Raw genomic sequence first — 72,089 nt, 5'->3', positions numbered from 1 at the left:
AGTGTGCATGATGAAGAGCAGGGGGTGAGAGAGAGCGAGAGAGAGAGAGGGAGAGAGGACGAGAGGGGAAAGGAGTAATGGCAGAGGCATAACAAGCAAGCTGCTCAGAATTAATGAGCTTACTCAATAAGAAAAGAAAAACCAATCAGTGTGTGTTGGGCAAATATAATTTGGGAATAATTGCTTGATTGCTTTTCTATAGTAGGCTGATTTGACCACACACAAGAACTGAGAATTAAGATGTCAAGACAAGAATTAATTTGGCAAGCGAGGGCACACAAATGTTCCCTCTCGCTCCCCACGCAGGCGGCTTGGGAGGCAGCGAGAGTCGGCGAGTTGGAGCGCGCTAATGATGAAAACACAGTGGTAGATTGCGTATTCATTTCGTCGTCCCTGTTTTACATAAAGAGAGCCACGGCTAATGCCACAGATGTTGGGATATCACAGGAAGAAAAAATAAATAAAAAATACTGTGCGTATGCTAACACATTTAATTGGCATTTTTGCATATTCCACTCCATTGTTGATAGCTAGTTGCAGCTGATTGTTCAGTTTGTGTCCTCAATGATTTCAGTGAGCCCTTTTTTTTTTTTGGAGGGGGTAACTGTCTGGGGACAGTAATTGTTGCGTTTTGACGCTTCCCACCCCCAAACAGTGCTTATTTCTGAAGTCTTCTCTCCCCCTCTCGATTGCCAATTCGCGCAGGCTTAGAGTGTGTCTTTCATTACTCGCTACCTGCTTTGAGAAATCAGTCTCGACCTCACTCACACGCACTTGTGCGAGAGGCAATGAGGAAATGTTTTTGTCCTCTAACAAAGTGCCGGTGGTCAGAGTAACACATTAGAGAATAACCGACAGGGATACAGTGAGGACAAGAGCAAAACAACACCCACCCTAGGACCCTAATGGCCAGCTGCACCCTGCTAATGACACACACACACACACACACACACACACACACACACACACACACACACACACACACACACACACACACACACACACACACACACACACACACACACACACACACACACACACACACACACACACACACACACACACACACACAAACAACCCCAATGTTCCATTTTCCATTTCAGGGCACTGTATAGTGTGGCCCCGATGTACACATGGCAGGAGCTTATTAATAGTAATCACAGGGCATGATGCAGGATAGAATCCAACATTAGCCCTACATTTGGAATGGATTTAGCCACCACCCATTCAAATTAGATTTGAATAAGAAATTCATCCCAACCTGACCACATGCATATGAATCGCCACATATATTTGCTCCCACATGTGTCTGGTACTTAGTTCCAATTAGACTGAAAACACTGCTGCTGTGACGGAGGCTGCTCACACCGTCTCACTTATCACTTCTCTGCAGGTTCCACGGCAATGGCTATTCTAATTCAAGTGTGTGTGTGTGTGTGTGTGTGTGTGTGTGTTTCAGCCAATCAGGGTGTGTATGTCCGTGTGCTTGTGTGCATTGACATTATTTGAGCAGTGAGGTAAGTAAAGGGAATAAATAAGCAGGCAGAGGTCCTGTCATGATGATGTTATTGCCGCCCTGGGTTTGCCTGCGGCATTATGAGGACAGGCACGCTGCCATATCCCTCACTGTCACACGCACACCACAAACACACAAACACACTTGCACACATACACATGCCTGCATGCTGGGGATCCAGGGCACATGCTCTAGGTAAATTTGCTTTGATCCGCATTGCACCTAATTGAGTCACAGGCAATGTCTCTATTCTCACATCAAGGAATTTAAAAATGTTAGATTATTCCGCTTGGGGATTAAACTTAATTTTCGTGTGTTACACATTAACCTATTAGGCTGCTTCATCTGCATTGCTAATGCCCCCGGTGCAGACAGCTGTCACTGCCCTGGTAAAAAAAAAACATGATCATGCTATCCTTGAATGAGTGATCCCTGCACCGATTAGTGGCAGCGAACTTCGCTGAGCCCAAGTGATAAGGCTGCAAAATTCCCAAGTTGCCAATAGCTCCGAAAATTATCAGACTGTAGGCAAAGGAGAAATTGTGCCTTCCGGCTCAGGGGCTTCAATCCAGGGTTTGCCCAGATTGACATTATTTAAAGCTATGGAAATGGGCTCCGGCTATCTGGAGGATTGCTAGAATAAGAAATTTCCCAGCAACATTTATGAATACGCTGACAGGAGGGGGATAGGGGCAAAAAAAAAAAAAATATATATATGCTGTGTGCGTTCTCGAAAAAGCAATTTTAGGGTAATTTCATGATTTTATGATCTAATCTAGGTAAATAAATAAACAGATATGTGTGGAGGGAAAACCCATATGGCTGTAATATTCTTAAAGGACCTCAGCAATCTTCCCTGAGAAGCTACTTTAACAGGAATCACCATGTAGTAGCCTGTATGTGTGGACCAAGTGCATTGTTTTCTAACCTGATGCAGCAGAAATGGAATCAAAATCCCCTCAATCAATCCCTGTTGTTTAGCAATGACATATTGGCAATGCAACATCTGTGCAACGTGGCTTGAACACAACGTACATGGATATTGTATTATATTTACTGTACCGGTCAGGGATATGAATCCATGTTCATATTTTGTAACATCACTGCAGAAATGCCTGCTGGTACGTAAGCCATATTTTAGCATGCACAAGCACTAGTGAATCGCGAATGTGGCCATTTTGCATGGCTTAACACAAGTGTAGACACTGATTGACAAGAGCATTTTATGGGTGGTGGAAGACAGTGCCGGTGTGTGTGTGTGTGTGTGTGTGTGTCTGTGTGCGTGAACACAACACATGTATTTATCCTTCTTTTGTGTGTGCATGTCCCTATAAATGTGTGTTATTGTCACATGGGAAAATGTGTGCCGAACGTAGGGGTGGAACACTGTCCCTGAGTACCCGTTCAAATGAACACAAACATCCATCGTTGTTCGGCCCCTTGTGTTTGCAGCCTTGGAGGGTTACACTGTGGTAGTCACGCACATGCTCCACCCTAGGATTCATTTGTGGCGTTTTAATGAGAAGCAGAATATTAATCCTGTCCGGCTGTTTATTGTGTTTTATTATTTTAATTATCTGTTTTCACTTCTGTTTAAGCGCTATATGCAAATGAGCCCTATGCATGAGTGTGTACGTGTGAGTCTCAGGGCTGTGCGAATGCGGACACTTCAGCATGCCTAATGGATACAACTTCATTGGATATGGTCATTACCATGGATGTTCAAGAGCGATGTGACCTCACATTATCACAATAGATCCCCTACTATTCTCATCCACTGTCTAATTATGTATGGGTGCTGGGAACAGTGCACTATACTACTCACAATATCTACCTTGCCAAGGCTGAATTCATATTTTATCATAGCTGGCGGTGTGACAGTTTGTTTATGCTTGGTAAAACATTTGTGACTTTGGATGAGACATCAGGCCCAATACTGCAGTTCATGGTACCAAGTCAACCTTATTTAGTCATTTCAAACTAAAAGATAAGACCAAACCTCAAAATTGAGATTCTAGTCAGTACAAAAGCCTGTGTATAGCTCTAACTTTAGACATTGCTGATCGGTAACCCGGCGGCTAGCCCTGAATGTGGGGAGTCGCCGAGCACAAAGGCTAATCAATGTCAGGGTGGAAGCGGAGAATCCCCTGGCCCACCCTATTTGACTTAACTGCTCCGTTTGTGCTCCTACTGATCCTGTGGTCTTTGTGTACATTGTAATGAGTGCTGACATAATCCTGCGGATTTTCCTGGAGGCCAAACCTTTGCCACCCCCATCAGGCCTGGGGTTTCTCCTCCGATCAGGAGGGCTGCCAGAGGGGGGAAAGAACCAGCCACAATGCCCCCCGACCCCCATGAGACACTTACATTTAGGGATGGTTTGAAGCTCTCTGTGATTGAGCTAGTAACCCATTTTAATCCTATTAACACTAGCCAACAAAAGCTAAATCTGCTGCAGGACAGGCAGGGCTGGGGCCATGGAGGCTTGGCTGGGGATAGAAACTGGGGGGCTGGGACAACAGCGAGATATTGTGGAAGTATAAAAATTGTGTGACGAAGGAAACAAAAAGATTTAATTTAAAAGTCTGCCCTTAAGGGTTCTTCTTTTTTTAGGAAAAGAGATGGGGCAGAATGAAAACAAAGAACAGCAAGAAGAACACAAGGAAAAGACATGGGGGGAAAAAAACACGAACAAAAAGCCCCTTTGTTCCAAGTCAGCCTCAAAGAGGTGGACCACACCAATAGCTACTGTCAAATATACACAAGGTTAACTCATTCAGCAAACATCCATCTTGGAGCTTGAAGGGCATGCTATTGGCAGAACGGGGGTAATAAATATACGGCAAAGTGCAGCACAGGAAGTGAGTCCGGTGCCTTGTGGGTGTTGGTACCTCGAGGTCGAGGAACAAAAAACTGGGGGAGACTCTCAATGCACTTTTGTTTTGGGCGTATCGTGGGGCAGAAGGGGCCAAGTATGCTGGTGGTCCTTGCCCTAGCCCCATCAGAAAGGGAAGGGTTTTACACATCTAGTGTGGCAGCTTAAAAACCCCCCCATTGTAGGAAACAAGAGGGGAGTGACAGGGTCCATACAGACAGAAAGTGTTCTTTAGCCAAACAGGGCAGGATATGACTCTTTAAGGGGCAAGGGGCTGAATGAACAATAACTTGCGTGAAGAATGGAACCCTGTGTAAGGAACACTGATACTGCAATTCCTCACTAGGTGTCTGCAGTCATCCCTCATCGTTGTGCTCGGTGCCTGGACATATTCCCCTGTTCCACTCCCAACAGCTCCTTCTCCTATACCTCATCACCATATCAATTGGTCAAAATGGCGTCCTGATCTGGCTGCAAAAGCTATATATATGGTTATAATTGTCAGTGTGGGGTGTAAGTGAGGTATGATATGTCATTACGGCAGTGCAGGGCTAGTCTTTGACATGGGTCATTAGAGACAGGAGCCTTAACCAGAGAGGCGACAGGCCATGAACCGAAAACTCCAAGGGGAATAGCGGTGCACCCCTGTTCACGACTCCGACATCATTATTTAGACACGACGGCGTATAAAAACCCTGCTTCTTCTGGCCCTTTTCCCCTGTGGAGTATCTCCAGTGCGGTCCATGCAAGTGTGCATAATCAGTGAAGTGAGACGCAGGATTGGCTGACTGTGTTGAGACAGACAGTGAGCTCCTGTGAACCTCCTGTGAGGTCTGCCCTTCTCTCTTCCCAGGGCGAAACTCCTTTAAGTATCCTGAGATCCTTCTCTGAGACGAGGCCACGCTTTGCAGTAGCCCACTATACATTTATGTATGGGTCTGACCTTCACTATAATGAGTTCATGTCATAACCGCTGACCTAAAACAAATTCACAAATGTTCTCCAGCGCAGAGAGGGAAAAAAAGCAAGTGTGAGAAATGAAGAGGGGGAGAGAGAATGAGAGAAAACGAAAGACAACATCAGCGAGTGGGTCTCACATTGTTTTTGTGTGAAGTCCCATTTACAAGCGTGTTGCCTTGGGGCTAATTAGATAACAGCTCATCTCTGCTCTGTGATGAGGTGCGCTGAAGATGCAGCCACTTGTGTGGAATGTTCACTGTGCAGAAAGTGAACACGCTGGCATAGATGACTTTGGTATGTTCTATATTCTTTTTTTGTGTTTTTGGCATTTTTATTAAAAAAAATAATTCTTGAAGAACATACAGTACATTAAAGTATTCATTTAGAGGTTATGTTATTGATCAGGTGTTGTCTCCAGTGGTAACTTAACAATCCTTTATGAGGGTAGAAGTACTAATACCACACTCTCAACATACCCTGTTGCTATTTATAGACACACATTATACATTTTAATTAAGTTAAAGTATGTACTTAAAGTATAAGAAGTAACTCATGCATTAATGTAAAAGTAGCATTTTACAGTTGTAGTAAGTTCAGCTATAGCTAATTTGAACTACTCTGTAAAGAACTGCATCCAATTATTATTTTCACGGGGATTGATCTGCTCATTAATCTCTCTGTCAAATCTATTGATCAATCTATTGATGGAGAAATACTCCACAGATCAATAGATCGATTGCTTGGTTTGTAGAAATTCAGAAGACAGTGAGAAATGCTATCACAATGACCCAGAGACACTATGTTTGTTTTGTCCAACTGATAGTCCAAACCAAACAAGAAATGATTGAACATAAATGATAATTAATACAATTATCAAAATGAAACACAGCAAATCTTTTATGATATCTCAGTTACTTGTGGATCAACCTGCTGTTCCTCTCTACTGTGCTTTTATTAATTATTGGGTAGTTTAATTTAAAATAAAACATATTGTATAAGCTCTTTGTATGTCTGTATGTAAATATTTGAATGTGTAGTAACTAGTAACTAAAGCTGTCAGATTACTGTAGTTAAAAGTACAATATTTCTCTCTGAAATGTGAAGCAGATGTAGAAGATATCATTATAAATAAAAGTAAGTAACAAGTATACTGTAGGAACACCATAAGTGTTCTCAAGTGTAGTACTGTTAAGAAGGCCTTCAGGCACTTTCTGTCTAGCTGTTAGGCAGAATAACAATATAAAGACAAAAGTATATATATATCTAAATTGACATTTTCCTTTAATGTAACCAATTAACCAATAACATAATGTTTTTCATCATACACAGTTAAAACACTAATTATATAGGTCAGCCATTAAAACAAATAAATACCTGACATAAAGTACTATATATTGAGAATGCCAGTTTGAAAGTTGTAATCACTTTTATGTTTTATATGTCTCGTTTTGGTAACAACAATTCATCTCATAAAGATAAACTGAAAATAGTTTTTTATCTTTTCATAATAAAACATTAGAAAACGAACACATGTGCATTCAGAAACTGGGCATCATTTCTCCAACTTCATCTCATTTTTTATCTTGTTGCTATACTTTAGATTTTCAGATTATTATTACAGATACCACATGGTCCACTACAGAAAATAATATATTACATCTGGGGGGAGGGGGGGGGGGCACACACACACACACACACACACACACACACACACACACACACACACACACACACACACACACACACACACACACACACACACACACACACAAACACACAAGCCGTATGATATTAAATTCTAATATGGGAAAATGATTCCAGTGAATCAAAAAACTGTGTCTAGAAAAATATATGTGCATGTGGTGTGTCCCTGTGTTTGTGTGTGAGAGAGAGAGAGAGAGAGAGAGAGAGAGAGAGAGAGAGAGAGAGAGAGAGAGAGAGAGAGAGAGAGAGAGAGAGAGAGAGAGAGAGAATAAATAGCTTCTGTGGGACAGAGTGCATGTGGGCCTCTGAGAGAATACCTTGACAACCCAGTGTGTGCCCTGTTCACAATGGAAGGGACCACCCTACCAGTTAAGATTGCAAATTCAACCAGGGGAAGTGAGCTCGGGAGGAATTGCTTGGCTATATTGGATATGACCTCCTGGCTACAGGTATGATAAGCACTTATCTGTTTGCACTAATCGAGCACATCCATTCAGATGCTTCTCTCCCTCCTCACTGGAGTATTTCTTCCATGTAGCCTACTGCATGCACCCTCCAATGGTGCGTGCACACACACACACACACACACACACACACACACACACACACACACACACACACACACACACACACACACACACACACACACACACACACACACACACACACACACACACACACACACACACACACACACACACACACACACAAATGCAGCACGTATGTTTACATCCCGGAAAATAATATCTCCACACAATGGAAAGAAAGGCTGCAAAATAAGTAGCTGCCCACCCTGCTCCTCACCCCGGCTCATCCTTCTCATAATTAGCTCTCTTGTGCCGTTGTGCCGCCACAAAACAAGTGCTTCATGGGAGGAGGTATTTATCAACATTTCCATTTACTGTGTACACAACGGACATAAGCGGCGCATTCTCCTCGGTTCACGGACAAACTCTTTTAATTCAGCAGGGGAAGCGGGCAGGTTTTTTCAGCACACGCCGCCAGACAAGCATATCACAAAATAGTGGCGGGCAGGAATGCAGGGGCTCATAACAAGAGATCATCAGGAATTTTCAAAAGTACTGAGTTGCGCCGCGAACGGCGTTCAGCGGGTCAGAAAGTGTACTTGACAGGAAATATGCATACTGAGTGGATCCTACTCCCCTGCTTTTCATTTGCATTGTGTATTGATTTTTTTGGTCCCATTTAATACAGTATTATGTGTGGGTCTACGGCGGCTTTTAGGTGTCTCTGGAGTGGAGCCGTTCCATTGGAGGCTTAATGATAATTGCAGCTGGTAGAGGCAAGCTCAGGCAGATTTCATTGCAGGGCCATCAGGGCCCTCTCGCCCACATCTACTTCCATTCCCATACCCCCTCCTTATGTTACACACACACACACACACACGCACACGCACACGCACACACACACACACACAATCACGCTTAAAACGGTAGAGAAAGAAGGAATGTATCAAGACAGGAAAAAAAATAATATTGATGATTTTTAAAGCAATCACTCGCTCCTTTCGACTATTTGTCATCAATGACGACCACCATGACATGTTATAGTATGAGGAAGGTGCTTAAAACCCTTTAGTCGCCTGTATTCTTCTTCCCAATAACCTTTTCTACAATGTACACCGTGGGGCTGCTACACAAAGATATTAACAGAGGACTGTCAGCCGCGGACATGCAAATCTCCTTGGCGTCCCAGGAGACCTTGATTAATGCCGTCATTGTTATACAATTGGTCACAACGTGGCTTTCCCTTTGAGGAAAATAAAGTCAAATATGTAACTCCCTAATAACATGATACTTATCGCCGGGCCTGGCTTATAAAGCTGTTAAACCATGACACCAAAACACACAAATCATATTAAGGTCCTGGTCACGCTCTCTCTTACACACACACACACACACACACACACACACACACACACATACACACACCCACACTGAGGTTAGCGATTATTAAGCTGTCACCAACAGTGGGTGTGATAAGCGCCTATTTGGTCTACAAATTAGGCATAATTAAGGAGACATGTTGCCAAACACAGCCGCAGACATCTTCATCTGGCCCGAATATGACAGCAACCCAAATCCCACGCCTGGCTTTGCACAGACAAAACCGACACTGGAGGTGAACTCGGGTGTTAGGGAGCAGATAGTAATGCCTGTGTGCGTTACGTCTTTTCCGTGTCTCACTGGCTTAAAAGGAAGCCAACCCAACTTGTATATCTGGGGCGGCGTCCGTCTTTTCTTTTTTCGAGGGCTTAATGCTCATCCCCTTGTTTATATCTACAGCCACCAACAGACATGCACAAACATTAATGAGATTAAGAGGAAGCGCTGTGCAATATTTATTAGGCTAGACAAACACTTCTGGGCTTTAGTGTGCTGGGAACAGGGCTCTCTCCAGGGGCCCGGCGTTGGCACAGGCTGGCCCGGGCAGGAGAGGCAGATGTCTCCAATTGCCGAGAGGATCTGCCTGCCTGCCTGCCACCCTCGAGATTGCTGCTCCACTTCTCCACACAACTTTAAAATACACTTGATGTGTATGTGTGGGCTTGCATCTCCATGTGTGCCCAACAAAACCTCATCCCCCCTCTACCCCCCAACCCACTCACTCCTTCCCATTCCCAATCGTTTTCCACAAGTTACCTTCTCCCATATTTGTATTTTATCTGTGACCGCTCTTATAACTTAAAAAATGCAAAGGTGTAGCCTGTTGTGATGGTTGATGAGGAGCTCTTTGTATTGTGTGTTAACCTCACATTAGGCAGGATTACAGGCACAGAGGCACACACTGGCATTTGGTCAGTGTCACATTGACAGCACTTGCTGCTGGAATGCCCGGCTGTCACACAGTCACAGGATTTTTTTTTTATCACTGGGCTTTCTCTCCTCCGAGTGTGAACTAATAAGCCTAGAAATTACAATTGCCTCCCTGCTAAATCCCTGATAGGCGGAAATAATGATATCAGTGCCCTGCTAATCTTCTTGGCTTGCCGCTTGGCATCAGTCTATTGCGGCACCAGTCATACTTAGGTCTGATGAGATGAATTTAATCTCGCCGTCCGTGATGACAATAGGGGCCATTTTACTGTTATGGATGATATTTGTCAAGGTTCTGTCTTAGTCTTTATTTTTGTTTTCAACGCTCCTCCATCTCACGTCCCCCTATTTGAGACATTCTGTCAAGGTATCAGAACACCCGGTCATTAGCTAAGGCTGACACAGATAGGAAATATTTCTTCATTTCAGAACGAATCAAAACAAGTTGCAACAGTGGCGCAGATTTTGAATTTAAATGGATACCACACAGTGAACGTCCCTCAGAGTAATAGGATTTGACAAGTACTGACAGAGCTATAAGCAGATGCTACTAGACTTCTGCCAAGAAAACATTTGAATTTCTCTGCTGCCTGCTACTACCCAGTTCTCCTAGGTCATTCAGTGTTCCACACCGTCCTTAAGACTCATTATAAAACCAAACGCATTTGTCAATGTTCAGCATTCCTTCGATATTATGGATGTATGTCATCACAAAGGGATATGTGCTTCCTCTATAGCCATGATTTATTTCCCCCTGGGGACATAGCAATAGGTCCAAGGAGAACTCTAAAGGAGAAGACAAATTAATATCAAATGCTATTCTCTGATAACACAGGCATCCAAGGACACCTTTTCCAAGAATACTACATTTGTATTGCTCGCCAGTTCTCCATGAACTGAAACCAGGTAGCCATTGTTGTGTATCGGCAAGGTCACATGACAACCACAGCAGTGACCTGTTTGGTGCAACGATAATTTGGCAGGGAGAATTTAGCTAAGTGTTTTGGAGGGTCCAAGAGTGGAGATGTGCCTCTGTCCATTTACACATGAGTACTAAAATATAATGCGAGCTGCTTAACTATCCCCCCACGTTCGCTCACCGGCGACACAGAACAGCCCAAGCCTCCCTTAACTGCAAAAAAAAGTCACCATTAATTTCTTTTTCTTTTTCTTGTCACTCATTCACGGCGAGTGGAAGATTTCCAGTGACCTCAGCCATGATTGACAACAACGGTGAAAAGAGAAGGACTCAAAAGCGACAAAGACCTACTGCAGTTTGAGAAAGAAGAAATGATTCCACAGCGGCGGTGTAAACCAAGCAAGTCTTTCGACTTTGTAGGGGAGCACGATTATCATGGAATGAGGCAATGGGACCTTTGAAAATGTTTTTCACACTGCTCAGAAAAATATCAGAATTCTGCCACATATTCAGTAATAGTTTGAGCCTCATTTTAATGATCTGATTATTCAAACATCTAAATAACCATGATGAAGTAAATGTCTTACTTTCTGTACATCGCCAAAATCCTTTATGATGAGTGAAGGGCGTGGATTCTATCTTGTAATATTTTCTTAATATTAGAAAAAATCTAATGAACTCGACGCCTCTTACGGGGAAGCTTTCAAAGATCCACCTGCTTTAGAAAATAAAATGCAAGAATGAAGATGTTTGTCAATGTGATGCCAAAATATATGCTACATTAACTCCACTTGAATTTCAAGTCATTAGTATTCATTCGCTACAGTGAACTCAGACAAATAAATGAGATCACAGAATTCACTGGTGGGAACAAGACATGCTGTGGTATTGATATGAAACATTAAAGTGTGTTCAAAGTTATTTGCTATTAGATATCCGCAAAAATTAAGCTATCAGCTAATTAAGTAAGAGCAAATGAGGCACACTGAAACTGTGTGACTGCATACGAATTAAAGTAATACCTTTACGGACAAAGCTGCACATCACCACAAAGCATCTCTGTCCCCTGTTCCTGAATGTGTTGTACTGTGTTCAAGTAACGCAGCCAATGGCCACACACACACACACACACACACACACACACACACACACACACACACACACACACACACACACACACACACACACACACACACGCACACACACACACACACACAGCACTCAAGGATCGATTGTCGTCATAGAAACTCTGTCATTAGATAAATGACTGCTTCCCCGAGCTGTCAGATTAACTTTGACAGAACAATCAACACTATGTTATTTATGCCTGGCTGACAAAGAATCGTTTTGGCTTGGCGAGAAACGGAACAATCCCACTGTGTCCCTTGTTGTCCTATTCAGGAAAGTGCGCCATTACGAGGGTTGAGTTATGGAACATTGGACTTCCTTACTGTCTGTTTATAGGGCCAACATTTGAATCGTTCTTCTATGTGATGGAAATTAGGCTTTAGTTATTTGGCAACTTGTTAAAATGGACGTCATGTCAAGCTGTGAGCCCTACATTTATACAGTTTCAAATTAGGCAAATGAAAAACAAACAAAAAAAAATCCTGGTTCTGTTATCCTGTCTAAACTAAACAATGCCAAAAGCTACTTTTCTGTTCTTAGCGTCTGGTGCCAATTATTTCAGCAGGGAAAACATAACAGATGTATATTGGGATACAGCACATATACAGAGGACGTTTGAAGAGAAGGACAGTGGGGGAGTAATAATTATCATTACGATTTGATGTGTTTGGCATCAACTACATTCACGTCGTGCCGATAGTAGGTTGTCAACATTTGTTGCAGCAAGTTACTGTGCAGGATTAGATTTTCTATGGATGCCTTTCATGATTAACAAATACAAAAGATGCAGAGTTTCCACCAAAAAAACATGGCCAAATGTTCAGTCACTTTAGAAACCACTGCTAGGGTACACAAATCCTCCTACGTGGGAACAGAATATCACCCCACCGTCTGCTTTGTTTCCACCCTCAGTGTTTTGCCGAACTGATTGCCTCTTTGCTTTATGCTCTAATTTGAAATCTGTTTGGCTTTCCTGGAGGAGAGTATTGTTCTTTCCTGCACTGCGCTGTTAATGAGTATGGTTAAGAACATCATTATTTTTTAAGTATCATTTGGGTGTTCACAGTGGGTGATCTCGACAATAATCTGTTTTCTTGTTTCATATCCAGAGTGACAGCAGTGGGTGCCTCTTTAATACCCGGAAAATCATTAGCGCTGAGAATCTTTGGTATGCTGTAGAGAGAGAGAGAGAGAGAGAGAGAGAGAGAGAGAAATTGTAATGAAGACGTATTAACTACGGGTAATTTGGTTGTTCTTCAGCTCGAGTTTCCCTTCGCTCTGCTAGTTGGTTTTATTTGCATTGATGTCTCCTCAGAAGTAGTTTGCTTCTTGAACAAAGGGGCTGGCGTATGTTAAGTGCTTTTGAAATCACAAGCGTTCCAGCCACGAGGGCCGGGCCTGATGAAAGGGTGTGAAATACAATGTGGAAATCGATTTCACTATCTTCTCATTTGGCCTCGCCAAAGCACAGTTTTATGTCAAAGCGGCAGACATGGGGGCCGCTGTGTGCATGTGTGTACATTTAACACACTTCACGCTATGAAGGACTTAGAACAGGCAGCCGGGCTCTAAGCCTGATAAATTCATGCTAATTCCAGCTATGCTATGGACAGAATACATTAAAGCTGTTTAGTCTCGATATGGAGGCTTAGCAATTATGAAAAAATAAAGAGGGCATGGTGGCATGAAAGGGTGCGACTGCACCAACAGTATGAAGGCCAGCACAGCCTAAGACTCAGCCACTCGTAAGAGACAAAGGTCAAATACTTGATTTTCATTTCCACAACAACAGACACAATTGTGTTACAGTTGCACTAATGTGAATGCTGTCATTCAAAAAGGACGACTGGAGGAGAATGGGGCAAGTGACAGGAAGTCCGGGGGTCCTCAGATAGTGTATGCACTTCATTATACTCATCGCAATCTGTCAGCAACGTGCCAGGCTAGCATCATCAATTTCTTTCCATTTCCAGAATAACTGCTTTTTGTTTTTCCAAATAGCTACGTTGTTGCCATGACTCGGGTCATCCATCCATTGGACCATCCATCCATCCCCAGTGTATGTGTCTATTGAATGTAAATGACAGCTCAATGTCTATACTGTCACATAAGGGCCACAGAAAGCGGGGGCGATGGAACAACAGTGTGAGAGCTCCTCTGTGGAGCGCTGGCAGTACCATCTGTGGGGATGGGTAAACAGGAAACGCACACAATGAAATTATAAGGCTTTCTCTATTCTCTCTCTCTCTCTCCTCGCTTTTGTGATTAATAGCGGTGATATCCATCAAGCCGTTTCACCATATTTAACACTACAGCAGTTTGCAGCTGTTGAATTTTTTCCGGTGAGAGAGAGAGAGAGAGAGAGAGAGAGAGAGAGAGAGAGAGAGAGAGAGAGAGCATAAGACAGAAAGTAGAGCGAGAGAGAGAGAGCGAGAGAATGAGCAACTCAATCAAAACAAAGAATCACTCCTGACCCTGCCTTCAGCACCTTAATCCTCTGCAGCACCATGCATTAAAACAAACAAGTGCCCCCTATAACAAAGCCTTTTGACACAACAGCGGCCAAATCAAGTTGAACGAAAAACATCACATGGCTGGCAGCTTTTGGCCCTGTGAGACGAGGCCCCGTATTGCTCGGGTGGCATCAGTAAGACTACAGGTCAGGCAATGAGCTCGGGGAGTCAATTAAAGGAGCTCCATCTTAACATGTGATGTGGAGCCATAACAGCGTTATCTTGGCGCTTCGCTCGACGGTGGACGGATCTCCTTTTGTGACACCAGCCAAGTAAATACATGGCCAAATGAGGGCACACAAAAGCGTCGGCAATATCCCAGGGCACCTATTATGCAAGGGGGCAGGGGGAAATTATGCCCTCGACAAATTGCTAATGATGAGCCAGTGATGTCTTGTTAAAGCGACATTGTTTTCCCTCAGATCCCTTTGTGTCTGTGCCGTGTTCTCCGTTTAACGAGACACACACACACACAAAAAAAGAAGCAAAGCAGCCGAGTGAGCGCCTCTGCGATATTTTCCCTTTCTTCTCCCTCACTCCTCTCTATTTCCCTCCGTTCCCTCTTCCTCCATCCTCCTCCTCCTCTTCGTCGTCGTCTCTCCTTTGCAGTTAACTGGTGTCTGTGCCTCTGTGTTTTCTCTGTCCCCTCACATCCGCTGCCACTCAGAGGGGCCTGATTTGGCGCATGAGAACATGCTAGAGTGGGCCTGCTCAGCGGGGAAGGGCCTTTTGATGCAGACCCCCCTGGGATCCGTCCACTGAACCAGCAGTATGTATCACAGATGTGACAGCTTTCATCTAACAGTTAACTTTTCCTAATTAAAGCCCCAAGTCTAATTACACGCCAGCCATATCTGATATTTCCGCGACGGACAGTTTCTGGGGGCAGAGCCCATCAAAGATCCAAGCAGTGGTGATTGGGAGGGTGGATGTTTTTTTTTGGGGGGGGAGGAAATGGAAGCATTGCTTGTGCCCTGTGTGGGCTGTGGGCTCACCTGGGTGTGAGGGAGGGGGGGTCCGTGAATGCCAAATGGCAAGGCCTCATCTCATTTGCAAAGGCACTGCCCCTGAATGTGGATGTGCAATTATGAATCAGCGAGAAAAAAAATGGTTAAAAGAAAAAAAACATTCCATAATTAGCAAGGCAACTCCAAGCACAAGCAATGGAAATTAGTCCTGGTGCAATAAATTAGCCTGTGCATATATTACATGAGATGAACACCCTTGGGGCCTCGTATTAGCAGTTTTGGCTGTACACTCCTGTGTATTTAAATAAACCAGTCACTCCTTCGTTACGGGTTCCATTGACAGACATATCTCTTCAAACCCCCCCCCCCAATTTTATTTTATACAATCGTCCCCACAGTGTCAGCTGGGTGTGGTCTCTTTGTCCCCACGACACCACACAGGCTATTGCATCCAGCACACTCAATTCACTGCACAGTCTGCGGGACTTGGTGAATTTGTAATCATTGGATATTTTGTGTTCTATTTCACATTGATTAGAGTTACCCATTTCTCCCTAGCTATTTTCTCCAGCTCTGATAAACAAATGTGAAATTAGAACCAGTTGAGATGAGCGGGGGGAGGAAATTTGCATCAAAATAATACAGTGTGTGCAGCTAACAAACCAAAATCAGATAGCATCAACAAAAGCTGGCAAATTGCAAATTAAAAGGCATGATGTAAATGGTATTTTGTCATTAAGCTTCAGCAGCCATTTTGGGGGGGCGGTTGGTTGGTGGTGTGTGTGTGTGTGTGTCTGGAGGGGGGGTTCATGCTGCCGGTTGTGATGAGTCTTATCCAGAGCGATTATTCATACTTGTCCTTCTGCTTGAATTAAAGCAAGAGTGCTGGAGCCAGTTAAAGCCAAATACTTGAATGGCTAGTGAACTCTCACCTTCACGCGCATCCATTTAGCTTGAAATGAAAGCCAAGTACAGTCAGTGGAAAGCCATAATGGGTCTTTCTTCTTGCAGAGTGTGGCCATTACATACTAATTTCTTCTGGAGGCTCTTCAGGAATTTAAACACTTGGCTGGAGCCGCTTGTGCTGAGACGAGCAGACCCGACAATGCCAGCACACAAGGTGTTTGTGCATGGTCACACTTGTGTCGACTGACCACAATTGTGCTAAACTAGAGGGCTACAGCAAGTTGTTGTATTTGGATAAGAGGCTCTATCTTTGGTGCAGTGGAGTGCTTCCTTAATGATTTTGATTGCTTTTTTATTTGTAGTTTTGCACCTGTGTTTATGCAAAGTAAATTTTTAAACTCAAAACGTCGTATAATAATGAACAGTGTGCCATCGTATAAAACCAGCTTGAAATAGGTTTTGGTCAAAATTCAAAGTGAATATATTAAGTACTGTTTTTTGATGGTCAAATATGACACATACTTATTCACCTGAAAATAAAGTATTTTACTTCTACTTATTTCAATATGAATATCATAAGTAGTAGCACAAATGCATTGGTAATACTATTCTCTATTCTGATAATAAACAAAATCTCTTCCCTAAACATCTGCCCCATTATCATATCCAGTTCATACCGGAATGGTGTAAAAAAACTGACCATAACCTTTTGTGTATTTATGAAGCAAGTTGTCCTTAGTGAGTTGCTGTGGTCCTAGCCATCCATTACAATTATCAACCAGCCCACATTGTTGGTGAGTGGTATTTTTTGCGCCAGATTACCCACTGCACATCAGTAGCACCCAGGAGGCAGTGATTTAATTATGCAATTAGTGTGGTGGATGATTAAATGGCTTAATTAATAGAGGAAATTGGGAATTTGGCTAGTGTTGACAATATTTCGCTAGCTCGCTAGTTTGTGTGGATCTTTCAATAATTAGTCTTTAGCTCTTTTGTTTAGTGTAATGCCATGGTATGATGAGTGTGACGATGGCACGACAGCTGTTGAAAGACTACAATACCCAACAATAGTCGCATTCATTTGGCTATTATACATTTCAAGTGACATTCTATAAAACATGATGGCTTTCCACAATAATGGCTAATATTTTCTGCTAGCGACTTGTTAACTAGCTTATGACTCCACTCAGTGAATCAATAAATGTGGTTATTTATCATTGCAACAAATTGGGACTAGCTTAGTCCCACATGCTGTGCTCAGCTGTGGTAGGATTTCACACTTCATGCCTGCTTTGGAGTCATTAGATTTGATGTTCCCGGCATTCCTCCTGAGGTTTGAGAGACTGGATCTTCAAACAGGATTTTTTTCAGGTCGGGGCTTTTGTTGTATTTACTGGATTAGTTCAGCTCCGAGCTCCACTAACACAGTGTAGTGTACACTTGTCCGTTTGATTGACGGCCGGCGGGGACCGAGCGAGACAGTTATTTGCCTGTTTGTTTGCTCTCGCACTGAGATATACGGAGAAAGTGCATTGTGAAGGTAAAGTCAATGGCGAGTTGCACGGGCCTTTGTCAATCACAAATGGTTTGTGGCAAAGGCACAATCACTGGAGCATGTCGTCTCCTGAGTCGAGCCGTGCTTGCCGTGAGTGCATATTGTTTGCAGCACTTGATGCTACAACGAGGAGCCTTAACGTTCCCGGTGTGGAGTTCACTGGCCCTCAGATGTGTGACGTGTCTTGTGTGCAGAGAAAGAGGATCTCGTCGACACATACACCATAAATGCCACCAGTGTATAGCATTCGGTGTTTATTTTTTTCTTTGACACTGTGGCAAGAGTTACACTAAAGCCAGTGTTTTTTACTGCTGTCTGGAGTGGTGCTTTTAATGCTTCATATTCACTTCTGAAAAGGAACGCTGTGGTAGGAGTCAATGGTTTTCTTTTTAATCGTTTAACCCCTGTTTGTCGGTAAAAGCTATGTGCAATTTGAACTTTTGGCTCTTCTGGGTAAAACGCCCTTTCATGGATCAATTTAGAAAATGGAACATTCTATTCATCGACGGCAGTATATGGTATTGTGTCCAGACAATCAATCTACTACAGTTGTACAGTTGTCACATATTGAAATGTTGAATGCAATACAGTAGATATAATTACACTATTTTAATCACACATACTCAGCAGCCATAATCAAATGGACAAATTGCTAAGTGTGCAATTTTCCATTTGTTCGCACAGAATTGCACTAATAGAGGCTTTAAAGCTGGACGTAATTATTTGCTTTTTCATTTTGCATGGTTACATTATGCCACTCTATTCGGAGCATTCTCTCAGTTGATTGGTAGCCATTCCATATTCAATAAAACACAGCCTCTCACTTAATAAATATCTAGTTCTTTACTGATGCTCAGAAGGGTCACATTGGGGTCACTGCTGTAAATCTAAAAGACGCTGTCTGTTAATTAGAGCTATGTTAGCACTGTGTTTATTGTATAAAGAATTGATTTGGGAGGCACAATGCTCCATCCATTCAAAAAATACTTGAGTATTCATTGTTTCTTTCTTTCAAATATGTATTATTTATATTTCTGTATTTATTATTTTTCTCTGTGTGGATATGCAGGAGGAAAGTGCAGAGTGATTGAAGAGTCTGCCACAATGGTGCATTTATGAGCAATCTTGTGAATCCTGTGTTTATGTGAAATCAGCGCTGTCTACGCCTCCCACAGATACGTTCTCAGCCCGTGGTAAAAGTAGAAATTAAACTGCAACCAAACATTTGCAAGAAGTAATCTTACTCATCCAACTCCAGAGCAAAAATACATGATCCAAGTTGAACTGGTCTTTGGGTTAGAATTGTGTAAGGATTTGCAAAATATTGACTTCTCTTCTATGCAAATGACGAGACCCTGGGCTAGAAATGAGGCAGGCCTTTCCAAATAACTACAACAGACTTTCAGGAAAACTCTCTAGCAACATGTTTAATTTCAGTATTCAAGCTTTCTCAGAAGAGTCAAATAACAACGACCTCAAATAAGGTTCTGAGGTATCGACGATTATCGTTTAGTGTTGGGAAGATGATGTAATGGTTTGATCAGGGACAGTATACTGTAGCAGCTTCCCCCATGTTGCCGCCGCTGTCAGTAGCCTGTCTGTCAGTCTGCCATGCTGCGATTGAGACATCAACGTAATCCATGTTTACACTGTCCTGCGCGTGTCACGCCTAGCCGTTAACCACACAGAATTAGGCCTGTGTTTGACACCTCCTGCAACCTGCCACTTGAACCCATCATTGACTACAGGCTCAAAGAGCAGTTCCAGTGCCTCCGTAAAGCAGTTACTGCATTGTCAAGGGTCGAGGAAAGCAAAAAATAAAGCGGGAGGCTATAAGGGGGGTTGGTGGTGGCTGCAGTGACGGTGGTGGAAGGAGAGAAACGATGGATTGCTGTGGGTAAGTGGCCACTCCTTGAATATCCTCTCTGGCTCCCTTCCCACTCTGCCTCTCTCTCTCTCTCTCCCTCTGTCCTTCATTCTCCTCATGTCTCTCCTCCTCCTCCCATCTCTCTCCCCCTATTCTCTCTATCTTCCTCGTGCTTCCCTCTCTCTGTTGCTTACTCAGAGAAGCTGCCAGTGTTTGCTTCTCCTTATCCAGGTTTCTAATCCGCCGCCAGTGAAAAGAGGGGGGAGAGGGACCGGGCACAACCATTAGAGGAGAGTTTATCAGAGTCGCTCAATCTGTTATCACTCCTGTCCCTCTGTCCCTCCCGCTAGCCACCACCTCCCTGCCTTGTCACAGAGCTACTGATTGTAGCCCCACACCGGTGTCCACACAACACACACACACACACACACACACACACACACACACACACACACACACACACACACGCACACACACGCACGTCCCACCTCTGAGTGTGTTTGCACATGTCTGTTGAACAGCTTTGTTGGTGTGCCTTGCCATAAGTGAGCGCATATGTTATTGTGTACTAACTTCTGCCCCACCTGAAAATGGCTGCTGCAGCTAAGCAAAAATTAAAACAGACCCTCCTCTCCTTTCATCAAGGCAAGGGTGTACTCCCACTAACTCCCCGTACCTGATCACAAAGGGGCCCAGAGAAATAACATCAAACGAGGAGTATTTCACTAAAAACACGGAGAGGAGACACAGAGTGTCTCTGAGGGCACTTTGAGGTGTGAAGCGCTACTCGCTCTAAAATATGCCGGTGTCGTTTTGTTGGCACGGGTGCCACTGGGACTGAGAGGGGAGGGCGAGAGTTTACCTAAAGGATAAATGTCAGTGGATCAGCTAAATTAGATCCTGCCTGTATTAAGACATCAACTGCAGCTGAAGTGTGTCTGGTGTACGTGTGTGCTCCATGTGTGTGTGTGTGTGTGTGTGTGTGTGTGTGTGTGTGTGTGTGTGTGTGTGTGTGGACCCCCACTCTCAGCTAGACTGCAGTCCAGGCTAATATGGAGCTCAAAATGGAAGTGGCAGAATAAGCTGTTTCCTAGAGTTCTGTCTAGTGCAGAACAAACCAGTGAAGAGGTATGATCCTTTCTCTCTTCTGTCACACTGTGCTGTCCTCGTCTATGGCCAAATGAACTACAATGCTAATAACACTGGTTTAATGAAGGGATATACTGTATATTAGGCCATTGGAACAACAGAGTATTTTTGAATAGCAGACAATGTCCAGTTGGATTATTTTTCTATACACAATCTGTATACAGCCTTGAGGAAAGTAACACACATGATGGGAACATTTAATCTCCTGACTCTCCGTGGCAGTTAGCTATAAGACTCCTCAGCCCAGTGATACAAGGTGCATCAAAGCTCCTTGACCACCGTAGCTCCAGGCTTCCCGGGTCTAATCTTTAATTATCATTTAGGTTATGTAGGTGAACACAGTGTAAGTAGTGCTGTGGCCCTAGTGTGCGAGACAGGGAATAGGTTGTCTTTTCTACCCCAGGTCTGAGTGTAGTATGTTGGCTATAGTCACTGAGAGCAATGCTGCAGGGCTTTGGAAGCCAAACACTCATCACACCTCAATAGTGGGTATGAGGTTGATTGCCTTTGCGAATATATTGTACAACGCCGAGATTACTGATTTGCTCATCTGATTATCGTCAATACTTGTAGGTGGGTGGTTAAGTGGATGATCCTTATGTTATTACAAGAACTTTTCTCAAAATGGTGGTTTCTCGACAACTTAACAAATCCATGCAATGCTTGATACATGTAAGTATAGAGATTTACTGTGGACTGCTTGCAGTTCAATAGCATTCATCCCCAGACATCATCCGACAAGCTAGCTAACTCAGCTAACGTCAATTACATCCATCATAATGATAAAGTTTTATAAGGTTTCAATGAAAGTTTATTTCAATTTAGTTTTTGTAAAGGTTTGAAATTCATGCTAAAATGTTTATTTTGACTGTAAGATAACCCTACAGGAGCTGATAACAATGACATATAACAACACAAAAACATAGCAGAATTATAGTGATAATATAGTGTTATCGTATAAATGTATTATTCCATAACACACATTAAAGCTATTGTTATCCAATTTTTCCCTTAAAATATCTTAAAATGCCCATAGTTAGATCCAGGAAATCAATTTGCCCCCGAACGCCCCCAGCAAGCTCAGTTTTTGGTTCTATGTATTTCTACAAACCCTGCTATACGGCCTTAGCCAGAACACAGCCTGAGAAACATGCTGGCTATCAATTTTATGTGAAAATACAGACGGGAAATGACTGCATTTGGATACTTTCTGTGGGTAATTTGCTGTGAAAACATTACCACAGGCTTTATTAGAATTTGTGTTTTTCAAAACGTTGATGTCTCCATCTTGGCTTCTGGGGGAGCGCAACGCAAGGCAACAACAGGAAAATGGCTGGTGCAGAGTGACATTTCTGTCACTTCGCCCATGTTCCGTCATTTAGAAGTAATGGACGTGACCACTGCCTCCGTGTTTACATAGCAGTGGGCTCCCAGCACCCAGCCTGTGACAAATTATAAAAGCCAGGCCTCTGTAGCCGGGCTGCATTTCATTAAACTTTAACTTCCCTTATCTGCAGCGACAGAGGACGGAATAATAAAGGCTGACAGGTATCTAAAGATGTATGTTTGGACTAGGGGACAGGAACAGCATGAGAGCCTTGGCCAGCTTTGTCACCAAAGAAGGGACATATGTTGTGGGCTATAAAAACTGAAGGCAGATGTTGCTGTTTTACTGAAGCAGGGATGGCGCTTTTTGCACATATGTCCACCATGAATAGCTGTCTGTTTCACTAACAATGCTCGCTACTGCTGCTGCACATGATAAAATACACTGACGAAAAAAATAAACTAAACACTTTTGCTTTTGCTCCAATTTTTTTAACAAGCCGAAATCAAAGATCTAAGACTTTTTCTATGTACACAAAAGGCATATTTCTCAAATATTTTGTTCATATCTGTGTTAGAGAACCTTTTTCATTTGCCAAGATAATCCATCCACCTGCTATATGTGGCATATACTGTATCAATATGCTGATAAGACAGCATGATTATTGCACAGGTGTGATTTAGTATGGACACCTTGGTTGTGTTAAAAGCTGAATATAAATGTAAGTTGACCAAATTAAAGATCTTTCTTTGACTGTGGCGAATTAATGAGTCACAGAAAATACTCGAGGTATGCTGTCATTTGTTATTAGTAAGAACAATATGCCTCAGCCTCGCTCGTCTCTCTCTGGTTATGTTACCCCCCCCACGCTGAGGCCTCTCCGAAATCCACTCTACACAAAAAGACCCCTCAGAAAAGAAACTTGGATCTCAGGCGTAAGTTGGATGAGGTTTATATCTCAAAAGGACAATGTGGCAAGGCCAACATTAAACCATGTTAAGATCTTCAGAAGCAGTTGATTGATTCCATAGACCTTGTTCATCAAGGCCACCAGGTTTGAACCAAAGATATTTGAAATGAGAGGAAGAAAGAGGTAGTTACTGCAACAAAAAGCCGCTGAAGCGGCCTTTGTAAGTATCTGAAAAGACCTATGTACAGCTAGCTAGGCTCTCCCGTCGAGCAGACGAAAGGAAAGACTACCATGTAAATAAAAGCCAAGGGTGAGCTCCCAACTTTGCCTGCATGAATACAAATGCCCACAATAACATTACAGATGCGTACACAAATAAAGCCAGCCATTCAGTTCCTTGTGATACTCAGCGGGCGCTTTCTCTTTTATTAAGTGTTGCAAGGGTATATGAATTTCTTGTGCGGTTTAATTTCAAGTGCAAAAATAAAATTGCTGTAATGGCTGGCACAGATTTTGTGATTGTCCACCAAAAAATGTTCTCACTCTGTGATATCCAGTTTCAAGACATGGCTAGACTGTTTAAGTGCTGCCAATTTTGTGATTTTCCTACACTTTCTATGAAAGGTTGTTTTCTGTGGCTCTAGCGGTCTGTGTTGCTAGACAGCTGCGCTCACACTGAGATAAGGTCAGATATGGCCTTCCCTGTGGGTGCTGCTGGTGGACTAGGGGGCTGAGATAGCCTCCTCCTGCAGGCGAGCAGGTCTGGAGTGCTGCTGCTGCTCTCTCCCCCCCAGCAGCCATGTCCTGTTGGAGTGAGCCCCTTCACCACAGCTTTGTCTGAGAAGAGAGTAGCCGAAAGGGCCCTCTGACACACTGGACAAGACCCTTCAATAGACAAGCGCCACCTCCACAGCCTCGTAGTAACCAACCTCAACTACACACACACATAAACACACACTCTCGTGCACACATTCTGCATGAGCGCGTGTGTGTGGCACCACACGAGTGCCGATGTTGTTTTATCTACTGTTTTTGTGTGATTTAAGAGCTAAGCTCAAACACAAACATTGGGTGTCGGAGGCGAGAGCTGAGTGCCATCTGCCCCGTTCATCACAGCCTATCAGGGCTTTCACTGTCCAATTCCAAGAAGAAAAACCTCTGCATTCATAGAAAACCAGGGCGAGAGAAAAGAAGCAAGATAGAGTTGTACCCTGCCGGAGTTAAGTTTAAATAGTTCTTTATCTACAGTGTTTTTTACTGTGTCTCTGCAAGGAGAAACAGATTTAATCAATAACGAACAACCAGGAAAATGTCTGAAAACAGATGGGCCATTGCAAAAGATGCTTTCACCTTCTGTATACCCCCCCCCCCACCCTTTTTCATTTTTCCTAATTTACAAAATAAAAAAAGTCTTCTTCATTGCTCAGTGGTTTGGCTGCATCCGGTCCAGAAATAAAGATCTCCCAGTCAATACCGGCACACAACTGTCATTCATGTTATCATAAATAATAACCCACCTTAGCTTGCTCTCTCAGCAGACATTTCCCCAAGTCACCACACAGATAACTCAGACCACGTGTGGCAAGGCGGGACAAAGCCCGCAGATTGACATACTGTATCTACCCCAACGGAGAGAAGATGGCTAGGGAAGAAAGAAGAATGAAAAAGAGAGCAGTGGAGGACAGGGGGGGAGAGGAAGAATGGTTAAAGAGTGATGTAGTATAATGTATAGGGGTTTTGTCCAGGTAACTGTTGGCTCAAACGCGGCAGTGACACATTTGAAATTGGCCCCGGCCTGCCCACAAAGACGGACAGAGGCGCTGCGAGCACTGGCCAATCTATACTCTCCAGACAACCTGCTCGGCTTGGAGAATATCCTCAGATATTGACCTTCAATTCAGCCGGCATTCACAGTTGATGAAAAGAGATAAGCACTTTAATCTGTCCGTCGTCCTCAGACTCCCCATTTATTGACTAACTGACACCGACTTATTTTAGCTCTGGCCGCCACACGCCAATGCGATACATAAACCTAATGGATGTTTATTTGAAAGGGGGAGGCTAATATGAAAATTGCCGCTAAAGACACATGAATCAATTTTTCCAAAGCAAACATAATTGGATATTCCGGGACACTTATTAAATGTGAATTGGCCCGGGTCTTCTTGTCTGTCAGAGAAGTCTGCTTCGCCCCCCGCCCCCTACACCACTCTCTTTGCTATGTTTCCTTGTGTGACATGTTATTATGCTCCATTTCCCTCCGTCAGTCGTAGCCATTTAGCAGATGGGCTGCCATGGAGAAACTGCTTGAAAATCTCAATGGAGTGTGTTAGGAGAATGCATGCGCTGTATATCTGACCACACACACTTTTACGTCTGCTTAGTAGAATATCACACATTATACTCTGGTAGGGCCTTTTCTTACTCCTCCCACCGCTGTCCTACATTTTCACGTGACAGTTGTAGGCTGGCTGTTAGAGGCACTTGACAATGAGTAGGGGAGTAGGAGGAAGTGCTTACTGAGAGCCTCTGTGTGTAGAGGATAGTGATGCCCACATACTGTCTGTGTCACAAACCTGCCATAAGGGCGACCATGTGGACGGTTAAAAACACACACACACACACGCGCACACACACACACACACACACACACACACACACACACACACACACACACACACACACACACACACACACACACACACACACACACACACACACACATATAATTCATAGAATATGCAGATTATTCACAACGGATTCACACTCACCGAAATTGTGCTTGGTCATGCAACCCGTATAAGAGAGCCATCCGGTCATTTTCATATTCATATTTACATGTATATGAGAGCCGGCGCATCCCAGGAATACAGATCTATTTAAATTCAGACAGAATCCGTAAAATACCCACCTCCAGGAAAAAGCCAGGAGGAGAGGGGGAGCGACGGAGAAAGAGGGCCAGTATATTTATTTGAGTGACATTGTCTAAATTGAAGTTTGACACTCTTCACCACTCTAACCTTTATGCAAATGTGAAAACATCTATATGTGATGGACAGAATTCAATTAACTGAGATGACAGAAAATAATCTAGTGAACTGAATACATCATGCAGTTGAAAGTAACATAATCATCCTGGTAGGAAAGGGTTTGGGGCGGGGGGGGGGGGGTCAGTGGGAGAGAGAGATGGAGAGAGAAAGAGAAGGAGAGCGAGAAGAGGGGGGTGGAGGAATGGGAGGGAGGGCACAAAGGAAGTAGAAGATAGAGCCCATTTCTTCGCCGTCTTATCGAATGGCACAAGCTCTATTTCTCCAAAGCGGAGTCCACTAAACTCTTGATCTCAAATGAGAGACCCTGGAACACTGTTGCTAAGCAATTAGGTGGGTGGGGGGGGGGGCTTATTGAGCAGCTGATTCCCGCCGCTCAGTGTCCATCATTACAATTTTTCCTCACCTCATAGACTCCCATACTGATGAACAGTGGCCAGCGCCCAGTGACCACGCACAAGAAAATGGGCTCCTCCGGCAAGGCTGCAAATTACACCGCGCCCCTTATTTCACCCAATACAGTGAAACTCCTCCAAAACAACTGTTGTCGCACGGACCCTAAGGGTGTGTGTGCGTGTGTGTGTGTGTGTGTGTATGTGTGTGTGTGCGTGTTACAGAAAGAAATAGACACAGAAATAGTAATACATCTGTGAAATTCTGGTGCACAGAAAAAACACCTGGGGGGTTTCCTGTTCTCCAAAATTCCAATTTATAAACACTAATTATCACACTAATGATATATATATATATATATATATATATATATATATATATATATATACAGTATATCATTATATAGAAAAATAGTAAATATATATACACAAACACATGTACATATACACATGTATATGTATATGGATATATATATATGTGTATATGTATATGGATATATATATATGCAAAATCAGAATATGTAATTTAGACACAATCCATATAATTTACAATTAACCTTCATAATAGAAATCACTGCACAGAACGAGCAGTGGGTTAGGAGGAAGCAAAGGAGCAGCCAAACGGCCTCACACATTAGTGAGCTGTTGGCCAGGTGGGGGCACCCTTACCCAAGATATGAGAACCCATGCTACATTAATGGAGCAGTTTGCCAGAATGAATCAGGGAGGTGTGCTGGGCTGGGAATGCATGTTGTTATGCTTAAAACTGTTTGAAAAGTTGAAATACTGTATTTACCAGTAAAACCAACAACACTGTACCTAAATACGCCTGGATGGATTACCTGCATTCTTCCCCACGCATCTTTTTTTGTTGTAAATATAGACATGCTGTGAGAAGAGACCAACATAGAATGCTTTTTCTTGAAGTTATTAGCCTACATTTGCTGCTCCAACACATTTGTCATTTTGTGAGTTTTCTGGCCATTCGGTGACCTGCATGTGTGTCGGTTGAATGTAGAAAGTTAACACTAGGTGGCGCTGTGCTCTGTTAGCCATACTGAGGAGCCACGCAGTCAGTGGATTGGTCTTGTGTTTACATACTGTATATTTGACAAAAGCCATCGTTATCTCAGACTAAATCTGAAATAAACACTTTAATGTATCCCAAAAAAAATATATAATTCATGTTAAATCAATATTTTACATCACTTCTAATCACGTATTGTATTTGTAATCAAGAGAATGTTAAAATGCAATGTAGCAAGGAAAATAACATTTCCTTTATCAATGAAATTTCCCTCAGTAGTTTGAAAATATCTTCCGTATTCATGTGTCTCGGCTAAATTGTATTAAAACGCTGATTTAATCCCGATTATTTACACGTGGCTAGAAAACGGTGCCGCTGTCGTAATGGATGGTTAAGTGACTCCTCACCAGATCTCTTACATATAATATAAGTTCCATTAGCCCCGAAATGGCTACTGTATGGCATTTAATTAAATATAGCCTTTCAAAGAAACCCGGAGCAAGCAATTTAGAGTGTGGTTACATTTGAAGCGTGTGTGAGGTTACTAGTGCTTTTAACTACTGCACCCACTGCATAGACTGTTAATTAACATATTTAGAATGAAGTAGATTTGCCATGCGCTAATCATTCTCTAATTCGCTAAGAACTGCAGCCTTTCAAACACTGGACAGTAATCAACATGCCGGGCCTAAACATTACATAATCTGTAATTATGTTTCACGGACAAAATATATAAATTAACATACATAAATTAACAGAAGCCTATTGATGTGATTGGTTAATGGATGTCGTTACATGTTGTGAAGGCTATAGGTCTATTTGCCACGAATACACTGCAATACACTTTGTGACCTTCAATAGACACACAGAATGTTGGAGAGGGAGAGTCAGAAAACAGAGAGTGTGTGTGTGTGTGTTCTCAAGTGCTCTTAATAAGTTTGAGTGTTGAAAACCCATTTCAAACACGTCTGCTGCTCGTTGGAATGATTTCTCAATAGCGTGCAAACTTTCATGGCAATATGTTCTGATAATGATCATACAATACATCTTCTCACTCCCTGTCAACGTTATGGAAGTGTGGAGTCCAGCCCGCCCCGTATGGTGCAAGGGGTGGGACTGTCCCAGAGGCCCCAGTGCACCATGGGTATTGTTTTGACTCCTCAGGTATAATGAGGGAGCTGTGGATCGGCTGCTGAGAGGGAGAGTGGCAGCACTCCAGCCCTGACCCCCTCCTAATCCAGGGAAAGCCATCCTGGGCCCACTCCTGCCTCACACACAGCTGTAGGCTGGAGGAGAGAAAAAGACAGACTAGTAGTACCGCTGCTCAGTCAGTCTCAGAGAAGACAAGGAGACTCAATGTACCTGTGCCAATCAACAACATCCTACACTTTGGTCTTACTCTCTGACTGTCACTCCTTCCAGTCTCGTAAAGGATCACCTGTATCTACATAAGATAGTACTGAAGACTGAGAAACGTACCATAGAATAAGTAAGGTAGATTCCTGAAGGAGAAATTGTACCAGGCATCTTTGTTTCAGGTGCACAAAACAAACAATGTACAAATGTAGCTGATTTCTTTTCTGCTTAAGTCAGTAGGATAAATTAACCATGCAAATTAGGAGTGACGAATCAGAACATGTGAAATGTACCTTTTTGATGTGTTTACCGTTTTGCCCGAGGCAAATAAAGTGAGCAAATATGCTCGGAATCAACAGTTTTGCATTATTAATTACTTGTGCAAAAGTAGCGACTTTAAAAAAAATCTTTAGTTTGGTTCCAACACACGTACTGTAGGTACTGTGAGGTTCAAACACGCACATATTCTGATTGAAACGGGACCAATAAACAGAAAAAACTTGTTTGGGGTGCATATATTTATATATATATATATATATATATATATATATATATATTTTTTTCTCTTCACTTTGCATTGCTTACATCCCAGAGGCCTGTGGTTCAGTCGCATCCACATTAGGAGAAGATCACACAGCAGGCAGGCAGGCCTCTGCTGCACTGGCTGTTTGTCAGGTGACTCTCTCTACGGCTTCAACCGGCGGCAGATCCCAGCGGGGGACGTCGCTGATTGCTGACCACGCACACAACAATGTCGCCTGTGAACCCACCGCTTTATGGCTGCCCCTGCTTTGATGCAACATCTAATTGGCCCAGATGAACTGTTGCTGTGGCAGCTTGGGGCCCAGATCCACTGTATGCCAGTCCAACACTGCCTGCATTTAATTAGGTCCCCTCTGCCTCTTGTGTGTGTATACTGTATATATATGTGTGTGTGTGTGTGTGTGTTTGTGTGTGCGTGTGTGTGTGTGTGTGTGTGTGTGTTTGCAAACGTGGTATATCGATATTTTCGTCTGCCGCTAGGTTTAGCAACACTTCTTTCTATCTGTGTGCATATGCCTTTTACACGTTCGATATTAAAAAAATGACAATGTATTATATGTAGCAATGGAGAATAATAAGAAAAAGGTCAACTGTTGATGGCACGTCAAAAGAGGACGGTGGGGTTGTTACACTTTATAGGTGCTGTGACAAGATGAGAGGGCACGGTATGGGGATTAGATGGGGAGGTTTGAAGACTTTGCTGTGTGCTGGTGTATCTTTTTCTCAGTTTCTTAACGTACAGTAGCTTGGAGGTACAAGTGTTTGGCTAGGGACGGTGACAGGGTGCGGTTGAGTAGAATGAAGGAGTGAAGGGTGTCGTAGTGGTTTGTTTTGGCAGGCCCTTCACTTCTCAGCGTTTGGCGATGGGTCTGGAGCCTGTTGTCGCCGCGGAGACGGGCTGTGTGTGAGTGGCGCTTTGTTTAACTTCCTCTCAGTGCTGAGGGAACCAGCGGGGCCTGGTAATGAGTCTGCAAACAGGAGGAGCGCCTTTCACATTACTAATTGCGGCGAGTGACGGCAATGCGTCGCTCGGTGTCTTAGCGAGAGGATCGGTTAAAAAAAAAGGATACGGTTATCGCAAACAGTCGTGTGTTTTGAAAGATCACTGTACTACTTACTCCCTGACAAATGCCAAACACACGACTCATATAACTGCAGAGCTAAGCAAATGAATAAATCACTCCTAGCTCACAGCTATGAAAGTTGTGTTGTGTGTTACATGGCCAAAAGGCATTTTTTGTGTTAGAGACGAAGGACAATTTCGGAAGCTGTGCTGCTTTGTTTATTTGCATAAAATTGAAGAAATAGAACAAAGTATCATGTGTCTCAGCTTGTGCTGAACTCACCAGTGCACAATGACTGATTATGGCAAATTACTATCCCTGTACGAGCTAGAGAGAATCTGCTCTCTGGCTGTACGCAGCCCTGAAGCAGGGGAAGAGAAATTGTTCCGCCCAAGTACCATAAAAAGAGATTGGAAGCTCGGCACTGTGAATTAGCTGCACAGGAAGCCCCCTAAACCCCCTGTTTTATTCATGAGCATGAAGGCTATCGGAGTCTAAGAAACCCCTGTGGTCTCGCCCGCTACATCAAGGTTGCATGCCGCGTCCATGGAAGATTGCATTTTTTATTTTTCATGCCACATTGATGCCACATTAATAAGCATTACAGACATTACAGCTGCTGTCATTTGTCAATTTAAACAAATTGTTTAGAATAATGCAGCGAGAGGGAGAGATCAACCCAGCAGCCATGTTGAAAGTTTATAATGAGCCATTCAACTCCTGCTTGAAATGTCCACAACTTATAGTGTTGAGGTCCAGGGCTTTGTTTGGGCGACCAGGGGAAGAGTTGGGTGTAGGAGGGGAGTAGTGGAGGAACTCTGGCACAACTGTTGAGGAAATGCATTGTTGTCGGTAATCCTTTGGAAATTGAAACAGGGAGAGGCAGTGGCTCATAGGGGAGGGCCGATGGCAGTGGACACACACATGGCAGCAGCGCTACACTGGAGCCTTGCAGGAGCCTGAGAAGTTGGTGGTAGCCACGGGGGGTACACAGTGGATGGGGGGCCAAGAGAGAGGAAGGTGAAGAGGCCACATCTGCCAATATTACAGAGGAGTGTGCTAGAGAAAATGAGCCTTCGAGTTACCAATGTCTCATGCAGGCTGTTTGCTGTTTAAAATGTATGAACAATGCCGATCCAACAACAACTTCTTCAGTTTAGCTTCTGTTATTGTGACAATACTACATGCAAAATATGGACAAAATGTTCAGCTCTTAAAAGCCACACAACCAAAAGGTTGTAACTTTGAATGAACGGAGATAGAGAGACAACAATTGGAAGCATAATTTCCGTTTCAGTATTTTTTCACTGTCTGCATCCAGATGCTCTCTTTTATAGAATTAAATTCAAATCTGAATACAAAATGCATGATATAACACAGGCTTGTAATCAGTGGCATTCCCCTTTTACTAAACATCAAACATGAACGATTTACTTTACCAACGAGAGGGGAATTAATTGGCCTATTTCCCATTATGCAAATAAACAAGCAATAATAAGGAAGACGATACTGTGACAAGAATTACCCAGTAGTAGGAAGCTATTTATTGCTTTTCCTTTTTTTTTACTCCCCTTGAAAGCTATTAGATGTATCTCGCAATGTCAAGCCACCATAGATGTAGAATCCAGAGCCATGTGTCCTTGTTTACTCGATTTGTCTGGGTGCCAGCATTTCCTAATTGTCCTCTCTGAATTTAGCAACTTGGGTTCTCTCGTCATTACGTCGGCACTGAAGTCCTAATGAGTGGAATTGTTATCTGAAAGATGGCCCCCTTTTTGTCCCCGCTGCGAAAGCACATTAGATCCAGACAGCTCATTTCCATTCCCCCTGTCATCTCTCTAGAAATGACGTGCAGTGCTTGAAACTGTTTATTTCCAAATTCAGACCTCCTCCGCGGCAGCCATCGGCTTCAATTACCAGTTTTTTCCTGAGCGGAGCCATCAGGCAGCCTGACACTGAGGTCCAACCTAATTCCCACCTTCTCCAAAGTCAAGAGCATAATGTGCAGATAAAAAAGGTGGAAAATAGCCTGCCACTCATTAGCATGCAGCGCCTGCCTGTTCATTTGCCTGCCGCGAATGAAAGTTCTGACACTCAGCGCCTTGTGCAATACGAGAATAGTCCTCTTCAGACTGCCTCGTGTCCTTACTGCCACGGAAAGGTCATCGGCAGAGGTGTGTGCGCTCGCCAGCCTGGCACGCCGCTCTTCACTGGCCCACCTGGGAGAGAGGGGTTAGCTGGGGGGTATTGATTCAGGGGAGAACCTCATTACCTGCTGAATCAACATATTATTGCCATGTTTCACCCAGACGAATTGTTTACAAGTGTCTTTAGCAGCGGGCAAAAGCCTGCTCTGGTGGGCCACGACCGCATTCATTAGTCCCTGACCCCGGTGATTATGTGTTATCTGATACGCTGCTTTCTGGATTGGCCGCAATGAGCAGGGCCACTGGCCTGCATGGGCCAGGGCCCATTACAAACCCTCTCCTTCGCTCTCTCCATTTCTCTCTCCCTCTTCGCCCTCCATCCCTCTGTCTGTGCTCCCTATGAATGTATCCATTAGCCTGCCGATGTGTAAATTGTTTTCACCTGCACTACGGGCAGATGGGGAGCAGTGTCTCTGTCGTGATTTCCTATGCATGAGCTTTCTAATCAGTCAGAGAGTAACACGATTCCCTTGCTCCTTGCCAGAAAAAGGTGAGCTTGGCTCGAGCACGCACGCACGCACACATACACACACGCACACATGTTCTCGCACTCACAATCTGCAATCAATATGCACAGTGTGGTTTGGGGATATTGGTGCAGTGGTAGCGGTGACAGGGTTCATTATATGAGCTCGCCTTACAACACTATGATGATGGCTTAATACAGCGGAGAAAGCCTGGGCCTGAGCTGATCCCTGCCTCTGCCATTCCCAATTTCAGTTCAAATGGAAAGGATAATTTGACCTGGAAGACTAAACCCACATAAGCGCAATGACATCCAGTAGCGGTGTCAATCGAGTGTGACCCACGGAAGAGACAGGAGAGGATGCCCCTCACGCAAACAAATAAAGCATTCCCTAATGCCTTAATGTGAATGTGACATGTGCCCTGTGGGCCTCTCCTGGAGAAGGGGGTCAAATAGGCCATCCAGGACTGGATTGGCTCTTTGGCTGTAGGAAGAGGTGCTCATATAATGAGTCTATTTCTGAGCTACTGGTCTGTTCTGGCTCCCCAGACAGAATAGTACAGATCTTGGCATATTTTCAAAAACTAAAGTAAGATTTCAAATGGCTGTTCATGTGTATCATTATTGGAGTTTTTCTGTGTATTAAATGTATCTGCAATTATGCAGCAAGTTAAAACAGACAACTCCCACATCATATGTGTGTCAAATTGTTCAAGAAAGATCAGTTGGGACAATTATTGTCAATTTGAAATAATAATTGTCCGATATCTGCTCTCACGAGGCAGATTAAAACAATTAAAAAAATTAGGTCTGCAGACACTGCTGGCAGCCTTGTCAGTGTGGCTGTGGAGCAATGTAAGCATTTTTTTTTGCTATTTAAATACTTACAAATAGCTGGACAGAAATCCCTAATGGCAATATTTTCCAAGGCCAAATGTAAGAGACAATGCAATTTTTATTTTTAAATATTTTCATTTGTCTAGATTTATTTAATAAATGTTCATTTAAGAGCAGTTATTATTATTCAATTGTTGTATTTTATCAAAGGCAAGAAACAAAAAAAATAAAACAACATCGTGATATCGGCATTATAAAGCAGTCATAGGCTATCCTTTTATCTAATTATCTGCATCGTCATCGGCCATTGAAAAACCCATATCGGTCGACCACTAGTTGAATCTCTGGGTAAAAATGGCAGGACACTGATGAAAAGTGTGAGACAACACCAACAACCCCACAAACTACCCTCTAACTCTGCATCAGTTCAGCCCTTTGCACACAGCCTGATATCCACCACTGAGCTTGAGCTGGTAAACATGGAGGTGGATGGGCATTGTCTTAACAGGGCCAGAGATCAGTGTAACCAACCAGGCCCACCACTACAGCAGCAAACATCAAACCCTGGCTGTCAAGACGCCTGAATCCAAAAGCCCAGCCCGTATGAATCTCATCATCTGACAACCACACACGCTGCCCTTAGTCACTGCTGTGTACACCGGCCCGGCTATCAGCTGTCAGTCAAACTCCAGGCTCACAGACTCCTGTCAAAAAGGGATGATCCTCTCTCCTTCCTGTCTCTCTCTCGCTAACTGACAGGTTATGCCTGTGTACCGCAAGAATGTTAAAAAATATTGAGAAGAAATTGAAACAAAAAACAAAGTAAAAGGAGAAGGAATCCACTCTGCACACTACGACATCACAAGGCGTCCATGTGCTGACAACAGGCCACTGTCATTAGACCTGGGAGTCATTGTTCCATAGCACACTGAAGCATTGTGCTCTCAGACAGCACTCGAGACTGCCCGGATGTTTATTCAAATAAACAACAAGTGCAGCATCATGGTGAATCTGATCTCCTCGCTCATTCTTAGTGATAGAAGAGAGATCATCTATAGAAAAAAAATTAAGTTTGAAAATACATTTCTACACCAAAAAAATATATACACACAATGCATCCTAATACAGCTGGGCACAGCCTCTTGGGTTCAATTTCTTCTTATGTCACAAATGAAAAGTCAAATAGTGGAAACTAGTTCCCCTCTCCACCCCATTCTATTTTGTCAGCTTTCTTTTAATTGAAATTATAAAGGGGATTGGTTGCTTTTCATCCACTTGATAGCACTTGACTAATTGCTGCCCCCTCATTGACAAAACAGGCTCACAAAACCTAAACACGCAAATAAACCAAATACAGGCATGTGTGTGTGCACACACACACAAACATACTGTATACAATAGACTGTGATATTTTGTATCCTTTTTCAAATTGAATCAGACCTGATTTGGAATAGATATTACTAATATCATCATATGGACACATTTAATCTTTTTAACATAACTTCTACCATTTTAAACGCATATAAAAGCCTGGTCAAATCTCTTTCGCTAGTGGTATCAGCCAATTATAGAAACAAGTGACCATTGAATTAACACATTCAACTTGAAAGCTTTTGCACTCTGATGTAGAATGCTCTATGGAAGAAAAATATGTCAGGCCTTCATTTGCAATCTCACATGGAGTCACCTGAGTTCTGGGCAAACAATGGGCTTTAACTCAATGGGAACACAATGGCATTGTAAATGGTAAAATGTGTTGATAAATGTCATGGTTCTCCTTCAACATCTTTTCGTAAATGCTATCCCGACCGAACGTCGAATGAATAACAAATGTTCAGACCAAGTTCATTTTAAACTTGCCACAATGGGCAACTCCTACGATTTTTTTTCTTTTTTTTCTTCATAGATGAGAACTGAGGATTTGCATTAACCCCAAACACTGCTTCAGTATCTAAGTGATAGTGAAAGGAGTGAAGGGAGGGCCATGAAAACCAGAGCTGTGGAAGAACAGCCACAAAAGACAGATAAACCCAACACCACAGAGAGGTAAGCCAACTGTTCCAAGTCCCGCACAAGGGGAGGAAGAAAAAAAAGGCAGGGGGCGGAGGAGATAATTTAGCATTTGTGTAAGCTGTTTATCAAATTATTAACTGCACAGATGTTTCTGACTAGCTAGAGGCTGAACATGGGCTCTGCCAGGCAGGGGAACAAAGGTCTGACGGATTCAACGGAGATGTGCACTGCATATCAATTTAATTTACTAGCTGTTAATTCTCATGCAAATTGTGACCTCTGTTAGGGCATATCAATGGCCATACACATTGTATGTGTTCAGAGGCGCAGTGGGTAGAAAGACTGTATGAAACTACAAATAGGGGGAAATAATATTTTCAGCCCACGATTTGGAAAATGTATGCATGGCCATTTTTTTTTAAATGATAAATGCTTTTAAAGACTATACCTATTCTATCATCAAAAGTGTTTTTATTTTTCACCATTTGAGCCATATAGGTTTTTCTAACTAGGAAAGAACAATGTGTGTAGATAATTCACTTTAGTGTTAAAATGAATGCTGTTTAAGAGATATGCAGAACACAATATGGAGGAGGAAAAAAATGTATGAACCTTATGGTTTTCCTATCCCTGTGTCTATTCAAAGTTAATGAAATCATACTCACCAACAAGTCACAAGTTGAGTCCGTGCTTTTCAGCTATACCTTGGTGCGTACTGTTCACGGAATCTCGATTGTGGTGCCCCTAAATCTTGATTGTGTTCTGCCTGAAACACAACGTGGGGAGAGCAACACCAGCATATTAAACAATGGTAGTGAATGTCCTCTATATAGTGAAACCACAAATTTTGTGGAAAATAAATATGACATCCAACAAAAGGTTGATCACAGGCATCAACGTCAGCTGAGCTCAGCTGGAACAGCAACGTGACAAGTCCCATTTTCTTCATAACCTCCAAAGTGTCGCCTTTGAGCTCTCAACAGCACAAACAAAAAGCTGGGCAACAATATCAATTATACATGCAGGAGGCAAACAAGGGGATTTATTTCACAACAAATAGCCTCATGGAGAGATGCTGAATGGGGCAGATTAGCATTAGAAAAGGACAACAAAACTCCCCAGTTCAACCGCTAAAGAGCAATTTGATGGGACTGGAATTGGGGAAATTACTTGATTAGGGTGTGCATTTGGAGGGGCTGTCAATTTCAGAAAACCAGCAAGCATATGTAGTGTTGTCATTTTGACAAAATGACTGTGATGCTGCTGTCAAAACATGACATTATGACAACTGTCAGCCGTGAACTTTGATAATGCAATACAAGATGGTGGAAATGGCAGCCATCGGAGTAAATTATACATCAAACTGTAGGCCTGTCTGATAGAGAGGAGGAGGCTTATCAAATAGAGACAAGGGAAGTAATTTGAAGGCTGGTGGTATTTAGCAGTCAGGTAACATGTTATAGGCTACAATTATTTGCTGTCAGCATTTGTTTTAACTATAAGGACATATCATCCCTGAAGCATCCAATTATACTCAGGGCCGGCGGTAGCCAGGGGCCAGGGTGCCCACCCAATCAAAAAAAAAAAAAAAAAAGGGGGGTTTTTTTAGGTGGAAGTCCAGACCCACTATCGGACGGACCTGTTCATTCGCTGTCCAAGAAAATGTCAAATAAAATTCAGACAATTAATTAATACTAAAGAATATACCATTACCATGCATTGCTTCTAATTGTATTATTGGGTGGGCAGGACAGCCTGCCTCCAAGTTACCCACCCGCTTATAGTGGTCACGGGTCAGCAGAGCTGGCCCGAGGCATAAGCGAAATGAGCGGTTGCTTAGGGTCCCGACTGCCAGGGGGCCCCCCCAATTTTTATTTATTTATTTTTTATTTTTTTTGTGTGTTTGATATCAACATCATATTATGTAAATGTAAATTATCATACAATAAAAGGAATACAATGTTTTGGTAGATAGTTAATAGCTTAATAATTGTATCAATTCATCTGGGAGGTAATCCGAGGTTAACTGATCACGTCACGTTCAAGTCCATGGCATGCACAATTTGTATTGAGTTTATTTAAAAATATTTGAAAATGGGGCTGCCCTCAGTTGCCCATGCACTGTGTATAGTCTATAGCCTATTTCAGCCTCGTCTGTGGAAAAAAAGATAACTGGACAACAGAGTTCTTCTGCTTCGTTCCTCTCACTGCATTTAAATGAATTCATTATATTACAGAAAAATATGTCCCGTAAAAGAAAAAGAGCACCAAACCCATCCCAGAGGACCCTGCATAATATTTTATTTCAAATGTATATTTCTATGGAAAATCCATGTGTCTTTCTTCAATAGCTTCTAATTCATCCGACCCAGTGTCTCCAAATTATTTGTTCACACAAAATTCCTCAGATCTAGCCTCTTAATTTTCTTCTCTAAGTGCATCAGATTCATGCATTTCACTTTAAAAAGGTAAAAAAAAATCTCCCGGGGGGGCATACCCCCGGAACACCCTAGCAGGTTCATGACCTCGGCTGGCTACTATTTTCACCCAGCTGGACATCGGAGCCAATAGTGGAAAGACTATATATCTACACTCAACAAAAATATAAACGCGACACTTTTGTTTTTGCTCCCATTTTTCATGAGATGGACTTAAAGATCTAAAATTCATTCCAGATACACAATATTACCATTTCTCTCAAACATTGTTCACAAATCTGTCTAAATGTGTGATAGTGAGCACTTCTGCTTTGCTGAGATAATCCATCTCACCTCACAGGTGTGCCACATCAAGATGCTGATCTGACATCATGATTAGTGCACAGGTGTGCCTTTGACTGTCCACAATAAAAGGCCACCCTGAAATGTGCAGTTTTGTCTCACAGCGAAATGCCACAGATGCCACAAGCATTGAGGGAGCGTGCAATTGGCATGCTGACAGCAGGAATGTCAACCAGATCTGTTGCTTGTGCATTGAATGTTCATTTCTCCACCATAAGCCGTCTCCAAAGGCGTTTCAGAGAATATGGCAGTACATCCAACCGGCCTCACAACGGCAGACCACGTTTAACCACACCAGCCCAGGACCTCCACATCCAGCAGGTTCACCTCCAAGATCGTCTGAGACCAGCCACTGAGACAGCTGCTGAAACAATTGGTTTGCATAACCAAACAATTTCTGCACAAACTGTCAGAAACCGTCTCAGGGAAGCTCAACTGCATGCTCGTCGTCCTCATCGGGGTCTTGACCTGACTCCAGCTCGTCGCCGTAACAGACTTGAGTGGGCAAATGCTCACATTCGATGGCGTCTGGCACGTTGGAGAGGTGTTCTCTTCACGGATGAATCTCGGTTTACATTGTTCAGGGCAGATGGCAGACAGCGTGTGTGGCGTCGTGTGGGTGAGCGTTTTGCTGATGTCAATGTTGTGGATCGAGTGGCCCATGGTGGTGGTGGGGTTATGGTATGGGCAGGCATCTGTTATGGATGAAGAACACAGGTACATTTTATTGATGGCATTTTGAATGCACAGAGATACCGTGATGAGATCCTGAGGCCCATTGTTGTGCCATACATCCATGAACATCATCTCACGTTTCAGCAAGATAATGCACGGCCCCATGTTGCAAGGATCTGTACACAATTCTTGGAAGCTGAAAATGTCCCAGTTCTTGCATGGCCAGCATACTCACCGGACATGTCGCCCATTGAGCATGTTTGGGATGTGCTTGACCGGCGTATACGACAGCGTGCACCACTTCCCACTAATATACAGCAACTTCGCACAGCCATTGAAGAGGAGTGGACCAACATTCCACAGGCCACAATTGACAATCTGATAAACTCTACAGTATGCCAAGAAGATGTGTTGCACTGCATGAGGCAAATGGTGGTCACACCAGATACTGACTGGTTCTGAGTCCCCAGACCCCCAATAAAGCAAAAAAATGCACATTTCAGAGTGGCCTTTTATTGTGGACAGTCTAAGGCACACCTGTGCACTAATCATGATGTCTGATCAGCATCTTGATGTGGCACACCTGTGAGGTGGGATGGATTATCTCAGCAAAGCAGAAGTGCTCACTATCACACATTTAGACAGATTTGTGAACAATGTTTGAGAGAAATGGTAATATTGTGTATCTGGAATGAATTTTAGATCTTTAAGTCCATCTCATGAAAAATGGGAGCAAAAACAAAAGTGTTGCGTTTATATTTTTGTTGAGTGTATATTTGTGTATAGCAGGGCTATTCAATAGGCGGCCCGCGGGCCAGGTGCAGCCCGCGAAGGAATATTTACTGGCCCCCGCCTTGACTACCGACCGTCCCAAAAAAAAAAAAAAAAAAATTTTTTTTTTTTTTTTTTTAGTGGTGCACCATCAATGTACTAGCACGTGTGATGTGTGCTTTTGCATGGTCATAACTGCACGAAAGGCCGCGATCTGCAGTAAATAAATGTGCACATGTGTCTCCAAGCTTTTCTCTATCAGCTGCTCTGTGTATGCAGCTTTGCGGGCGCGATTGTACCGCAGTGTAAGTGTATTGTCCATTATTTGTATTTAGTGTGTCTGCATAATATTGCACCAGTAGAACTTTGCATGTTTGCACAAAATTTGTACCTTCACATAGCAAACAAAATTGCACAACTGTAAAGTCAGTGTCTGTAGTTTTGTTTGTATTCAAATAAGCAGTTGTTTATTTCTGTACTGTGCATTGGCATCTTTGAGCTAAATACAGCCAAAAATGTTGGCGCACCGCGCTGCGCCGCGCCTCCCATGACCCTGGACAGTGACCCCTTGACAAACACATTTTTGGGGGAACCACTGTAAGGTGTTGCACTTAGAGTAGCCTACATTTATTTATATGTTTTTTGATAAGCTGTTGCACTCTTAGTAAACCTAGGCCTACCTGTATTTTGATAAGCTGTTGAACTTAGAGTACATTTATTTCTATGTATTTTGATAAACTGTTGAAGAGTTAACCTATTGTGTTTTGCTGAACTGATAAGATTGTTAAACACTTAAACAACAGGCAACCTATGTTAATCAAATAGGGATTTTTTTTGATAAGCTGGTGAACTCTATTTGATAAAATAAAGACAATATATGCACTCCTATGTCGTTGTAGTGTTTTACAGTATATGTAGCTATTGATGTGATGCTCATCAATTTTAGGCATTTTTTTCTGGCCCCTCATTTTGGATCATTTCCACCAACCGGCCCCCATTCAAAGCTAATTGAATAGCCCTGGTGTATAGTATATAGCTCTGGACTACCACCATCCAGGTTGGCCAGTCCCAAAGCTTTCTCTTCTATCAGCTCAGGCTTCCTACAGTTAATACTGCGATTAAAAAAAAGATACATTATGTTGTATATAATGTATATTATATGTTATTCATAAACATTTTGGAAAAAAACATGCAAGAATCAAATCTCCCACACAGCAACACTCAAAGTGTATTTGCATATTGTGTTCTACACAATTCACAGTAAATGTGCCAAAAAGCAGACGCAGAGATCTTACAAGGGCAAAAAAAAATCTCTCTGCCCAGTGTGCCCACCTAAAATTTCTACAGGCCCACCCTAATCTAACTTTCTAGAACCGGGCCTATACTTCACTTCATATTTTTGTATTGGTAAATATCCTTCGTTTATCCTGATAAACAAGAACTCACTGGAATATAGAGCTATTCAAATTCATTTCTAGAAAATGGGTCTGTGTTCAGTAAATATCAAAGAGTAAGTGGTGGAAATACAATTTTTTTTCTTACCCATAGAAAACCTACCATTTTGGTCATTTTTGTTCGGTAAAAGCTATTTAGTTCAGAGCTCGCGCCCGTCCTCGCACCACGTGCGCGCTCTGTTTATCAGCAGGGATTTCTGGGAAGCGGTGCTCATGGTAACCAACGTAAACACCAGCCACTCTCCTCCTCCTATTCCTCTGCTGGGCTCTGAAGCAGTGCTAAAGCTGGCGAAAATGGCAAGCATGGGGAGCAGCGAAGATCGGTATTATGAAAAGACAACATCGATTCAGCAAAGCATGCATCAAAGGTGAGATTTCCCGATGATTTGTTGACGGGGAGCCGGGCCTGGTGCAGACCTCGGACTCGAGTTGTGAGCTCTGCCGCCTGGGTAGCCTCCTCATACCGCTTGCCACATACGGTAGCAGGAGAGATGCCTAATAGCCTTCCATGCTAGTTCATTAGCTTATTTACCTCAGATGCTACCTTTAGCTAACAACATGTATGTCGGAGTTGCTCTTGCGTGTATATGAATGGAAGGCTTACCTGACATAGCTGTGAAATAAGTAAGCGTCCGAAAAGTTCCCATTTAGCTAATGCTGTTTAGTATATGTAGGCTAGCTATTTCGTTGAACTTTGACATACGTAAGTAGCTAATTCAATATTAGCACACGCATTACAGTTCGTCAATGGGTATGATAGTTAGTCATTAATTAGCCTAGCACACCTCTGTGATGATGCTGCACCGGTGTGTGTGGTTGACACTTCCTCTGACTTGTGTGTGTGTGTGTGTGTGTGTGTGTGTGTGTGTGTGTGTGTGTGTGTGTGTGTGTGTGTGTGTGTGTGTGTGTGTGTGTGTGTGTGTGTGTGCACGCAGGGAGAGACGGAGGTTGGAGCTAGAGAGGGAACTGTTTGCTCACTCCAGATCTGATAAAAGAATGTAAGTTTTACAGATTACAGTGCGTAGAAAGAGTTTCTCTTACCTTGCATTTTATATATTAAATCCGTTTAGCGAATTAACTCATAATGTAATCAGTGTATATACGTATTATAGTCATGTGTAATTTGTAAAAATGAGAAAAGGATCATTGCATTTGTTTTAATCTGACACCATAGTTTTCAAGTGTGTTCCAAGCACAAGGCACCTCTGGATGTACTGTAAGCAGAGCAGCCTGTTTTCATTGTAAACTGATTGGGATCACTATTAACGGCAGTTTCTAAACAGCAGAGATGAGGTTAATATGAGGGTTGAGAATAAAATTTGAATTTAAAACGTACTGTGCTTAACCTTTTTTCTCGAGAAAAGTCTAGCTCTTGTTTTTTGACAATGGTCCTAGATAATATTTCTTTGGAATAATGGTTCTCCACCGCCTTCAGCTCACAGATGAAGTGTTCCAAACTGCGGCGTTATCTCAAGGAAATCTGTGACAGGGAAGCACGAGCGAAAATGAGAAACCTTGAGCTTCAGAGAGATGTGGAGTGCATAGAAATTTGCATGAAGGAATATAGTCCTGACCATGGCCCCCTGCAACAACAAAAGGTATAAGACACACACACACACACACACACACACACACACACACACACACACACACACACACACACACACACACACACACACACACACACACACACACACACACACACACACACACACAATTTAATTTCATGTGCATGGGGTTATAATAAATGTCATCTGAACAAACGCTCCTCCTTCTGAGGTTGATCCATTTGGTGACAGCTGCAGTTTCTTTCTAAAATGTTTTATCAAATGTACTAACCATTAATTGAATGTTATGAATACTGCCATTTTAGAAAAAAACACTTGTTCTTTTCTTTAGAATATATACTCAAAGACTTACCATATGATGGAATCTTTTGACAATGTATATTTATTAATGAGGCATGTGTGCAAACTCATTTGCCTTAATGCCATGCTTTTAACTCAGCATGGCATAGAAAGTAGAAATATTTCCCTTCAGTGGCTTGATGTGACAATAGTAAACACTCAAACTGTGTCATTTATCACGACAAGCGAATGAACGAGAGAGGAAACAATGAGCTAGTCAGATTATCACTTAAAACTCAACGACAGTGCTTGACAGCTTAATATCAAATTAACAAAATTGGCTAATTATGACTCGCTGAGTTAATTGCCCAGTATAGAGACTCTGAAGTGCTCCAGAGGTTTAGTCATTCTCTCCCCTCAAGCAGTTGCTTTATTTCCTCTTGATGCTTTATGAGTCCTACATGTTTGTTGTTATTTGGGTTGTCCTGTTGCACTTTCATTACCATTGCACAAAGTCCACCTGATTCATCTGGTTTAACTCTATTTGTCATCAACTCTTAAGTGGAATGTGAGTAAAGTGAAGTTACACATGCTGAAGTGAATATATTTCTAAACAATTTTGTACAATCTTTCTTAGTATTGGTCATGCAAAACCCTCAAATACAAGAGTGGTTGAATAAGGAATGGGAAAGCCTGTCTGATAAAACTGCCATTGTTTTGATGAAAAGGTGTGGCGTGTTCTAGCTAATCCAACCGGCTTTAAAGAGGCCATTAGGTTTGTTTTAATTGGAGTTGGGATTAGAGCAGTTTAGTCTGGCAAGTCAGATAAACGATAAAGGGAGTCAGCAGCTACACAGAGGACTCTCACTGGGGAAAACCCATTGTGATTGAATGTAATGGCTTGACGTTGTCACTTTTGCTTTCATACCTTTAGCCATAACACCACATGCTGATAATATTCAACTATCACAACATTGCATTATGCTGATCTATCTATCTATCTATCTATCTATCTATCTATCTATCTATCTATCTATCTATCTATCTATCTATCTATCTATCTATCTATCTATCTATCTATCTATCTATCTATCTATCTATCTATCTATCTATCTATCTATCTATCTATCTATCTATCTATCTATCTATCTATCTATCTAACTATCAGTATTTGTTTTTCATCTCTTACAGGCTGACCTTTTCAAGAAGATTTCCAGTTTTAAGGAAAGAAGAAACCCAGAAAAGGTAATGCTAAAATGTGAATCATTACATGTATACTACTAGTGCAGTGAAAAGAATAGCACTCATGTTTAACAGCAACATAATTGTACATCATGTATCTTCCCCAGCCTCTGCCGCTTATCATGTGACGACTGTTTTTTACACATATTTTTTATATCGTCGCAACATGTTTTTTTTTTCTTTTTTCTAATGTTGGGTCTTTCTGTTTTGAAATGTTTACAAGCTTTATGCAAATCTCAGTTTCTATCAAGCTGTGTTTTCCCGGTTTGGAGTAACAAAGGGAAAGTAGATGTTATGCCTCGTAAATCTGTAGAGGAGTCTACATTTTAAACTGTGTATCTGTAATAGCACAGGTGTCTAATCCTAGCTGGTGCATCTGTACAAGCGATGTAGTTCAAGCCCATAGCTGCTTTCTCCCTTCACTTAAAGCAGTTAAAGCTCTTTTAGATGAAATGTCTAAGACATCTCATAATAACTTGGAGCATGCTGTCTAGAGCAGTCACTTGTAACTGTGTGCAAAACCCCCGTCAGCCTGTCGATATTGTAATGAGCAAAATGGTACCGTCACTCCATTATGCATACAAGCCATTGGCTGGCAGTGTGCATGTCCCTCAGGCTGCAGCATTCATTAAGGGAAGCTTACCGGGCTGAAAGCTGGAGACAGATGATAACGGGATATGATTTTCATATTTAATACATTCCTTGGAAGAGCACATGCGTGCCGCAGATTGATAGAAGAATCAATTGCTACTTTAGTGAAACACTTTCTACTTTGCCCTGCAGCTACCGATGGAATCACTCAGCCAAGAAATTAACTTTTCCTCTTTTTTTACCTACTTTGTGGATCTGCTGGGCAAGGCTGCATGGTTTACACTGAATGTTATTAAGCAGCTAACTGTTTGGTATTTAAGACGCTTATCAGAAAAGAAACAGAAGCCATGCTTTTGTTATTATGTTTGGAGGGAGGCTGTTTTGCTTCACTCTCCTCCCCCCCTCCGCCCCTTGGTGACATTGCAGACATGAATCAAAACTTGTCTAAAGGATTTCTAATAAGATGAAAAGTTAAAGCATTGATCCGGAGACATTCTTTCGAAAGATGTTGTGAAAAGAATTCTGACCTTGGCCCAAATCCGCCACACTTATTCATCATAGCAAAGTGAATAGCACTTACTCAAGTAACATTCTTGAGTTGAATTTATTTCTAATTAGACATCAGAAGGGAATCTGTATTTATTTGTTTATAGATTAAGTTCATGGCCAGGAAAACACAATTTTTATGGCAATGGAAAGTTTTGTTGCAAAATATATTTAATCAACTCCCCATATTTGCAGGTTGAAGCTGTGCATAGGCAGCACCAGGACAGCTCTCTGTTTCACCCAGCTAAGGATTTTACACCAGCACCAGCAGGCATTTGTATGGGCCGCCAGACCTCCGGAGGGTCTGCCGCTGAAGCTGGCACCACAAGTGTACACTCACACCAAGCATTGCCTCGTTCACCCAATAGCAGCGCGCACTCCGGCGGACGTCTACCAAGTGGCCTTTTGAAGGACTTCAGAGTTGGCGGAGAGGACGCCGCCGGCAACCGAGCACATTTATCAGATGACATTTCAGGCTCAAACGATTCCCCCGACGGCGGTAATTTGAGTGACAAACATGAAAGAACAGCGGTGGTGCTCCCATCTGGCCGTGCATTAACGGGCGCAGCTGGAGATGTGCCTTTGGGAAGTGATGATGATGATCAACAAGAAGCCTCACCTCTGGTGACCTTGACGAGGCCGGAGAAGAGACCGTCTCCTGGCAGCAGTAGCCCTGTGACGGCTAAGAATTCCTCTGCAGAATACACTGAGTCCAGAGAGGCTGCTCATCATCAGCGACCCATAATGGAAGATAGAGAGAGAGGTCTCGGCCATTCAGTGCCTCAAACCACTTTTGGAAAAGAAGCTCAAGATGCACCAGGTTTGCGCAATGTTATTTCTTGCTTAAATACAGTTTAATGTTTTAATTATCTTGACTGAAAATGACTGTTGAACGCACGTTATTTTGCCCCTTTGGAGATGTAAAAATAAGCCAAACGATACAGTTTGCTGTTTGTCTTTTACATTCAGGTAGACGTGAGAGTGTCAGCACGCCAAGCTCTGACCTGCAGTTGTCAGAGAGCAGTGACAGTAACCTGTCCATTTCTCTGACACCATCTGAGTCTGAAGAGGATCCAGAGGGTGTGGCCCCTGACAGGAGAGACACTTGTGGAGTTCATAGTCCTGAATCATCCCTCCACTCTGATTGCTCCAAGAAGAACACACCACAGTTGAATTATGAATCTTCAGCACCAGTGACCTTGGAAAGGTACAGTATGTATGACTACTGTTCTGTACTTTTTATTGTGTGGAGTTTTAGAGGTTACTCAATGAGCAAAAAAATTTAAATTTTTTGATTGCTTTTTGGTACATACTCTCAGCAAAATGCCACAATGCTGTCCGTATCCCTCCCTCCAAGATTTAAAGCTGAGCAGGTTGAGAAAGTGGAATGTTCTGCATAGCCATGCTGAACCACAGAGGGCTGGTAATGATAGGAGCGGGTGAAAACACCATACATTGCTTGCCACCATCACATCAGAGGCTGACAGAGAGGATTGTGGGAGTCACGGTCCAGGCCACACCGTGCTTCTGTGTAGCTCGGCACAGCAGCTGCGGTGGTTGTGGCAGTGATGCATCTTATAGGGAGAGCTCAGGACCTGTCAGCAACAGTATTGCCATAATCCAAGATAATGCTGCAACGGAGCAATTTTCTGCTTGAGAGACCTCGGGAAGTCCCCCAGTGGAGGAGGAAATTTGTGGCACCATAGAGTGTTCTGGAGGGTGGGCATGTGGACAGCACTTACAGCCACAAATCCTTAGCGTGATGATGGCCTCTGAGTTGAAGGATCATTTTGGATGAGGTCGCAGCCACACAAAAAGCCATGTGAATGTTTGTACCCGGAGCCTCTGCATTTCCCCCTACAGTATACTACTGCAATTTAACAGGACCTCTTCTGCTCTTAAAAAGGAAGAAGAAACCGTTATTTGGTGTTTAATTATTTTTCTTTACGATATTCTCAAATTGTTCTGTCCCTGGGTTAAGAGCATTATGCTTGTTATTATTTATGCTGTATTTTTGGATGAAGTACCCAGTTGCACATATAGTCACGAAAATGCTATTTTAAAACACCAGCATTTTACTCTGACTTCACATACAAAGCCCCTTTCTGAGAGTTATATCTCTTATTTTTATTTTTATTACATGTATGAAAAGTATGAAGGATAGCGTAGCATGTTTGTCTGTGCAATGTGCATGGCTGTGTTTCTGTGTGTTCTACCATACTGTTCATAACATGAACTCAAGAGAAACTGCAGTTAGCCTGTGCAGGGTGACGACAGTGGGGGCTTTCATTGTTCTGTGTATGAGGAGAAAACCAGAGGCTTTGATGTATAGCTACATGAGCATCCTTCTCTCTCTCTCTCTCTCTCTCTCTCTCTCTCTCTCTCTCTCTCTCTCTCTCTCTCTCTCTCTCTCTCTCTCTTTTAAGGTTAGAGTTTATATCGCTCCCTCCATTCAGCTCACAGTCAGGAAAAACAAGCCCGGGCAATTCATTAGATTATCCCATTATATTTCTCCTCCAGTATGGCTGGGGTGAGTGATAGTATACGTATGTCTCCTCCAGGTTTTCTCTTGGAGACTCAACATAATGGCCTCACTGTGCACTGCTCTCAAACATGTCGTCCCTGAACTGCACGACGGCGCTGTCCAATGGGAGACTGCATGCCATACAATTATGGTCCTTTTACATACCGCTTTGTTTACATACCAGTTTACAGGGCCTAGGCCTGTGTATTAACGCCAGCTTTATTTTAAGTACACACACATTATGGACAGTTAGCGTTATTCATTTTCATTTACTTTACTTGTATTTATACTCAAGATCATTGAGACCCTTATTTACAATGACGTGTACAAACAACAATACATACACAATATACAATGCAAATACATCAAATATACAACAAGCTGATAAAGAGGAGATATTCACTGATTTTGACAATAAGTGTTCTCCAGAATCGCTGACTCCGCCTTTTTAAGGCATCAATCCTTTTACAATCATTCCACAGGAGAGTCAATATTGTACACTGTAGAGCAATATCGCTGCAGAGAGGCTGACCTCTTCCTCCTAGCTAACAATATCCTCCTGATGATGTGGACACAGACAACAGCAGCATCTAAAGTGAGGTTGGAGACCTTGACTTGAAAGCTCGCAACAACACAATGAGACATAGAGAGAGAGAGGTTTGCAGAAAAACACAACTAATTCCCTGTCTAAAGGTCTCCTGTTGAAGAGCATTGACAAATAAAGTGGAAAGAGAAAGATGACTATTTTAAGGCCCACGCTGACGACAAGGGAGAGGAGGAGGAGGAGGAGGAGAAAAAGAAAAAGAAAAAAGAAAAAAAAATAGAGCTTTTGCCTATACTACTTCAGCCACACTGAAGGGAACTTAGCACAGACGGATTGCACACTACAGAATGTCATGGATATAATTCAAGCTGCCCAGCTTAATCAGGATGTTACCAGGAAACAACCTGCAAAAAAGAAGGAGCAATTGTTTGCTGACCTCCTGGCCCAGGAGCCCATTACAGATTGTCATAAATTCCCTTTTTTTTTTTTTGGCCCCTTTTATGTAGCGGGGCTCAGGATCGCTCGGCTTGGGGTTTCTGGGAGAATTCAATGAGGGCCACCCAGAGCTTAATGCTCAAGAAAGAGATGGATTTCCAAATATCCACATGCATTAGACATCCATTTTCTCATTTTTGCAGCCACACACAGGACCAGATTAAAGTGTAAATCTCTCGCCAAAAGAAATCATCTCAAGGCCTCTCTTTTTTGGAACATTTTATCCTTACACTTTTTAATGTGAGATGGGGGTATTGGTTATGTAGCAGAGTTGTTCCTATTTTTAATTTGTTTATTTTCCTAATCGTATTAGACATTTGTAATGATATTTTTCCATTTAACTGTATTAATCGGATATAAAGTTTCAACTCAACAGTAGGCAGCTGCTTGTGGAAAATCTGCTTTTGAATTCCAGTTTTCCCTAGTTTTTGTCATTCAACCTGTCATTATATTTGGCTAGTCAACTGACAAACTTTAAATTGATTGAAGTCCTATATTGTGGCAGTAGCATTGTATAAGTAGTAATAAGATTCCTCCAGCAGTCCTTGAGTAACTCAAGGAAATTGCCTCCAAAAATGTATCAAAGACATTTGGATCAATTGGCGTCCCCCCCCTTTTAACAAATGGCAGGCCTATCGATCACATGGCCTCCTCCATTTTTCATATCCTTTTCACCACATTCATGTGTGCTGTTTTTTTTTAAGACTCTCCCAGGAAGGATTCTTTGATCTGCTAGACAACATCGAAGGACGACTCCATGGTGAACGGACCACTGTGTATGGGGATGCTTTAATTGATGGGAGGCAACTCAATAGAATAATCTGGTATGCCCTTCCTGTCTTTCTTGGAACTTTCCAGTCTTATCCCTCCTTGTCTAAACTAAATGCTGTGCATATTTATTTAATGGCCATGGAGCAGTGTGTGCAGATGAGGGAAACATATTATCCGTCTGCCAAGGGCCCTCACTTTAGATGAAGTGTCATCACCGACATGCAGCCGTCTTTATTTCTGAGGGGGCTTTTCAAACACATGGGATTGTTCTAGTAACCACCCTGTTGAATTGTTATTGGGAGTCAGGGAGATGGAGGATGGAGAATGCGTTTCATTTCATTAGACCGGGCTTATTTTTCATAAGCCTTTTTATATTTCATGGCATGATTAATTTACCATAATTGGAGTTCTTGTTGTAAAGTACAGATAAATGTGTGGCAAAGGAAAGCTTTCTCACTCTTTTAAAACCCAGTATATACTTATCCCCATCTGTGCCAACATTTTGCTGTAAACGATGTCAACAACATCTTCAATTGTAAAGAGAGTGGCCAGCCATCTTGTCTCATGACCCTCAGTTTGATGTTTAATCCTGCTGTGATATTATGTTGAGCGAGTGTGTGTGTGTGTGTGTGTGTGTGTGTGTGTGTGTGTCTGTCTGTATGTGTGCGTGTGTGTGCATTGATGTTTATGAATATACTATACTTATTCTGTCCGTGTTTGTGTGTGTATGTGTGTGAAGTGTTAGCAGCTGTTGGATGAACTCTGTGTGCTCCTGGCCCTATGGCTGAGCCCAGGGTTCCATGGCAATAGCTGACTGCTCTCTATATATTGGACAGCCTTTGTAACGGTGGAGCAGGCTTGAATGACGAGGACCTTGAAGCATGTGGAGCAGTCATCGTTCATGAGCTCCAGAGGTTGTCATGGAGCACGGCAGAGGGCTGCCTGCTACCACAGGATCTAGTGCGTGCTCACCAGTCCAGCACTGAGCCTAATGAAATAAGGTAAGGCTCCAGGTTTCTCTGTCAACACCAAAAGACCCACGTAATTTATTTATTATTCTTTTTTTTTTGGTAGTTTTTTCTTTTGCGAAACTTGTGATTGTGGGATTGTATAAAAATCCCAATGACATCATCAGGTTTGATAATTTATGAAGTGTTTTTTTTTTATTTATTTTTTACTTAACTCATAGCATAACTTTTTGTTAAGTTGGGTATAAACTACAACTCCTAGGATGCAGGAAAATAAAATATAAATGCTGCATATATATTTTATAAAATTAAATAAAATGTTGTTTGTGGTATGTTGTGGTATAGTGCAGTATACTGTGTGCTTCTTGCCAATATTGCATTTCTAACAAGTAAATGGTGCTATAATAGAGTAATTCAAAGCGCACATATCAACACTCTGAAAGGCACAGTTCAATAGACCTTTCTGTTCTTTTAATAGACACGTCCAACGGACTTACAGTAAGGGTGAATTCCACTTTCCTGACAAAGAGTGGTTAACCGGCTGTGCTTTTTCAGACAGTGGGGGAGGGGGCACGCACTCACAACGGTTGCTGTAGATATTGCACGCTACCATTCGATACAGTCTCCCCCTAGTCCACAAATGTAAAGGTCATCTTTCGGTGTCACCTCGTGCGGTTTACGCTGCCCGGGTGAATGTCATGAGTAAATTAAAATGCCCTATCTGTGACTTCCAGTCCTTTGGATAATGAGTAGTTATACTCTGAGCCAAATCCATGCTCTGCTTCACTACTCTATTGATTTCGCTTTCGAGACCTTGGCTGCTATGTACTCAATCCAAAAGAAACACATCTTGCAGTGTTCCTCTCTTTTTACCTTGGAGATGCCTATTGGTTCTTTTGACCTTTTTATTCAGTTTTTTAACCATGAGTAACAGTATACAGGATATCGCTCTCTGTGTCTATTCAGTGTAAACTTTTGAGGGAAATTGTGTGACAAATGTATAATATTCTAATAACTCAACTTGTACATTTCCTGATAATCAAATAATTGCGTACTGTAAGCGGGTATAATTATCATTTATGTGTACTTGCGTTGAATAATAAAGCCTCTCTGTCTCACCCACACAAATCCCACCCCCACCCTGACGTCCAGCGCCAGCCTCTCTCCTGATGCAGCTCGGCTGTGGGATCGCTGGTTCAAGCACGCCCTCCTGCTCAAGGAGCGCCGTGTTCTCAGCACTGAGCGCTTGGTCCAGCTGTTCACGCCACTGCTGCTGGAGCGCAATGCCACCTACGGCCACCAGGTAGCGTCGGAGGCACACACACACACACTGCCAGTATACACACACACACACACAGTGCCAGTATATACCCACACACACAGACACATGCACATACACACACTGACACACACGCAACTACACGTACACTAATAGGAGGTCACACACTTGCCTTCACTGACAACCAGCCTCCCAAAAAGCAAGGAGACATCACCACATGCACAAGGCTACTGCTTTTTTTCGCTCTTTTTTTTTCCTTTTCCAAAAAGCCTAGTGTTTTTGTTCCTTTGCATGTTTTTTTTTTTTTTTTTTTTGGAGTGAGCTGTAGTTGCTGCTGAGTGCCCTCTTTGTGTCTGGCGTTTTGAAACCAAGCCCGGGCTGCCTGTACTCATCAGATTGCTCCACACGTTGACCTAGGCAGAAGGGAAACCCTGACCCGCGCGCTAATCGTAAATTACAGCCCTCCGCTTGGCTTCTTTCATCTCGTGTGGCGTATTCATCTGAGAAACACTTGCGTTTAATTTGGCATTAGCCAAAAGTATAGCCATTAGCCGGGGTCCGATTGAATGAGGGAGCCATTTGGACCTTCTACGCTAAACGGACGGCATGATTTTAAATTCGCCACTCATTGACCTTGAGCAGATATCATGCTCGTTTAAACAAAGCCAGAAATTGCAATTAATATTCACACTTAACCAACCCTTGTTCGAGAATCGGCCTCTTTTTCGTGAAAATTTACAATTTTATCTACAGAAATGATCATATATACTGTGTACATGCTGGTTTTTTGTGTTATTATTTTTTCGCGGACTCATCTTGTAGGGGTTCTTATGGCTTGGAGATGTTGCTCCAGTGTCCCCGGCGCAATGAGAGAGGCAAAGAGGGAGACTGTAGAGCCTCTTGAAAATATGGACTGACAAAAGGAAGAGGGGCACTGCCATCTACATCATTGTGTCCAAGTGCATCAGGAAAAGCCTGAGTGAAAATCTTTCTCTCCCTTTATCTCTCTCACTCCATCTATTCCATCTATTTCTCTCTCTCCGTCCCTACCCTCTATTTCTCCTTATTTTTCCCTCTCTCTCTCTCTCTCTCTCTCTCTCTCTCTCTCTCTCTCCTCTGTCCTCTCTTACAACAGCTTACTCTCCACACACACACAAGAGCAAACAGAAATTTCCATTCACGTAATGCCACACGGCCTGGCTACCCCGACAAATGGGAGCATGCAGCTCGCATGCACACACTCAAAGAGGCCCTTTGAATATTCAAGTGCTAACAGTTGCATTCATTGATATTTAAAATGCAGTGGGTCCGCGAGAGCCCTCAACCCACGGTACATTTGACTAAATCTAAAAAAAAAAGGAGAAAAAGAACAAAGACGGATATCGGGACAAGGATCAAGACAGTTTTTTATTGTGCAGCAGCATCAAAAACCAAGTGGCAAGCTCAGATTGGCATGCGTTTGCCTCCCACCCCATCTCGCAATATGAAAGCACGCGCATTGTCAATGTTAACTGTGACCCACTGATAACAACTTACAATGTACTTTAAGTTTGTCACTGTCAAAATCCTCCTGATCATCCCCTCCACATTAGTGCTCATTAAAAGTAGCGACGGCCATCTGAGACTGAGAGGCAGCCTTTGATCACAAAGGAGAGATGATGATGGCAGGATTTGATATGGGGGAGGGAAAGAGGAAATCGCTGTGTGGCATCTCCCAACACTCATCTCCCGGAACAGCTCCTCTTAATTGTGTATCCTCATCTCCCCAGAGATAAAAAAAATAATAATAAAATGAGCTGGAGAGGGAGGAAGAGAGCAGTTTGTCTCAATTCTCTCCGCCAAGAGGGGAGAGATATCTAGAATGTGTTGCACATTAACGCCAGGGTGATTGCATTCTTTTAGGCGCTTCTCTAATCTCATGGATGAGAAGAGAGGGAGAGAGTGGAGGAAAGAAAGTGTGATTGAGAGGGAGAGCGGGGAGCGAAAGTGTGCGAAAATAATCTTTTTTCAAGTTAAAACGAGTGAGAGAAATTTCTAGTTATTTTCTCTTGGCGTTTGAACGCTCTCTACTACAGCCGCCGCGCCTCTGTGCGAGCAGCAGCCGTGGCCAAAGTAAATGACTTGCCTAATCGGCGAGACTTCAATTTGACACTCCCTTCACAAAATGGGAACAATTAAGAGTGTGGTTTTAATTTGTGCTTGCTGGCAGGCCAAAGTGCTGCTGAGGACACTCGTGTCCCGGTCCAGTGAGGAGTGCCCCTCAGCGGAGGACGAGAGTGACTTCTCTTCTTCCCGTGGTCCTCCTTCTCTCCTGGCTGACGGCAATGTGAAGCCCGCCAGGCCCGTACAGAAGCCACAGATTCAAGGTATATTATTACTGTGTTAGCAATGGAAAATCATAATCAGACTACACTGTTTGAATCCTGGGGGTTTTTTGGTAGTTATGTAGGAATGGATACACTTTCTAACAATCTCAAAAAGTTCCAATAGATTTGGTCAAGGTTGCCAGTAGATTCCTTATAATGTCCATAACATCCACACTGAGAAAAAGTCTATCTTCGTACAGTAATATGTAACAAGACCATTTATAGGGAACACATATACTGCTATTTTCCTTGACAAACCACCTCTGCAGAGAACTAAAACTTCACCCTTTTATGAAAGAAATCAATTTGACCATTGAGCTTTTTTTTCCATTTTTTTTTATAAATCCTTCACAGCCCCAGTTTTCATACAGCCTTCTATTCAGAGCCAAAGAAAGACCCCCCCCAACCCCTACCCCCCCATTCTCATTTCTGTCCCTAAACTCCCTTCCTCCCTGCCACTGCTTCTCACTATGCGCTTTCCTTTCTTACAGAACTACAAAGTAGTGAAGAGGACAGCCAGGACGAAAGCCCTGTGGAAAGTGTTCCTATTAGAGGTAAAAAGGCATCGCTGGTGCCCCAGCATTCACACTGTCCTTATGTTGTGGTTTTGTTTTCTTCCCACTGCAGTGAATAACGGGATTTCTTATTTTATTTTTTTAAACGCAACGGCTGAGGCAGGATGATCAAGGTGAATCCAGGGTCAAAGTCCCACCTGAAGAGCTGTGCTAGTTCTCTCTAATTATCTCCCAAGAAAAACACTAGCTATGTCTTCATAGTCTGAGGCATTGTGGGTCAAATTGATAACTCGCTGGCCCGGCATAATGCGGCTTCTTTAATTGTCAGGACTCTGGGGCGGGGAAGCGCAAGAGATCTGTCATCGGTTTTCTCATTATCTCTTAAACAATGCTCCGGTGAAGGCTGGACTTGAAAAAAAAAAATACAAGATATGAAGGCATCCTGGAAGCAGTTGGTGTTGCCCATCCCTCAGCTGCAACCTCTGAAATGTAAAGCGATTCCCATATTACCCTTAGCTATCACATTTCCCATGGTGTGTTTCATGTGTCCGCATCCCCTAAGGTGCACAGCCAGCAAAATGAGTCCGCTTTCCAATCGCTAACACTTAATCAAAAGAGTCATAACCAGTTACAAAAACGAAAAGAAAAAAAAACATGTTCAAGGAACGGGTTTTGCTGTGGTGAGCGACATCAATGTCACAATCAAATACCATGACCTTGGAAGTGATAGTAATTGCCAAGAAATGCGCGTCTGTTTATCTTGTGAGCTTTTTTTTCAAAAACCACATGTAAAAGCACTGCCGGTATAATGGCTGGATTAACACTGGGATAATATTGAGTATAAATGTCATGTGTTTTAAAAATAAGAACAATTGGTACTTTTACTTTTACTCATGTTAAAAATCAAGGACTTGGTAATACAAGATCACTAACTTGCCTTATCCTTTGTGTTTTAGTGACATAATATTGCAACAAAAGCACATTTATCATGCGCTTCTGCTCTGCTGTGTTTTTGCCAGCATAGTATCTGTGCTCTTTACTCAGATATGATACCTACTTTAGTGTGCCGGAAAGTAATTATGAGTGTTTTTAAAACAGAAAATCAATCATTGCCTTCCTGGTAGGGGATGCTGAGATAATGCTCGATGCTGATTGCTGTCTCATGGAAACTGTTGCTACATACTGTAGGCTAGAATCAACAGCTTAGGTGATTGAGCGCATTTTCTTTTCAGCCCGCTCTGTTCGGTAGTGAGACCAAAAGACCCAGCTACTGAAGCGTGTTGTCTCATCAAACACAGAAACCTCTGAAAGTTGGAAACCCGGGTTTAGAGCAAATATTTGACTGTGTGTGTGTGTGTGTGTGTGTGTTTGTGTGTGTGTGTGTGCGTGTGTGTGTGTGTGTGTGTGTGTTTTAACAGAGTCCAAAGCATATCAGTTACTTAAACAATCAGCCATGCAGCAGGAAAGGATACAGAGTTCTGAAGAGGAGGAGGAGGACGACGACAATGGCCTCTCAGGTAAGTCCACTCTAGGGACAAGTAGCCAGCAACGTCAGCCTAACCATTGGTCAACACAGTGGCCATATGTTCTAAAAACACACAAGGACACCATAGAAAGACCACATAGATTTTAACCAATTGAGAGTCCAAGCCCAGAGCTATCAGTCTTAATTTTTTCTCAAAAAGTTCACAACTCATAGGCTAACTTTTATCTTCTGAAAATTCTCAGCAATCAATGGCTTCCGCTTGTTATATTAATTTGAGTGTGACATATCCACAATGCATTGGAGAAGCTCCCAATGGGGATTACAAGAACATACGTATGCACTAATATAACACCACAGTTGAGATACTTGCTTGTCATTAGTTAAGCTAATCACGACTTTCTATATTAATATGCATGGTAGATGAGCTTGTTAGGAGATGTTCAAATCAAATGGTTTTATCGGGCCCTGTTTGCTCTTTTAAGGAATAAATCGTGGCCATGAAGAGGACCTGGGGAGGGCCAAACGCTCCTCACATCAAGACCCTTACCCTCGGTAAGAACATTGTTATTATTCAACGGGCCACAGGAAATGGGCCACCAGACACCAAAGTGGTTGATGTACATTTGCATGGCCGCTCTCATAATTCCCTGTTCATTTCCATAAGATCAAGGGGGCGCCACCCATTAACTCGCTTACAAAGACAAAAGGCCCCCAAAGCCCCCTCTCACTCACTGTTTTGCCGGGTCCAGCCAGGTTCTAGAAAATCAAAAGCAAAACAGCCACCATATAAAAAATAAATTGGGAGTCATAATCCTAACGTCTCCGCACTCTCCGGGCTTGTTGTCAGAATGCAAACAGATCATGTCAAGAAGAGAATCAGGGACAACTGTTTTGGGAGAAGGGGACTTCAAGTGATGGCAAGGACAAATGTCCTTTCATTTTTCACCCTTGAAAGGCATTTAGGGCTTCTCAAATCAGTGCCCCGAGTGGGTCGGAAAAAAAGGAAGATCTAATGATAAATAGCTTGGTGGAAGCTAACACCATCATGGTTTGCATTTGAATATCAACACGACTTCATCAAATCTCCAATTGCATGTCAGGTCCTCAGAGCACCTCTTCACTGCGAACCCATTTGGGCAGTGGTAATGGCTGGGTAAACGTTATGAGGAATAATCTTCTCTGATTTCATGTGATTACTGGGCACCACGCTGACACAAGGGCTGAAGTCTGTATATCTCCCTGGCCTGGCTAGCAGGCGCTCTCCCAGTCTGCCTATTAGCCCAGGGAAGGGCCTTAATGGGGCTGGCTCTATTGTGGTCCTCATGACTGCTGATGCCTGCCACTGCCAACCCCAGTGACCAACCCTCTTTAATAAACATGAGCCAATTTCAGGGCCCAGAATCCTCTCAGATGGTGCCTGTCTCCCTGTCATTAATGTGCATGGGAAGCCTGTGATATGTGCGATTAAACCAAATTTGCAAAACGAAAAATTAAAGACAGTGCTGCGAATGTCAACGAGACACAAGTTGTGTACACACGTGGAATTGAGCGAATGGGTAGCTATGCATGCCTGACACTCTAATCTCACCGGGGTTAAGAAGGAAGCGCCGCCAAGAGCTACTAGTAGTCACCATGACCATCATGCTTTTCTTTGCTCATAAAACAATTTCCCCTGTCTTTTCTTCGCTTCTTCTGGACGCTTAGATTTAAGCATTCCACTTACAACAGTCACTTCTTGCGCTTTATTGCCTCCACAAGTGGTCTAGAAGCCCTGCACTTAAGCAGAAGCATAACACTGCAGCATGCTCTAGCCTTGCTTCTCTCTTTTCTCTGTGTCTCACTCTCTTGCCCCTTCTCCATCTCTCTTCCTCTGTCTCTTGCTATGCCCCCCTCCCTCCCTCCATCCTACTTGTTAATTATTTGCTTTATTTTGTCAGCGAGCTGATGAGTGACATCAAAAGGAGGATGGAGCTGGACTCGAAATACAAAAATGGCTTCCTCTCTGTTGTCTTAGACAATAATTATGATTTGCCAGTTAAGCCTGGACTACAGCAGAGGGATTGTAGTTTAAAGCAGAGGCTTTGGTGCAAAAAATGCATTTATAGCCCTTTGTGAGGCTCCTCATTATGTGTGGGCCCGATTCATTAAGTAATTGGTTTGCAGTTGTTTACATGAGTATTAAGGCCTTCTATTCAGGGCCTTTGAGAGATACATTGTGCAAATGTTGCATGTTATGAATGCAGAATGAGAGGCGGGGGGCCAGTCCTATTGGCCAAACACTGCACTCGGCTGAAAAGCGAGAGAAAGGCACTGGGTGCTGCTTTGCATAGCAATGACTAGGGCCTTAATAAGCTTTACAGATTAAATACATGCAGTCTATACAAGATGCAAAGAGATACTCTTAACACATTTATATGTGCTCATTTCACTATTATGGCGTTGGAGAGAATTGAGGTCTTTCAGATACTTTTTTTTCTTCTCTCTCTCTCCCGCTCTCTCTCCCACACAGTGTTTCTCAGTCCGATACTTTTATAGAATGTGCTGTTTATTGTATTATAACTCGCGGGGAAGCGACTGATTTGGCCATTAGAAATCTTTTGCTGTCTTTGTGAGTGGCAAAGTAAAATCACTTTGTGGTTGAGTGGGGATGAAAGGAATAATGCACGAAGGAGTGAGTCTTAATAAGCAGCTGCACTCCATGTAAAGACCACTTGTTCCCCTTTGTGTGCGAGTGCATGCCACTGCTTCCTCCCGTGCAAAGAATCATTGTGTGCCCCTTTCTACTGTAGGCATTTCAGATGCCACTCCTTTATTTTTTTTCATTTTGGGGGGTTTCAATACGCACCCCGTTTTTGATCCTAAAAAATGCCTGAACTCATATGCGCGGACAGACACAACACAACACAATATCACACCACACACACACACACACACACACACACACACACACACACACACACACACACACACACACACACACACACACACACACACACACACACACAGATCCAAAATATTCCAGCTATCAGCTGGTGGGATGATTGTTGTGCCTAGTGGCTGCTTGACAAAAACCTTGACTCAACAATTAGTGGTTTACAGCTCTGCCTTGGACAACAGGATGTGCTCAAGCATTCGACCTCAAATCACTCAGTGTCAAAATGAGAAGCTCTCTCTCTCGTTCTCTCTGTGTCTCTCTCTCTGTGCTTCTGTGGTGGGGAGGCGATGTGTGTGTGGATCTCTGACAGCTCACTGGGAGGAGGGACATAGGGGTGAGGGGGGCGTCCAACGAGAGAGAGAGAGAGCTGGAGATAGAGGGAGACAGAGAGGCAGCAATAGACAAAGAGGTGGGGAAAGATGGAAGGCTCCTGCTCTAAAATCCAACAGAGAGTCAATTGAAAACCCATGTAAACAGTTTCGCACAATCTAAACGTTAGCAGTGTAAGATGTAAGGCAGTAGAGGCACAATCAACTATGTGGTAGCCTTGACTCTATTAACTCTATATATCCATGATTATTTATGCATGGAGAATATATCAGCTCTTAAACAATCAAAACAAATGTAGTAGACTACTGGAGTGGTGATGATTATCTTTTATTAGGGTCCGAGCACCGACCGGTGAGAAGCCCTATTGAAACCGCCAGGATTCTTATTCTTCTTCTTTATTATTTTTTGTGTTTTTTGGCACTTTTCACCCCCTTCCCGTCATGCTTTACTTGAAAATATGTTGCGTACCCATCAGACCTGCAAAAAATTGCAATTGTTGGTTTCAAGTGCAGGCCAAAAAAAAACGGCGCCCCCTATGGCCACAAACAGTTTTTCAGGAAATGCATGCTCAAAAATTGGGCTACAAGCCTGACATTTTAGGACAACATGTAATGGCCCAAGGTGCACATAATTATAATTTCAATTTTATGTCCAGGGCCAAAATCAACAGGAAGTCGGCCATTTTGGATTTAGTGCCTAAAATCACCATATTACAAATTTTCACATATCGACGAACTCGTCCTAGTTTTTACGCCAGGAACGTCGAACCACTTCTCAAATACTCAAGACGCTTGCCCAAAATTCTCATTGTACCAGGGAGCTATTGGGGGTCAAAGTTGACGTAAACATCATAAATAACGAACCTCACGAAACTTTAATTCATCATAACTCAGGCTGTGTTATACCTAGCTGCACCAAATATTAAACCCAAATGTATCTTTGCAAGCCCCACAAAAAAGCCTCTTGAAGCCCCGCCCCAAAATTAACAGGAACTCTTTTAATTTGAAATATGTGAATTTCTGGCTCGAAAATCATCACAATGTTAAAAAATTCACAACTCCTAGCAGGAACATATTTAGCAAAACAAAAACTCTATCTAACGGTTCTATCGGCTCCGTGGCCTTCGTAGTTTCTCTGCGTCATCGCCACGAAACAGGAAGTCGCTGTAATTTTGCTCTGCACTGTCCCATGTGCTCCAAACTTCACCTGCCTGTTAAGAGCCCAGGCCTGAGGACTTCCTCGCATCCGTATCAAGCGCGTCGCGGCAACTTCCGCGCTTCCGGTGACAGGTATTACTGTGCCGCGCGCTCCGAAGAGGAGGACACTGGGGCGCATTCTCTCACGGGGTCGCCCGGAGCACCGAGGCCAGCCGGGACGGCGTCCAGCACGATGCTCGCAGTTTTAATTTAATTTAATTTTTCTATTTCATTGCATTATAGGGGAGAACGGGGTAAAATGTCACACGGGTTGGTTGTCACAATCGTTATATCTCGGAACCAGAAGGCGCTGTCAGTGAAATTTTGGTATGTAAATATCCAGAATTGGGATCAGAGGTCACCTACATAGTCTTCCTTGGAGTTAGACTGCTGAATTTGAGGTGAGAGGACTGTTTGTGTTTTTCATGTCAAATTGAAAATATTTAACTCCTCAGTTTTTTTCTTCTAGGCTTTTACACAATGGTTTTATAACAAAACACTTGTTACCCATAAAAAGTGTGAAGGATAAACTATAGTTTAGATTGTGGTTAGCAAGCTAATTAGTTGTCAGATGGTTTTTGGCCTTGATGCTAGCAAGAAAAAAAAGTTGAGGTTGGTCGTCACATTTTTTGGGGGGTTGGTTGTCGCATATTATCCAAAGGCTGCAGCCAGAAAAGGAACCCAATAACGAAAGAAATTGTCAAGCTGTATCCTCACTGACACCCCAGAGAAGGAGAGAATAGAGCAGGAAAAGGCAGCTAGCATGCAAAAGAAAAAAGAAAAAAACAACCCAGTGCATCCCAAACTAGACCAGCTGCTAAGGCTACAGTAAGTTATTTGTCAACTTGACAATGCAATTCAACTTTCAAATTTAGTTCTGCTTTCTTGCCTTCTTTTTAAGATTATTCCCATTAAGATAACATTGTGACAAACAACCCCATAGTGTGTGACAACCGACCCCTTGATGGGGTTGGTTGTCCCAATGTGTAAGGGTGTCTTTGATGATTAATTTCTTCTTTATTACAATAATATAGAAAAAGTGAGGGGTACACATTTCAAGCCAACACATTAAGCTTCAATTTAATGTAGGAATGACTATTGAAAGATGTTTAGGTGATGAGCAATTCTCACTAGAGTAAAAAGTGTGCCTACTTACCCCGTTCTCCCCTACTTTTTTTTTTTTTTTAAGTATGTTGGTTGATAATATCCTTCAGTTCAGGGCTTCAGGCGAAAGAATACAGGACAAACAAGGCAGTGACTTTAGAGTAAGGCAGCATTTAGAGGCTCCAGCCAGAGGAGGTCACTGTCCTACATTAGCTGCCTCAAATTAGTATAAAAATAAAAAGCCTGATTACATTATTTAAATAAGAAAAATTGTTTGCTTTTAAAAACTGCAAAAGATGGCTATACAGTACCTAATGTTGATTTTTTTTTTTTTTTCTGGTGTATTGCTGGATGGCTTCATATTGTAACTTGGTCATATTATTCCCCCCACTTTTTTTTGACACTAATTTGTACGGGTGTTTGTAAAGAGAGCAGATATTAGTCTATACGCACGCACACGCACGCACATACATACACACACGCACACACACCACCACAGCAACAAATGTAACAGGAGGTGAATGATCTGCTCTTCAGCTATCCCTTGCACTGGCCGTCCTCACTACACTGCCACCAGTCAGGAGGGGGAAAGCGTCGCTGTGTTTAAATCATTGGCCCCATCCCCTCTTCCTCTGAGCTGCAGTACTTACTCGTTGCCAGCAGAGAGCACTCACATGTTAGAGAGGGCCCACTCACGGTGCACTCACAGTTGCCTCACACTGTTTGCCCCCCTACAGAGGACTATATCCTGCTACCATTCAGGCCCGGTAGAGTACATCTAAACGGAGCCTAAACAATGTTTTCTGCGGGGTCACAGCCGGGATGGGAGTAGGAGTTGATGGGAATGATGAGGTGATGGGTCTCCCTTTACCTTTAGACAAGCACCGCCATGCAAAAGTGCTATTGTGCTATTAGCATTTGTGTGTGGGTGGCAGTAGCTTTAAAAAAAAAAAGCCAGGGTAAATAAAAGCAGTTTTTTTTCCTCTCTAGCTGTCGTGTCAGTATGTGCAAGGTATTATTAAATGCTTGGTAAGCATTATTTTATGTGGCAGTCCACACAACCAAACAATGTGACTGTAGAATAATGACTCAAAGCTGTATCTTCAGTAGCTCCAAGAAACACATTCTAGTCCTACTATGCAGTTTCTTTAAACTGCAGTTTGAAAGGACTGTATATGTTCTGGAGTGTTTTTGTCCATGTGCTATTGGACATTGTATTAATACACTGGACACATTGTTTAAAATTGATATTTATAGTAAACCTATTGTTAACGTGTTATTGCAGCCATGTGTATTTCTAAACCTCTGTGCTGCTTTAACCCTAGTGCATGGAAGTGTTCAAAACAGCATGGTGTTTCAGCCGAACAGCCTTAGCCTTTCCTTGACACAAGTGAATCCAGTGATCTCATCTGAACACAGAAATTTGCAGTAGTCTTTTGTTTGTATTTTTTCTACAGTAAAGAATCTTAAAGATACTGCAAACGCGTTGGAAAAGCAGACTTAGGATGCTGCTCCCAGGGGCAAAGAATACGAAATGTGACAAAGAACAAGAAATAATGAAGAGTGCACGGATTCATTAATGTAGTCTCTAAAGGAGGTTTGTAACTTACATGAAGTACCTTGGATTTCAGTAAGCTGAATAATGATTGTGTTATTGGTAAAGGAACACCTTTTCACTACTACTGAACATTTGTACCAATTTCATCCTTTTGTGTACACAATGTGCCGGATATAACATGAACGTTCTACTTTGTATAAATGGTAGTGGTATTTGCAGATTGTATTTAACTGCATTACTAACTGGCCTACCTTTTATCATTGTACATCCAGATTTGAAACTGATTTCAACATATGCAAATGTATATGAGCTTAAACTTGGCTGATGTACAGCCAGTGCGGTGTGCCGTTAAAACACAAGATAAACAACAATATGAAACAATCGCAAAAGGCCAGAGAAAGAGATTGAGTGAGGCATCGGAGAAAAAGAAGGACATTACAATAGCTGTAATTTGCATCATTTTACACATTACATTCACCTCTGTGTCTGCCTGGAGCTTGTGAAACACTGGCCCGGCCCAGTCTTACATATTCAGATCATTGCCTCAATTAAGGGGAAACTCAGCAGAAGATGAACTGGCATAAATGTTTATGGAAACGGAATATTAGATTGGCGGGGTCAGAACCAGACTGGGCTCTGTATGGTAATAGCCCTGTCTTGAAATCAGTCCTGTCCCTCACTGAAGTGGAACAGCTGATAGACCATTCCCATCCTAGGGGGGAAGTTCAAGAAAAGAAAAGCCTCATTTACTCTCCGTAACAGCTATTATTGTGGCAAAGGAGAGGAAGTAATCGTATAGATCATTGCTGTATTTTTGTATCTGCTGCAGGCTCTGGTGGAGATCTGCTTCCTAACTATTGTAAATGGATGCACTAGTCCCCTGTGGTTTGGATGTGTTTCAGTGACTACTTCATCTCATATTCAGTTTTAAAGGCTGACTTTGGAGAGCAGGTGTGATGTCCTCGCGTTAGTAGCCACCTGGTTTGTGCTACGGCTTTGAAAGAGAACAATTCTTATTGTCACTTCGGGAAAACATGCTTTAAATGTTTAACTTTATTATACTACTTTTTTATATTGAAGCACTGTACCTCCAGTGTTACAATTACAAAACTAGTTCATAATTATGAAGTCATTTTTTTATAGATCTCTCTGGCAAGTAAAAAGAAAAGTTCCTAGTTGCTTTTCCTAAACATAATCAACCAACCAAAAACAGTACCTTTTGTCTGACTCAAAATAGGCTACACTGAATAATTGCCATCCTGCACTACTATGCATTCTCCAAAATCCCAAGATGTGCTTATACATTTACTTAAAAAGACATATTTTCCCCCCAAAAATGCCTTTTTTTTTAAACGAAACACAAGACTTCAAGGCACCTCAGTTTGCAAGCAGATTATTTGCCCTTGTGTCTTTTTGTGGCTTTATTTTCTTTCCCTTTTTTTGGCACTGCTTTTCTTTCTCGGGCCCTGCTTTGATTTGCTAGAATTTTACACACCCGAGGTTCAATATTCTTGCCTGAACAGATGTAGGAATCATTACAAGTACCGGTACATGTCAACGGCATTAACATATACATATGTTACGGCTATATTCTAATGATTATACTGCTAGCTGTATGGTATATTGTGTTTAGCAACCAGCAATCTGTGCACAGTTAGGAATGGCAGTTGCATCCTTATTTCCCTCAATCTGCCTAGAGTGGTGCAAAGCAGCAATATATGGTTTAGAAGATGGCAATTGGAACGCCGCCAGAGTAATTTGCTCCTCACGCTCAATGTACAGTCACATGTGCCAAGGTTTAGCTGGAGGAGAGATGATGAGATGAGGGTGATTGAGAGGATGACAATCAAAGGGGTCATGGGTTTGAATTAATGCAGATGGAGGAACACGCCACACAACAGTTTTCTTGCTAGAGCCCATCTGCTTAAAACCCTGCATCTTTTGTTTTTTTTTTGTTTTTTTTCCTATTTCCGAGGAAAGCGTAAACACTGCACCGATACCAAAGGTCCAAACAAATAAGCCATATGGATATGTATGCTAACCTGGGAGATGATGAGGCTATATTGTGGGCTTTTGAATAGGCTCTGTGATGATGTAAATTAAAGAGGGGGCCTGTAAAAGTGGGACGGGGGGCCTTATTGCATATGCATCGGGCTAGATCAAAGCCTTTTCGGAGGTCACACATTTACATAGCGATATCACCAGAGCTATGGGAACCTGGCAACCCTGTCTTTGGACTATTTTGGAATAAAGAGGGCCTTGTGGAAGTCCTTTTGGCACAATTAGAACAGGAGTCAAGGAAGTTCCCTCCGCTGCACTGCGTCTGTCTGCCTTTTTCTTTTTTTTTTTTACCTTTTTTGCAGATATTAATTTTTTTTGTGGCGAACTGCCGGCTATTTTTCAGAGAAAGCTTCAGGTATTAACTTTACAAGGCTAATAACTGTCTTTGTGTTTCCAGGGAAGAGAAGACTATTTCAAAGGCTCATTCTGCACTACAGTCTAAAGGTCAGTATAGATAAAGTTATTTCAAATGCGCGTGTATAGACACAGTGTCAAAGAAGGTTAATTATACCAAATACATCACCATAAAGAGGTTCATGCTTGAATGTGTAGAGAATTATTGTACATTTTGAGCTTCACAAGAAAACCAACTGTTTGATTACATTTCTCTGGAAATGCAGCTATGCCTTTTGTGGATGTGTAAATGAAAGGGGGGAAAAAAGACCTTGAAGCTAACACCAAGTTAGTGAATGCTTAGAATGAAGTTGTGCAAACACTACTATCTTATCCTTTAATAATAACAACCACACACTTGCCTTTGTTATGACATTCATTTTTAATCAAAATGTATCTAAATAATGACTATTTCAAGCAGAGGCAGATTGCAGTTGAACAATGGTGTCAGTTTTTCTTCTTTGACTTTTCTCTGCTCTGTAGGAAAACACACACACACAACATGTTCATTGCTTAGAACTGAGCTGCTTATACTTGAATAAACAAGACACCTCAATAATATGGCGTGAACAGTTTGATTTTTCATACTTTTGGGTGCTTCCATCACATCTGTATTCAGGTTTTTAAGATCACCCCAGGTGCGTTCCGTCGCCATGAGTGAACAAGACATAAGTTTAACACGTGTACGACTGTACAAAGGGTTGAATGTTAGGACTTTTTATTGTGAAATCCAACTCAAGGTGAGCTTTAGCTGCAATCAAAATCCTTTGAATGCTTGGAAAGAAAGTGCACAATGGACCGGATAAAGAAATGATGTTTACAATGTAAAAGGTTGAACTTGCTAGCGTAAAAAAATCTTCTTCCTATATGTTTTCCCTCTGTGCCTTTTTGTGTAGCTTTCTGGGGGGAATCGGATGACAGCGACTCTGAGATTGAAGCAGCCTTGCGTCCTCAACCCTTCAACCCAAACGCCGATGACACAGACGACTTCTGCGACTGATATTCTTCCCCTGCAGTTTTTTATTTTTTATTTTTTGAAAAGCACTGCATTTTGTCACGGCAAAAAAAAATCCCAGGTCGTTTGTCTCGCAGTAATTCACCCCCCTGACCGTTATTTTAGTGGACTGCATTGTAAATCCTATGCACGCTGTATCGTAATAAAACAAATAATAAAAGTTGACAGCTCTCACAGCCGGGTAAAGTACGTGAAGAGTTGTCCAACACTCTGATGTTAACCCTGCTTCAGTCTCTTTATCTGAACAACTCTCCCGGCTCATAATAACAGCTCGAAATAGATTAAACTGATCTTTTAAAGCGATTTGTTTGCACTAGGCAGAAAATCATGCATTTTGAATGCCGCAAGCATCTCCGAGTGCTCTACCTCCCAGCATGCTCGAGTGTAATGATGTGAGTCACCTGTGAAATGACAAAGCACAATGGCCACTCTGCACGCTGCGGCGCGACCTGTGAACCCGCTGAAGAGGCCCATCTCCCGGGGCACACAGTGTTGTAGCTGCTAACAAACTCAGAATATTTAGAACCTCCCAACAATATGCTCCCAGCACCTATTATCACAGCTGGTTCTTTAATAACCGTAGCTCATCATGTTGCAAAAACACAAACATTTGCTTCTAAGTTCCTCTATTAATATTAGTAGCCGCATTGTTGCTGAAAACCACACGATACGCTCCTGCAATTTCTCATTTTGCAGCACATTGAAACATTCTCTTACCTATTAATAATTCGGAGCTGCTGTGTGGGCGGGCTCCATCCCCAAGTTTACATTTATAGTTCATTATGTCTGTAGTGTAAATTTACCAAACTGCCTTTCTGGGATGTGGTAAAAAGCACCTGCATGGCATTCAGTGTCAGCAGGATTCCATTAGTCAGCTTTAGGTGACTTTACACGCCTGAACCTTTTTAAAGTAGGACTCCACATTCATTACCAATAATGGCTTCAGACAGCCCTGACCCACCGCAGAAAAAGGGACCGTGGCAGAATGATTTTGAGTTTGCTAAAAGGCTCCCTAACATAATATCCATGTTAAGGAGCATGTCAACAGATACTTGTGTGCGACAGATAGCTCACGGTGGAAGTGCAGTTATATCGTGCTAATGTGTACCAGTAACACAATAACATTTTTATAAAGAACTTCTCCGATTCCGCGCCAGAGAGGAGAGCAGAGGAGATGAGGATGATAAACCCAGCTGGTTCTTTTGAGAGGGTGTGTATACAGGCTGTCATGGGAGCACAAGTGAGGTTATATCTTTAAGTGAAGTGGTGTCATCCATACATTATCGGGCATTTTACACTATTTGCTGACATTTTATTAATCAATGTATAGAGAAAATATGTAGTCAATCATTGTAGGTTGCAGTCCTGACTTGATGTCTTAGATATGCTGATAAAAAAATGTATTTGTCGTCAAAGCCTATTGCAGCTGTGCCGTACATACAGCTCAGTTATTTATAGACAAGATGTGTTAGAATGGCCACTCACTCAGATATGTGCCCTGGAATGTCTTCTTTTTGTGTGTGTGTGTGTGTGTGTCGCACATACAAAGCGCCGTGAACCAACAAGTTCTGGAACAGAGATTTCAGACCAGAAAAGGTTACATAATACACAAACATAACACGCAACAACGGCTGTTTCTGCAGTATGGAATCCTCTTCCTTTCAGTCGGGCGTGCTATCAAGTACTGAGCTCAAAGCCATTCATGTCCAGTCCACATCAATTCAGTCGCTTTTTTTTCTATCCTCACCAATTGCTCCCACGAGTGTCTGCAAAGTTGAGAGGAGGGTCTTGCTCCCTCACAAGCCAGATTGACCTGCTCTTTGTCCCAACAACGTCCAATAGGAAAGGGTCACTGTTCTTTCATTACTGTCCTGCGTTTTGAGTCCGGTGCATGTGTCCAAATTGTTCATCCCAAGACACTTTGTGTTACTAGTAAGCAAAATAATAAGAATTATGATGAGCATAATTGAACAATGATCAGTCTGCTTATAAAATAGCTATTATGCGTTTTTGAAATTACGTTCAAATAAGGATTCAATGCTATCTGTAAGTGTGGGGACACATAGATGAAAGCAGGCATAACAAAGTTAAACACACTGATCAACAATGCTATGGTTTTAATCTCATGTGTGTTTGTGTAATATATTCCTGCTCGCTGGACAAACCGAGGCTCTCGAGTGTGCGCTTTCCATTCTCTCTCCTACCCTACTTTTATTTTTATCAGTGAATAATCATTTAGAGCAAGGTCATTTTGATCTTCTGCCTCAATAGGCCTCGATTAAATATTCATTCATTCAGATGTGGCCTCCTCGGCAGCTTCTTTGGTATGTGTGTTAGAGAGACAAAAGGCTGTGCTTTTGATTACACAAGCTTGGGCTTTTTCAAAGAGATTGGCCACCATTATATAGAGTTAAACAATCCTTTCCACTGATCATCAGAGTTGTTGGTAAAACGTTTACTTTGGGCGAGGATTAGGGATTTTGTCCTTGAATATTGAAACAAAAACAATTGAGTTATTTAGTTTGCAAAGCCTAATCGAGTGGCGTCTCCGAGGCTTCCGTTCCATGCGTCTTGCCGTGCATCTTTATTATGAATTTCAGCAATTCATGTGCGGCTACTCTTCGTGTGGTTGCCTGTTGACAAGAGCGCAGGCTATATTTATTCAACCTGAAATTGCAATAAGATAAACCTATGTTAATACAGCAAGTATCAAACTCCAAATACAGGCACAGCATATTACACTGTTGCCTTTTGGCCACATAGTGTCGTGAGGATAGGGATTACAATCTTAGTCAGTTGTTTTGTTGATCCAAAACAACAACACTTATAATAACACAATAATACAATAATAATAATATTAATAAAAATAAACTTTATTTGTATAGCACGTTTCATACCAGGAATGCAGCTTAAAGTACAATATATAATAATTACGTGCATGTATTACAAGAGTGCTTCGCATTGAAAAACCATACATCTAAAATGAGATGAAGAATAAACACATTTGATAAAAGATGCAAATAAAAGAAGTACGCTAAAAAATTGATAATTACTTATAACTATCTGATGGATGGGCATTCCATTTGGTTCATGCAGACGTTTTTCCGCAGAGGATGAAACGTACTGATTGAAATTATCCCTGACACCGTCGGTTGTCCAATTCTTAGGGTTCACCGAAGACCTCTACAACTATTGACTGAATGCCCATCAGCCTCAGCCTCCAGTTGTCAATGTACAGAGTATAAACCATACTAGATTCAAGTAAAAACAGTAGATCCAATGTAAAGATTTTATGCCTAACACGCAGTAAGAATCACTCTAAACCAGGGGCGTAGCAACAAATTCCGGGCCCCTATACAAGAAGTCCTGATGGGCCCCCTGAGAGGCGGTCTTAGGGTGTATTCACACTGGGAAAGTCCGCTAGTTCACTTGCTTTGGTCCAGACCAAATAGAATTTAGATTTTTTTTGTTTGGTGTGGTCCACTTTCATATTGCCCCTTTTGCAAGTGAACCAGCATTAAGAAGTAAAACCACATGTGATCTGAGGTCATTCATTCATTGGACAGACATTCTGTGGTGGAGAGAAGCAGGAAGCACGAAGTGAAAACTGCAAAATATATAATTGATATGATATGGGGTTAAAGTAAAAAATAAATAAATAGGCCTACATCTAGCTTAAATTATAAAATTATTGTTGTTTCATATGGTTATAATATGTAGCCATATGTCAATGCCACGTTATGTGGCTTGAAGTCTACTATGTGAAACATAATATTTACTGTATTATTGCTGCTGGACTCGCGAGGAATAGGCTCAAGCTGACACACAGCTGATTTAGCCGTGTTCCAGCTGGGTGTCAGTTTGACGCGGCTTAGCTCTAAACTGACACAGGGATAGTATTGGCGGTCCCGTAGGAAGCACAATAAAAACACGCACTTCATACAAAGCGCAGCGTGAACCTGTTGTCACTGTGCGAGAGACGCTCCCCTCTCCTTCATCTGATCGCTGAACACATCAGCATGTTTAAGCGTCCTGTCTATCAAATGTAATATTTTCGCTCGGGGCTCCCGGTCAAACCACAACTAATCTTCCTAACAATGGCGACAACAACACTTTCCCATAATGTGAAGCTGATGGCGATTTATTAAAAAAGAAAATGCACAGCGCTTCCTGCAATTGGGTCGGATCGAGTCCGGACAAATTCACACCACAAACGAACTGCAGCAGAGTGCGTTTGGAAGCGCACCGAGACCACCTCTTCAGCTGGGTCTCAGAGCGCTTGTTTGGTCCGCCCTCGAGGACGATTGCTGTATTCACACCTGCCTGAAAGATGTGCACCGAAGGCAGAAGTGCACCTGAGTTTGTTTCAACCGAACTAAACACGGCAGGTGTGAATACACCCTTACAATACAAATGTTTGTTTAGAGTCCAAAAAGAATTAGTGACTGGTCCCTCTCTGAGGCAGATAACACCACAATATTTCTATTGATGAATGACCAAATCATTTTAAGGTCTAATGACTTTTAATAACCATACACACAAACAGTGTTTCTCACA

The 72,089-nt window shown here is 42.5% G+C and overlaps 1 protein-coding gene across 1 annotated transcript; it reads left to right on the top strand.

The window, feature by feature from the left end:
• Window positions 1–42,003: 42,003 nt before the first annotated feature.
• On the top strand, window positions 42,004–67,708 carry kiz (kizuna centrosomal protein). The gene is made up of 15 exons (XM_080042069.1): window positions 42,004–42,134; window positions 42,702–42,764; window positions 43,202–43,364; window positions 44,805–44,858; window positions 46,188–46,812; window positions 46,962–47,199; window positions 50,260–50,379; window positions 51,163–51,327; window positions 52,447–52,597; window positions 54,783–54,939; window positions 55,431–55,493; window positions 56,873–56,971; window positions 57,423–57,492; window positions 66,522–66,568; window positions 67,414–67,708. Exons 1-15 carry the CDS (start codon window positions 42,061–42,063, stop codon window positions 67,515–67,517), a joined length of 2,193 nt encoding a protein of 730 aa, XP_079898195.1. The 5' UTR covers window positions 42,004–42,060; the 3' UTR covers window positions 67,518–67,708.
• Window positions 67,709–72,089: the final 4,381 nt, after the last annotated feature.

This window comes from Ammodytes marinus, assembly GCF_949987685.1.
Source record: "Ammodytes marinus genome assembly, chromosome: 15".
In the NCBI taxonomy this organism is placed as follows: Eukaryota; Metazoa; Chordata; class Actinopteri; order Uranoscopiformes; family Ammodytidae; genus Ammodytes; species Ammodytes marinus.
Note: the sequence above shows the minus strand (reverse complement) of the source record. Positions and strands in the feature narration are given on the sequence as shown.

Excerpts from the sequence above, each read along its gene's own strand:
- kiz (XM_080042069.1), top strand. The coding sequence starts at position 42,061 with ATGGCAAGCATGGGGAGCAGCGAAGATCGGTATTATGAAAAGACAACA. Across the intron at positions 42,135-42,701 it reads CAGCAAAGCATGCATCAAAG|GGAGAGACGGAGGTTGGAGC; the intron begins GTGAGATTTCCC and ends GTGTGCACGCAG. Across the intron at positions 50,380-51,162 it reads CAACTCAATAGAATAATCTG|CCTTTGTAACGGTGGAGCAG; the intron begins GTATGCCCTTCC and ends TATATTGGACAG.